This window comes from Pezoporus flaviventris, unplaced genomic scaffold (assembly GCF_033815535.1).
Source record: "Pezoporus flaviventris isolate CSIRO_AGI_PZ_B2104156 unplaced genomic scaffold, CSIRO_AGI_Pfla_v1 ptg000549l, whole genome shotgun sequence".
NCBI lineage: Eukaryota > Metazoa > Chordata > Aves > Psittaciformes > Psittacidae > Pezoporus > Pezoporus flaviventris.
The window spans coordinates 52,298-118,393 of record NW_026893096.1 but is presented as its reverse complement, the minus strand read 5'-3'; the positions used below and the strand labels follow the sequence as shown (position 1 = coordinate 118,393).

The 66,096-nt window shown below is 59.4% G+C and overlaps 8 protein-coding genes across 9 annotated transcripts; 5 read left to right on the top strand and 3 right to left on the bottom strand.

The window, feature by feature from the left end:
• Positions 1-10,783: 10,783 nt before the first annotated feature.
• Positions 10,784-23,520, bottom strand: IQGAP3 (IQ motif containing GTPase activating protein 3). The gene is made up of 38 exons (XM_061443849.1): positions 23,458-23,520; positions 23,198-23,285; positions 22,741-22,897; positions 22,486-22,563; positions 22,279-22,355; positions 22,068-22,135; positions 21,764-21,877; positions 21,295-21,473; positions 21,037-21,124; positions 20,547-20,710; positions 20,304-20,391; positions 20,043-20,206; positions 19,762-19,922; positions 19,444-19,568; positions 19,161-19,324; positions 18,700-18,790; positions 18,448-18,615; positions 18,005-18,147; positions 17,760-17,930; positions 17,177-17,260; positions 16,988-17,059; positions 16,623-16,692; positions 16,112-16,320; positions 15,809-15,961; positions 15,560-15,723; positions 15,153-15,377; positions 14,921-15,061; positions 14,581-14,665; positions 14,094-14,326; positions 13,683-13,815; positions 13,151-13,253; positions 12,876-13,020; positions 12,657-12,744; positions 12,234-12,446; positions 11,806-11,972; positions 11,573-11,674; positions 11,194-11,302; positions 10,784-10,981 (listed from the first exon to the last, which is right to left on the bottom strand). The coding sequence occupies exons 1-38, from the start codon at positions 23,480-23,482 to the stop codon at positions 10,868-10,870; spliced, it is 4,923 nt and encodes a 1,640-aa protein (XP_061299833.1). The 5' UTR covers positions 23,483-23,520; the 3' UTR covers positions 10,784-10,867.
• Positions 23,521-24,452: 932 nt separating this feature from the next.
• On the top strand, positions 24,453-26,612 carry TTC24 (tetratricopeptide repeat domain 24). The gene is made up of 6 exons (XM_061443850.1): positions 24,453-24,576; positions 24,666-25,449; positions 25,527-25,730; positions 25,804-25,932; positions 26,079-26,200; positions 26,292-26,612. The coding sequence occupies exons 2-6, from the start codon at positions 24,684-24,686 to the stop codon at positions 26,610-26,612; spliced, it is 1,542 nt and encodes a 513-aa protein (XP_061299834.1). The 5' UTR covers positions 24,453-24,576; positions 24,666-24,683.
• Positions 26,613-28,026: 1,414 nt separating this feature from the next.
• On the top strand, positions 28,027-29,887 carry NAXE (NAD(P)HX epimerase). Its single transcript, XM_061443842.1, has 6 exons — positions 28,027-28,234; positions 28,501-28,609; positions 28,692-28,802; positions 28,912-29,025; positions 29,431-29,578; positions 29,666-29,887. Exons 1-6 carry the CDS (start codon positions 28,044-28,046, stop codon positions 29,866-29,868), a joined length of 876 nt encoding a protein of 291 aa, XP_061299826.1. The 5' UTR covers positions 28,027-28,043; the 3' UTR covers positions 29,869-29,887.
• A 163-nt stretch (positions 29,888-30,050) lies between these two features.
• Positions 30,051-33,051, bottom strand: LOC133263954 (G patch domain-containing protein 4). The gene is made up of 7 exons (XM_061443843.1): positions 32,935-33,051; positions 31,920-31,993; positions 31,730-31,822; positions 31,528-31,635; positions 31,327-31,427; positions 31,189-31,239; positions 30,051-31,093 (listed from the first exon to the last, which is right to left on the bottom strand). The coding sequence occupies exons 1-7, from the start codon at positions 33,008-33,010 to the stop codon at positions 30,316-30,318; spliced, it is 1,281 nt and encodes a 426-aa protein (XP_061299827.1). The 5' UTR covers positions 33,011-33,051; the 3' UTR covers positions 30,051-30,315.
• Positions 33,052-40,546: 7,495 nt separating this feature from the next.
• On the bottom strand, positions 40,547-51,966 carry UBQLN4 (ubiquilin 4). 2 transcript variants are annotated; one of them, XM_061443840.1, is made up of 11 exons: positions 51,763-51,966; positions 49,781-49,932; positions 47,744-47,949; positions 47,167-47,429; positions 45,803-45,961; positions 44,755-44,980; positions 44,237-44,376; positions 43,725-43,808; positions 42,998-43,113; positions 42,005-42,182; positions 40,547-41,186 (listed from the first exon to the last, which is right to left on the bottom strand). In XM_061443840.1, exons 1-11 carry the CDS (start codon positions 51,919-51,921, stop codon positions 41,034-41,036), a joined length of 1,836 nt encoding a protein of 611 aa, XP_061299824.1. In that variant the 5' UTR covers positions 51,922-51,966; the 3' UTR covers positions 40,547-41,033. The 2 variants fall into 2 exon arrangements, with proteins under 2 accessions (XP_061299824.1, XP_061299825.1); XM_061443841.1 differs by lacking the exon at positions 43,725-43,808.
• Positions 51,967-53,407: 1,441 nt separating this feature from the next.
• LAMTOR2 (late endosomal/lysosomal adaptor, MAPK and MTOR activator 2) lies at positions 53,408-55,563 on the top strand. Its single transcript, XM_061443848.1, has 4 exons — positions 53,408-53,504; positions 54,604-54,766; positions 54,874-54,963; positions 55,462-55,563. The coding sequence occupies exons 1-4, from the start codon at positions 53,437-53,439 to the stop codon at positions 55,516-55,518; spliced, it is 378 nt and encodes a 125-aa protein (XP_061299832.1). The 5' UTR covers positions 53,408-53,436; the 3' UTR covers positions 55,519-55,563.
• Positions 55,564-56,060: 497 nt separating this feature from the next.
• On the top strand, positions 56,061-59,015 carry RAB25 (RAB25, member RAS oncogene family). The gene is made up of 5 exons (XM_061443845.1): positions 56,061-56,217; positions 57,075-57,270; positions 57,384-57,577; positions 57,734-57,814; positions 58,888-59,015. The coding sequence occupies exons 1-5, from the start codon at positions 56,178-56,180 to the stop codon at positions 59,013-59,015; spliced, it is 639 nt and encodes a 212-aa protein (XP_061299829.1). The 5' UTR covers positions 56,061-56,177.
• Positions 59,016-60,410: 1,395 nt separating this feature from the next.
• Positions 60,411-63,054, top strand: LOC133263951 (ras-related protein Rab-11A-like). The gene is made up of 5 exons (XM_061443839.1): positions 60,411-60,545; positions 61,566-61,761; positions 61,840-62,033; positions 62,122-62,202; positions 62,374-63,054. Exons 1-5 carry the CDS (start codon positions 60,506-60,508, stop codon positions 62,511-62,513), a joined length of 651 nt encoding a protein of 216 aa, XP_061299823.1. The 5' UTR covers positions 60,411-60,505; the 3' UTR covers positions 62,514-63,054.
• Positions 63,055-66,096: the final 3,042 nt, after the last annotated feature.

Here is a 66,096-nt window from a genome sequence, read left to right as displayed (position 1 = left end):
AACCTGGGACCCCCCGCTGTGCTCTTCCCAAACACACCACAGCAGGAAAGCTGCCGAAAGAGCCTTTTCCAGGGAGCAAAACTTCCCCAAACCTGGCTGCTTTGGAGGGCATCCCATCAACCCTGACCCTGGATCCCTGCTCCCGCAGCGCAGCAGCATCCCGGCGCGCTGGCGGGGGGAAGGTTGGGACACAAAGGACATGCTGTTCCCTGCTCTCCCCTTAAATTATCCTGCCACATAGAGGAGATCTCGGTGCTATTTTTAGGCCTGGCTTCTTTAATTATTGAGAAAGGCTTTGAAGGATCTCTTGAAGGCGAGGAGATGCTCGCCCGCGGGTGCTCACCGGGTATCCCTGCCCGCTGCCATCCCTCCTTTGCCACTCGAATCCCGGGACACCAGCTCCTGCTAGGATGACCATGGGGATGGGGAGAGCCAAGCTGGGCTGTGAGCCACAGCTCTGCACAAGCACAGCAAGAGCCACAGGAGGAAGCGGCTCCCATAGGATCATGGAATGGGTTGGGTTGGAAGGGACCTTGGGGCTCATCCAGCTCCATGGGCAGGGACCCCTTCCGCTAGAGCAGGATGCTCCAAGCCCCATCCAGCCTGGCCTTGGACACTGCCAGGGACGGGGCAGCCACAGCTTCTCTGTGCCGACACCTCAGCACCCTCACAGGGATGAAACGCTGGATCCCAGAGAAGGAAAACCAGCACCGGCTTCCACCAGAATTCACCGGTTCCATTTTTAACTAAACCGGCCACTTTTCTGGCTGGAAAATGACCTTATTCCCTGCTCACCGAGTGAACGGCAATGGCAGGCGATTTCCTTTCTGCTTTTTCAGGCTGTTTCCTTTCATAGCTCCTTGTTTCCCTGACAAAAAGCCAAGCAGAGGGCGGCCTTTCTTTGACATTAAAGGCTCGTGGTCAACATGAGGACCGCTGAGATTTCAGCATCGTGAAGAAAGAGCTGGAAACTCCCCTGGCATCACCTGCCAGGGCTTTGTCATCTCCGGTCTAACAACACCTTTTGGTCCCTGCCTGCAACCTGGCCTGCGGGCTTCAAGGGAAACATTGATTTCCCCCAGCCAGGCGGGATGAACTGCCACCAGCTGAGGGGATGGGATGTGCAGGGCATCTGTGATCCGCCCGTGTTTCCTAAGGGAACAAGAGGGAGAGTTATATATAGTCCTGGATTTGGGCTGCTCAGCCTCCGCCTCTCCATCACGGTGGGTACCAAGGTAATGATCTTCATTCAAGGCCAGGTTGGATGGGGCTTGGAGCAACCTGCTCAAGTGGAAGGTGTCCCTGCCCGTGGAAGTGGGTGAGCGTTAAGGCCCCTTCCAACCCATCCCATTCCACGATTCTATGACACTGAGGTGCTACAGGTTGGAATTACCCTCTGCGAGAGACCCCCTGTTCACTCTGGGGTAGAACAGAGGGATAAACCCCCCTCTGCACTAAGCATCACCCACGCCACAGTGCGGATGCCCCAATGCAGGGAGCATCTTTGGTCCAACCCCCACAAAGCCCCCTGTGCCATGGGACCCCGCCTGCATCCCACCTTGCCTCCCCCCACGGAGCTCCCAGAGTGATGCCACACAACCAGGATGCTCCAAAAAGCTGTCCCAAACTAATTCAGGAGGGCGGGATGAAGCCATGGGATGGGCATCAAGACGCAAAGCTGCTCTAGGGCTGGGTTGCCTGCTTCGGGGTGTGGGGGGGGAGTTGTCAGCCACTGCTCCTTAACACCCTGACAAGCTTATAACTATTTCATTTGTTACACTGTGAACCTCTTTAAATTAATGAACATAAGGTTGTCACGGTTGCTGTGGCGACGACACGTTGCCAGGGCAACGGCAGCGATGCAGAGCCTGCGGAGTGTAATCAGGGGTCAGGCTAAGGATGGAGCCAGGATGCGGGGTGGTGGTGGGGGGCTGTGGGAAGGGGCAGTGAGCCCCAAAGCATCCACCAGCCCCCCAAAGCCGTCAAGATGAGGGGAAGCCACCATTGCAGCACTGTCCTGCCACTGCCACCCTGACGTGGGGGTAAAACTGCCTGGATAGCAGTGTCTGCACAGCCCAAGGATGCTCTGTGTGAGCCTGGAGATGGGGAAGGCATCATTGAACCATGGGATGGTTTGGGTTGGAAGGGAGCCATGGGAACATGGGCAGGGATGCCTTCCGTTAGACCAAGGTTGCTCCAACTCACAGACCCCGTTCCCATGAGGCTTTAACCTGCCAGAGGGGAGACTGGGATGAGCTCTTAGGCAGAAGCTCTTCCCTGGGAGGGTGCTGGGATACTGGAATGGGTTGAATGGGGATGCTGTGGCTGCCCCATCCCTGGCAGTGCTCAAGGCCAGGCTGGACACAGGGGCTTGGAGCACCCTGCTCTAGTTTAAGGTGTCCCTGCCCATGGCAAGGGTTGGAGCTGGACGCAGGGAGTGAGGTGCAGGATGGGAACCATCCCCTCCCCGGCACAGGGTGCGGTGGCCGCTCTCCGCTCGGGGCAATGCAGCCCCAGCCCTTCCCTGTGCTGGGACCCGACGCGGAGGGCGTGAGAGGGGAAAAAATGGGGTGGGGAAGGCAAGTTTCGGGGCTGGGGATTTCGCTGTGTCCTGGGGACGGAGGCCTGGGCTCATGCAGGGCCATTGGCACAGAGGTGGGGAGTGCCGTCACCGCAGGGACATCCCCAAGGTCGCCGCAACATCGCAGGGCTCTGGATGGGCTCTGTATACTCCTTGTATCGTTGCATACATGTGATTTATGGGAGTGCTTGTTTTTCCTTTATATACATATGTATTATACACCATAGAACCATAAAATCCTGGTGTGGGTTAAGGGACCTCAAAGCTCACCCAGTCCCAACAGGGACCTTCCACTGGAGCAAGCTTGCCCGGAGCCCTGTCCGACCTGGCCTTGAACACTGCCAGTTCAAAGCCACTTTGTGCCCTAGCTTTTGACAGTGCCGGAAGGAGGGATGACCCATTGCCATTGCCCCCTCTGGGGCTCGTGATGCCAAGGGCACACGCGGCCCCGAGCCTGCCTCTTTGTGCCGAGGTTTCATAAGCGCGCACGTGCGCGATGCTGTGCCACAGAGGAGCCTTCAGAAGCCTCCTGCCTGGCAGGGGAATGCCTAAATATTGCTGTTTCCCCCCCAAAACATTGCTCATCAGAACTGGAAAAGGGAGGGGGGTGGGAAGGCAAAACCAAGCTCCATAAAAACCCCATAAAAACTCTAAAATCCACATCCCGGTCCGAACAAAAGCCACCTCCTTGCGGGAAGGATGCGCCCTCAGGCGCGGAGCCACGCACCCTGTGGGGCTCTGCTGGGATGTAGCGCCCCGTGGGGCCCAGGTTCCATGCTCCTGATGGGAGGTGAAGCACGGGGAGCCCCCCGGGGGGGATGCTTTGCTTTGCCTTTGCTATCTCCGGAGGATATGGAGCGCCGGCGAAGCAGGGAGCCGAGCGGAGCCTGGCTCTCCTCGTGCCCCAGATAACGCTGTCACCCCACAGGAGCCAGGCTCGTCCCGGCCAGCTCAGCAGAGAGGCCAAAGGGTGACGGAGATCTGTCAGAGCCTCCCTCCTGCTGTGGGATGCCCAGGAGGGACGAGATGCCATGGGGCCTTCCCCAGCTCTGCTCTCCATCACTCACCATCCACCGAGAGCATCACCCGGGGGCCCTTGCTCCCGCTCTGCCCGTGCCCCCCACCTCTGCCCGAGCTCAGCACCACGGTGCTGGTTCTTCCAAGAGGGTCATTCCCAAGAGCCAAATGTGACCCGGCAGCCAAACCGCAGCTTCCCCTTCCAGCAGCACCCGAGTCAGCATCATGTGCCTCGGGCCGTGCTCCCTCCATCCCTCTGCTTGCCTTAATTGCAGGCAAGAATGAAACCCAAAAGGCAAGGAAGGGGAAAAAAGCACCAAAAGCTTCAAGCCAGGGCCAGCTTCAGCGGGGAAAAGAGCAGCAAAGCCTGCTCCAGCAGCAGCCAAGGCTAAGTACACAGCAAATGCATCCGTTCCCAAAGGATTCGGCACCTTCCCGCTGCAGCTGCTGCTGCCCTGGGATGTGACCTTGGGCTGCAGCGGCTGCTGGTACCTCTCTCACGGTGCTCAGCACCCCGAAACCTGGGATAAAGCTTTGTAGGACCAGCTGGGTGCTCCCATCGCCTTGGCCAGGGATTGCTGGGTGCTATAGGGAGCATCCCCGCTCCCATCCTGCAGGGTCCCTGGCCCTAAAGTCAAAGTCACTTGTGCAGAAAGTACTCGCTGGGTCTGAAGCTCTCCGGGCACGAGGGACTAATCCTGTTCTCCAGATTAAGGCAGCGTCTTGCCATGTGATGGGTTGGAAATAGCGCCCGAGGCTCTTCCCTGCTCCGACCCGCGGCTGTCCCGACTTAGAACCATGGCATGGTTTGGGTTAAAGGGACCTTAAAGCTCATCCAGGTCCACGGGCAGGGAGCAGCTTGCTCCAGGGCCCTGGCTTTGAACACTGCCACGGATGGGGCGTTCATGGACTTCTCCCTCGCCACAAGCCCGTTTGCTTGCTAACCCTCATTTAGTTCCTGCTGGTCCCCAGGTGCAGAGCTCGGTTTCTCCTGCTCCATCCCAGGACCAACCTGCACCTCCCTCCCCGTTCCCTTGGCACCCAGCACACCGCCACCTCCGCTCCCTAATCCCCCCTAATCCTCATCCTCTGCCTCCGCGGCGCGGAGCCCGGCTGGCGCTGCCTGCTCCAGCTCAGGAGCACAGATAACTCGCTATCTCCCACCCCAATCTCTTCCAGAGTCTATTTTCTTCCTGCCCGGAGCTGATTTCTCTCACCTAATTGCCCGGAAAGCTCTTTTCCCTTCCTCTAATCAGCCTGGAGCAGACTTGCTGGAGATAATTGTGCTGAGACCTGCGCACCCTCCTCATCTCCATCTCCCCAACACTCCCCTTTCTTCCCCGAAGCCTTCCTTGGTCTAATTATTACCCGGCTCTGTTGAGTTACTCCAGGGCTCGCTCCAGTGGTACCCGCATCCCAGAGCATCTGGGACAGGCCGTGGCCCGCTGTAAGCGGGCTTGCAGCGAACAGGCTTGCTCTGGGTTGTACAATGGTGTGAGCAGGAGCAAAACCTGCTTTCAAAGGCGAGATTTGCTGCTTCTCTCGCTTCTGTTTGCTCCGAGGAGCTGCACCCCACGATGGGCTGCACCCCACAATGGGCTGCATCCCACTGCCCGCAGCCAGCAATGCACTCGTCCTTAGGCCAGGCTGTGATTTGACCTCAGAGCAGCCTTCCAGTGCCTGAAGAGGGGTTACAGGGATGCTGCAGAGGTGCTCATCACCGGAGACTGTAGCGACAGGACAAGGGGTGATGGGTTCAAACTGAACTTCGGGTTAGGTATAAGGCAGAAGTTCTTTACTGTGAGGGTGATGAGGCCCCTGCACAGGGTGCCCAAGGATGTTGTGAATGCTCCATCCCTGGCTGTGTATCCCAACCCCATGGCACGGGGTTGGAACTCAATGATCTTAAGGTCCCTCCAACCCTTTCCAACCAAGCTGCAGTAGCCCATCCCACCCAACCCAGTGCCCAAGGGTCCCTGGGACCGTTTTCCTCCCATGCACCTCATTGCAGCCCCATGGAAGGAGCCGTGGGGGTTGTTTCCCCAGGCTGCACCAGCCTCATGGAGCCACTGGTTGCTTTTGGTACCCAGCTGCCCTCAGTCTCTGCGGCTCCTTCCATCAACCCTGTCGGTACCAAGAGCCACCAGGACCTTTCCTTACAGCCACCACATCCCTCGGGGCCTTCACCTCGTTGGTGGAAATCCTGATTTCAGCCTCTCATCACTCCCAAACCCTGATGCACGGATCCAATCGCTCCGAAGCCCTCGCACACCTCTCTGCATATCCTTCTCCATAGGTTTCCCCCCCACCCCACAGGTGGCTTGGATCTCTTGCCTCCCTAATCCCTGATGCTTGATCTCTTTAACTAATCCAGGCAGGATTTGGCACCCTGGACCAATTCCCTCCATCTTTCCCCCCCTCCTCAAAGCAGCAAAGCCCAAACCATTTTGGGGGGGGTTCTGCCTGTTCCTCCCCTCCCATCCCCATGGGTGACGCGGTCCCCTCTGGGTGTGATGTGATGGCCAATGGGGTGATGAAGGCAAACCCCCCCCCAAAAGGAATCTCCCCTCGCCGCCGGGACGGGGTGCACCGGCTCGACGGGTCCGCACCCTGCTGCACCCATGGGAGGGGGACGCGCCGGGCCATGGGATGGAGCCGAGGGGAAGGGGCTTTGTGCCGCTGCTGCTCCCATGGCTCCATCACGAGCCCGTTGGGAGAGGGACCCGCTGCGGCCTTGGGGCTGGAGCACAGCTCGCCCCAGCTGCCCCTTTCCTCCCCGTGAGTCACGGCCACTGATTCAAGCAGAAGAAGCTCATGGAAGAAGTGGGGGGGAACGGGGACGGGACACATTTACAAGCACCAAGGGATGGATCCCGGGTGGCCGGAGCCCAGCTCCAGCCCCAGAGCTCATTCTTTCCCCTGGAGCATCCGTGCTGAGCAAACCTTCCCCTTCCCATGGCCCTGGTCCCTGCTGGCTCAGCAGCACAGGGAGCTGTGTGTGTTTGGGGGGGTGACTCAGGGCTCGCTCCCGTTCCAGCTCAGCCCCATAAGGGAAGGGTTTTGGGGTCGGATGTGGCTGCAAATCCCAGCTCCAGCCTCCCATCGCTTCCGTTTTCCTTGCTCCTGAGACCTGGGCATGGGCTGGAGCTGCTGGGATGGAAAACTACACCAAGGGGAGGATGGGGCTGCAAAGGAGCTGGGAATTGTGTCCCACCTGGAGATGCTACAGCAGGGATGCAAGAGCTGGGGCCTGATCCTCGCTGCCTCCCTTTGGAAGGGGGGAGCAGGGCACTGAATCCCTGTGCTTGGGGGTTCCCCCCACACCCCCCAGCTCCTGGGGGGGTTTAACCCTTCAGGTGCCACCAAAGCCCCCCCCCTCTGCTCGCAGGGAGGGAGGAGGATTCCCAGCTGCTTCCCAGCTCCCTGCCTTTGGCATGGGAGCGCGTTCCCAGAGTGGAGCAGTGGGAATCGGCTGGGTTTGTTTGCAATCCAGCGCTGACCCCGGGACTGGGAGGGGGATGAGTCAGCTGGGAGCAGGATTCCTCCCCAGGCCTCTCCTCTCAGCTCACACGAGCTCCGGTTGGAGACAGAGCAGCCAAAGGGGTGAATTAAATCAGTGCTGGGGAGCAGGGACAGGCTCCGGCCTTCCCGCTGCTGGTGCGGAGCAGGATGGGACCCACGGACCCCCCCCCAGAGCAGGGGCTCGCAGGAGGATGCTGCCCGCAGCCCCGGGAGCTCCGCGCTGCTGCTGCAGCCCTCCAAGGGTTAAGGCACATCCGTGGTGCTGCCGCCAGGCTCCGGGGCCCCAGGGGCAGAGCCTTCACCCACGCCCCGGTTGCTCAGCCCTGGGGATGCCTGGGGGCACGGAGCTCCTGCGGGAGCAGCGGGGATGCTGGGAGCGTCGCCATCCTTCCCGAGCCTTTCCCTTCCTCATCCCAGCCCCAACCTGGCCCTCGGGAGCCGGGCTCCATCCCTCCCTCCCTGCCGGAAACCGAGCTCCAGGAGGCAGAAAGGGACCTCACCCTGCGGCTTGGGACCGATATAAAGGGGATGAATCCTGCTCTGGCTGGAGCCGGGTGCCCCCACCCCTCCACAGCACTTTTGGTTTGCTCCCTTTCTCCTGGGCAAAGGGGGAAGGAAGGGGGTGAGACCGGATGCTCCCCATGCTCCCGGGGAGCACAGCAGGGCTGGCTGCCTTCCCCATGGGCAAGGAGAACCCACCCCTCTTAAGCCCCCCTTTGCTGCTCTGAGGGCCAGGCCCCTCTCAGAGGGTGCCACAGCCCCACGGGTGCAAAGCAAGTGCCCATCCCAGCCTCACCAGGGAGGTGAGCACAGGTGTGACCCCATCCCTCCGCCTCCTTCCCCCTATTCCCGCAGCAGGGCTGGTACCCGAGCTGCTCACCATGGAGCACTGGTCCCCGGGATGCTCCAGCCTGGCATCTTCCCGGCGTCGCCAAGGCAACGGCAGAAACACAACAACCAGCAACAACACACTGCAGACAGTCGGCAAACATTCCCTCTTATTTCCTCCCCGGTGCCGTTTGTGCTTTTCCCCCTCTCCCACGAGGAAGCTGCTGCCATGGGAAGGGAGCAACAGCTCTATTCGGGAGCATCCTGCACCATCCCGAAGCATCCCACGCCATCCCGGAGCATCCCGCGCTATCCCAGGGTACCCCACACCATCCTGGAGCATCCCGCAGCATCCCAGGGCACCCCACACCATCCCAGAACACCCCACACCATCCCAGAACACCCCACACCATCCCGGCAGGAGCCGCCTTGCGAAGCCCCTGGAAAACTCTGAACCCCGAACAGAACCCGGGCAGGATTGAGCCACTCACCTCCCTCCTTAGAGCCGCAGGTGAGGGCTTGGGGTGCTGAGAGTAAGGTGACCCCCTCCTCTTGGACAGCCGCTGGGATGTTGGGATGCCCTCGGTCCAGACTTCCACAGCAGCCTCTACCCAGCCAGGTGTTGGGGGCACTCAGCACCCTTCTGCACAGGCCAGGGAGGCCGCGAGCATCCTCAAGGCTGAAGCAGGAGCAGGGAGAGGGTCGGGACAGGGCCGCAGGTGCCCATGGAAGGGGCTCTGGGTGCTTGGGCACCCCGAGGCAGCGCCGCAGCCGTGGGCAGAGCAGGGGATTAGTGGGCGCAGCGCGGGGCGCGGGCTTTCCAAATGGGATTAGCATCGCTGCAGCACGTGATGCTGGAGCCGAGCAGTGCTCCGGGAATGCTGCCTTGGAGCCAGCACCTGCAGCCCCTGCGCAGGCAGGAGCAGGGCTCCCAGCAGCCCCATTGAACAGCCTGGCATCCCATTGGGGTCTGGGGGTCCTGCGGGGATGCTGGGGCGGGCAGAGGATGCTGCTGGGACAGCGAGCTCCCAGCCATAGACCTCTGTACCTGACTGGTTTGGGTCGAAAAGGACCTTAAAGCTCCGCCAGCTCCAGCCCCTGCCATGAGCAGGGATGGCTTCCACTGGAGCAGGGTGCTCCAAGCCCCTGTGTCCAACCTGGCCTTGAGCACTGCCAGGGATGTGGCAGCCACAGCATCTCCATTCAACCCATTCCAATGTCCCATCACCCTCCCATCCCATCTCCATCTCCCCTCTGGCAGGTTAAAGCCATTCCCCTTGTCCTGCCCCTACCTGCCCTTGTTGTGGCAATTCCCCGTGTGCCATGGTCACATCCAGGACCCTGCCGTGAGAGGGCTGGTGGGCATCTCTCTGCTCCCCGGGATGCTGCAGGGTGCTCAGAGCACCCAGAGCCGCTGCCTTCCCCCGGCTTGCAATGACATCTAGTGGAGCTGCCTCGGGAGACGGCTCAGTCCCAGCCGGCTGATGGGCTCCTTCAGCATTCCCCGTGCTCAACTTTCCCCTCCGACCTCCTCCTCCCGGAGCCAGCACCGATTTCCAAACCCTGGCCCGGCTTTCCATGAGCCAGAGCCATCGCCTCTTCCCCAGCACCACCAAGTCCCCTCCAGCCTGTGCTGAGATTGAGGCAAGGATGAAGAGCTGGGGGTTCTCATCAGCATCCTCTACATCAGGCTCCAGCCCCGGAGCATCACAAAGGAGTTGTTTCAGGGTGTCAAATGGTGACAAATAAACCACCCCAAGACACAGCCACACAAGTGCTGGGGCTTCCTTTGAAGGAAGAACACCGATAGATGGGGACCAGAACAAAGGCAAAGGTGGTTACTGGTACCAGGCACCCAGGTGTCTGACAGTGGCCTCAATGCCTCTGCAAGAGCAGAGGTGATGCCCCAGGGCTGAGTCCAGCTTTGGGGATGGAGGAGCCAGCACCAGGGGAGAGGAGAGGACCACAACGGTGGTGGGAGATGAAAGCAGCACCCGAGAACGGTGTTGTCTGATAGAGAGGTTTATTTAGGGCACGTGAGCAGAGGCAGCAGAGCAGGGATGCAGCACACACACCGAGAGAGCAGCTTGGAGTTAAACCCACATCAAAATCCCATGAACAGACATCAATTCCCAAAGACAAGACCCCCTCCATGCCAAGGTCCCAGGGTACCATTAAGCCTCTTGGAAGAGGCTTCCACGAAGGAGAAAGTGCTTTAAAGGCAGCTCTGGCCAAACTGAACCATCCTGTAACACTTGAAAACAGAGCAGCCACAAGAGGGTGGCTTGGGCATCACATCACAGCACGGTCCAGAGGAGAGGACGCAGCCCTGCTCCCGTGCCCCAAGGACAGGAGTGGCCCTGGGCCCCCCCGTCCTCTGGTTCTGCTCCCAGCCCGCAGGAGCAGGCAGGGAAATCCGTTGTGCAACCCCAAACCTCTCCTATTGCACCTGGATTTACCAGAGACAGGCCCTGGGGGGCTGCACAAGTTACCACCTCCATCCTCCCTCTCTGCCTACCCCTATAAGTTAAATTCTGAGCTTTCCCCACCTTTAGTGGGAGGAAGAAATATATATATATATATTAAAATACCTTTATTTCATCACTAAAAGCATGCGTAGTGTCTGGGATGCAGAGCATCCTCGGGCAGCCCAAGCACCCTCAAACACTCCAGGTTAAAGCTATAGAAGCTGCAGGAGCCGCATCCTTGCTGCAGGAGCCGCATCCTTGCTGCAGGAAGGATTGGTACCAGCTCTCATCACTGTGACCCAAAGGACTGGGGGGGCCCAGGGCAGGGAAACCTCAGTGCAAGCAGCAGCTTCCCCCCCCACGGGGACATGATGCCCCAGGACCATTGATCCTGAGGCTTCTCTTTGGCATCTTTGACCCCCCACTCAAGCACTCCCCCCAACCCACCCCATTACTTCTTGAAGAACTTCTTGTTGAGGAGGAAGATGAGCAGGTTCACGTTGACCTTGGCCTTATTGAACATCTTCATGACTGCTACACCCTCGTATTGCAGCTGCAGCAGGTCCTGGGGCGGAGGGGACTGTCAGCACCACCACCAGCCCTGCACATCCCACCCGCAGCATCCAGGTCCAGCATCACCCAGGGCCACGGGGACCAGCACGGAGCTGGGTTTGCCCCATGGAAGTGCACGGTGGTGTTGTCCCCATGGGCTCCAAGTCCTCCCCCAGCCCCAGCTGGATGTGGGGACACCATCAAGCAGCGTGAGGTGCTCCCTACCTGGTAGTGCAGCTGAAACCTCTCCATGTCGATCCCCATGAACTTGGCTTTCACCTGGAACCGGCCCGATTCCTCGCAGGGGATGATGTCAAAAACCACGTTCTTGAACCTAAAGGGGCAGAGGCACCGGCTACCGAAAGGGGCTTCGTGGCTTTAACACAAGCAAGGAGCAGGTCACCCACCCAGCACAACCCCTAGGGGCCAGACCCACAGCCCAAACCCCTTCCACCTCCCGCCTCATGCGGTCACGGAACGGTTTGGGTTGGAAGGGACCTTAAAGCTCACCCAGTTCCAACCCCCCTGCCATGGGGCAGGGAAACCTTCCAGGCTATTTTCCTCTCCCTGCCCCCTGCCATGGCATGGAGCAGGGGCTACGTACTGGCTGTGGGGCAGGTCCTCAATCTCCAGCAGCACTCCCTTCTCAAAGAGCCGGGCCGCAGTGTAGCGCAGTGATTGCAGCTTCTTGTTCTTCCCACTGACCCTTGAAGAGAAGAGCCCATGGAGCTGCTCTCCAGGCACGCAGGACCCCCGGGACCCCCAACAGCACCCTCCAGGGCTCACAGCATCCCGAGAGCAGTTAGAAACAGAGGGGAGGTTGGCAAGGAAACGTACCTGGTGCTGGCTGCCAGGTTGTCGAGGCAGGTTTTGATGTACTGGTTGTAATAATCAATCTGCTCCTCGTAAAACAAGGTCTTGGCATCGAGGCCCTGCAGGGTCTGCCTCAGCTTCAGGAGCTCCCCTTTGCGGTGCTGCCGGTAGCGCCTCCGGTTCCGGATGTCCTGGGAGGGGGAAAAACGATGCCAACAGAACTCATTTGGAGCTTTATGGAAGCACCAAGACGCTCAGAGGAGCCAGCCCCATTGCTGGCACTGCTCAACGGGGCCTGGAGCAACCTGCTCTAGTGGCAGGTGCCCATGCTCATCATTGGAGCTGGACGAGGGTCTTTAAGCTCCCTTCCAACCCAACCCATTGCAGCGATTCCATGCCCAGAGCAGGAGCTCAGGTGGGTTTAGAGGCGACCTCCTTGTCCCCCCACCCACCTTGGCCAGGTCATTGATGAGCTCCTGGTACTGATGGGCCGAGTCCAGCAGCCCCAGGCTCTGCAGGCGCCGCAGGTTGCGGATGATCTTGCGCTTCTTCTCCTCCAGGGACAGTTGGCTGTTGGCAGCCAGGGACCGGCTGCGCTGCAGCGTGGCCGGGCTCTGCGCATCCCGCAGCGCTCTCCGGTGCATGAGCTGCGCATGGGAGGCTTCCTAGGGATGAGGAGATGGAGAGCGTGGAGCGTGGCTGGAATGGGAGGGGAGGAGATGGAGCAATCACCCCCCCTCCACACACACACACACAGAGGAGTCTCTCCTGGCCCATCTGCTGTCTCTGCAGAGCAGAGCCCAACCAGAGCTGGAGCTTGGACGCCTTTGTGCCGTCTTTGCTCTTGCTCCAGGCACTGTGTTAGCACATCCCACCTCATGCTCCGAGGCCTGTGTCCACAGGATCCCCGGGAGGGAATCTCCTGGCTGGGACTGGATCACATCCACCAGCATCTGCTTGGTGCTGGAGACCAGAGGAAGACGTGAGGCACCCAGCTCCTGACCACCGTTCTGCTCCACCAGAGCAGCATCCCGAGGGTTTCCTGGCCTCCTCGAGCATCCCAACCCCATGGTGCCCGCAGAGCCCATCCTCACCTCAGCAATAAGCTCCTGGTGTCGCTCTCCTCACTGCTGGCCGCCGGCACCAGCTTCCCGGTGAGGGTGAGGGACATCTCCACCTTGCTGAGCTGGGAGAGCATCTGCTCGGTGCTGGCGTCCATGGGGCTGGCAACGCTCTCCCCTGTGGGGGCAGAGAGAGCCCGAGCTGGCCTCCGAGGAGTGGGCTCCCCCCACGGCCAAAGCAACCCAAGGAGAGCCTGGAGCAGGAAGAAGCCTGGAGGAGGCTCCGTCCTCCTTGGCGCTGCACCCACCGAGCAGGACCTGGAGCGTGGGGAGCTCCCCGAGGTCCTCCAGCAGCGCGTGCAGGGGGTCCCCGTGCTGCGGCGCGATGGAGTCCTGGTGCTCGAGCAGGAGCTGGCGGGGAGGGAGCCGAGTCAGCGGGGAACAACTGAGCCCCACGGGGAAGCACCGAGCCGGGAGGTTCAGGGAAGGACAAGGAGAAGCAGCAGAGAAGCTGCAGGATGGGGTTTATTTGCTTGCTTAAAAAGGGGGGGGGGGGAAAGGGCCAGGAGGAGCCGCGCTGGTGATGATGGAGCAGAAGACACAGAAGCCTGCATGAAGCAGAGCACTGTGTGCCCTCCTGGTGTCCCAACACACAGAGGACATGGAGCTGTTGGAGCAAGACCAGAGGAGGCCGTGAGGATGAGCAGGGGCTGGAGCAGTTGAGTTCAGGCTGGAGATAAGGCCCCATGGCAGGGGCTTGGGGCTGGAGGAGCTTTGAGGTCTTTTCCGACCCAAACCAGTCTGGGATTCTGTGGTGGAGGATGGGTTTGATGCCCTCACCTTGTGCGTGTTGATGAGCTCCCCCGCTGTGATGTAGATGACGGGTTTGGCCACTGCCACCATCTCCGAGTACTCGTCCATGTTAAACCTCTCCTCCGGCTCCGGGACGCTGCAGGCAGCAGAGATGAACCTTCTGCAGAGAGGGGGACAAGAGGAACCGGCCTCAAGCTGCGCCAGGGCAGGTTTAGATGGAGCAGAGGAACAACTCCTGCCCCAAAGGCTGCTCAGGCACTGGAACAGGCTGCCCAGGGCAGGGCTGGAGGAAGCGATCACCCATTGCCGTGGGGTCGTGGTGGGCAGCGATTGCACCGGATGCGACCTTCAAGGCCGTTTCCAACCCTGGTTGATGCTCTGGTTCTACGATCCCGAGGAGGCTCAGCCCCAGCCCGCCCGCGCCGTGGCGATGCCCACCTGAACCGGTGGTGGGTCTCCTCCAGGTAGCGGTTGAGGCCGCGGAGGTGCGCGCTGTCCCCGCCGAAGGGCTTGCGGGCGGCCGCGTGCTGCAGCACCCTGGCGATGGAGCCCAGGCTGCGGCGCTGCTCGGGCTGCAGGCTCGCCCCGGCGCACAGCTCCACCACGTCGAAGGCGTCGGGGGCCACCACGGCCGGGTTCATGTAGCGGTAATAGAGCAGGTTCCCCACCACCTAAGGGGCAAGGGGAGGGCGGGTGATGGGGAGCAGGCTCATGGCCAAGGCAGGGGTAAGCTGGGCAGGGAAGGGGGCTCCATCCTGGCTCCTGGAGGGGAAGCAGGGCAGGCAAGAGCCCACCATTGGCATCCCCTACTTGGCTCGAGGAAGACGGTGGCTTGAAGGGGTTTTTAAGTCAAGAGGACTTGATCGTTGGCACATTCAATGGGATGCCCCCATGCCGTGCAGACCCCCCCCCAGCCCCGGAGTACCTTGTCAATGTCCTCTGCTGAAGCCTCGGGGAACTTCTCAGCCAAGGATGTCCTCAGGATTTTGGCCATGTAGCGCATGCCATAGCTGAGGAGAGGGCAGGCGGCGTGTGGGGCAGCACCAGCTCGGCCCCCCCTGCCCCATCCCTGCTGCCCATCACCCCCCTTTCGGGTGATGGAGGAGCCCATAGCAGGGCCTGGTGGCTGCAGCATCCCTCAAGCCAGGAGGATGGAGCCAGCACCTACAGGGCCAGGAAGCCCTCCCATCACCCAACGTCCCTTCCCAAGGCCTTCCAGCCAACAGCGCTGCAGGGATGTGCCCAAAGACCCTCGAGGTACATACGGGATCTGGTCTACAGAAGAGGTGATGGCAGAGACAAACTTGTCCGTCATCATGAGGAGGTTGTGGATGGAGACATCCAACCGCCTTTGGACCTCGGGGTAGCTGAGAGCCTGCTCGGGGCTGACCTCATATGGGAGCTTGCTGTGAAGAGAAGCCAAGGTCCCCATCACCATCCCGACACCCATCCTCACCCCATGGGCTGGGCTAGGGACAGAGCCCTCCTTGCTCTGACCTTCTCTGCCCGCTCTGCGACTCGCTCTGGTTGACCCAAGCCTTGTAGATGTCCACAGGGTCGGTGCGGATGCTGAGGGCCTTGTCCTGCAGGACCTGCTGCACCGGGCCCCCCAGGATGTGCCGCAGGGCGTTCTGCCCGCGGGCGTTGCGGTAGAAGCTGACCAGCATCCGGATGACCGCGGCGTTCCCCAGCAGGATGTCGTGGACCTGCTCCACCTTGGAGCTGGGGAGAGGCAGGAGGGATGGGGCGAAGAGGATGGGCTTGGCGGAGCGCACCCACCGGGGGTGTTCTCCAATGCAGGAGGCAGCAGCCAAAGGACATCGCTGCATCCCAACTGCTGCCTCTGGGTCAGCCTTTTCCCGGTCCTGAACCCGGGAGGGGGTATCCCTATGGGCTGCACCCACCTGATCTCCTCCTGCAGCGCCGCCTTGAAGAGCTGGAGCAGCAGGAAAGCCTCCCGGGGGGTGGAGGCGTAGTTGTAGAGCGTGAAGATCACCGACTCCATGAACTTGGTGGACTTGGTCTGGGGCATCTGGAAGAGGAGCCTGGCCAGGTACAGGGGCTGCGTCTGCAGGGATGAGGAACAGCAGCATCACCCCGAAGGCCACGGGCTGCCCGCGCCCCTGGATCCCATGGGCACCGCGGAGCCCCACCTGCAGCAGGTAGAAGAGGTGCTGATAGGCCTCCAGCTTCTGCCGCTTCTCCTTGCTGAGCGACTTGAGCCCCTTCTGCTTGTCCATGGACATCAGCTCCGAGAGCCGCTCCTTGTTCTTCTTGGTCAGCTTCTTGCAGTGGCAAACGACCTCCTGGAGCCACACGGGAGAGAAGCGGTGGTGACTGCCAAGCTCTCCAGCGAGGAGCCTCAACGCTCCCCATCCCTTTCCCCACCCCGAGCTGGGATGCTAAGGAGGGGAGGACCAGCTCTGGAGCATCAGGTGGCCGAGGTCCTCCCCAACCTGCAGCGTGATCCTGTTCTTGACCAGCAGCCCAATCTTGATGTCCATGAGGTCCAGGTCGCTCTCCAGCTGCCGGTTGGCGCGGATCCTCCTCACCACCTCCTCCTGCAGCCGCAGCACCTCCGCCTCTTCCCAAAAGTCCTGCTGGCTCTGCTCCAGCAAGTGGATGAAGCGCCGTAGGATGCTCAGCGGGGGGCTCCTGGCGTGCACTGGCACAAGGCACAGCACCACCAATGGGTGGGACTGAGCGGGTGGACCCTCAGACCCCCCCCACCCTGCCCAAAGCAGCATCTTCTGGCACAGGCCAAGGTGATGCCACCAAGCCTTTGGGAGCAAAGGCGCTGCAAGAACAGCCCCAGCGCTGCTCTACCCGATGCCAAGGGCTCACCAAGGCTCTGCTTGCCATAGGGACACCGGTGGCCAACTTGCCCCCACCTCCCCTGGCCAACAAGGGGGGAGGCAGAGCCCCCTTCCCAGTTAATTCCCAGAGCAGAGGTGCGCAGGAACGTACCCAGCATCCTGTAATCCCCGCGGGCCTTGTGGGCTCGCACAAAAGCCTGGATCTTGATCACAGCTTCAACCTGCCAGGACAAACAAGGGGGTGAGGGATGTTCCTCGATGGGGAGCACCTAGCTCCCTGCTCCCAGCCCCAGGAATCTGCTTTCCCCAGCACACCCAGCCCTTCCCCTCTAAAGAACACCTTGATCTCCTTTAGGTTAGCGATGGAACTGGGGCCATCTTTGCCCTCCTCACACATGCAAACCCGCTTGGGCACCTTTCCCTTCCCATCTCTCCCCCGGCAAGGAGGCACCACTTTCCCTCAGCATCATCCCCCTCCATCCATCCCCTGCTCTTTGACTCCATCCCATCACTCACGTTGTGCCTGAAGTAGTGCAGCCGCTCCTGATACCTCCTCCGAGCCTGCCACATCCTCACGCCCGCCTGGATCTGGGAAAGACACCCCAGCAGTTGGAGCCAGCCCAAGGGGGAGGTCTCATGGAAGGTGTCCCTGCCCGAGGATTTAAGGCTGTTTCCAACCCAAACCACTCCAGAGTTCTTCCAAACCTTTACTGCAGCATCCGCGTTGGCCCGCAGGTAGCGCAGCCGCTCCAGGTAAGCTCTGCGCTGCTTGTACCCTCTCCAGCAGGCCTGGGCATAGACAAGACAAGACAAGCAGTTATGGAGATGGGCGCAAGGCCACCGTGACACCGTCCTCTGCAGCACCTTGGGTGAGCCCTGGCTTTGAAAGCTACGGAGCAGCAACCATCAGAGCAGCTCCCAGTGTCTGCAGGGGGCTATAGGGATGCTGGAGAGGGACCTCCATCAGGGGCTGGAGCCATAGGACAAGGGGTGATGGGTTCAGACTGAATCAGGGGAGGTTTAGGTTGGATCTAAGGCAGAAGCTCTTCCCTGTGAGGGTGGTGGGGAACTGGAATGGGTTGAATGGAGAAGTTGTGGCCACCCCATCCCTGGCAGTGCTCAAGGCCAGGGTGGACACAGGGGCTTGGAGCATCCTGCTCCAGTGGAAGGGCTGGAACTGGGCGAGCTTTAAGGCCCTTCCCCATGCAAACCATCCTACGGCGCACCAGAGGATGCTGCAAGCAGGCACCCCCACGCGCAGAGCGGGGACACATCCTGGCTCCATCACCTGGATCCTGACGGCAGCCGGATGCTGCTCCCGCAGGATGCTCCGGCGCGCCGCCAGCTCCCGGCGCACCAGGAAGCCGCGGAGCCGAGCCTGCAGCCTCACCACGAAGGCCACGTTGGCTGCCCACAGCCGCTCCCGGGCGCGCTCTGCCGTCACTCGGCTCACCACCGCCTGCGGGGACGCAACGCAGGAGCGTCAGCGCCGGCAGCGCCGCCGGCACCCGCTGAGCCCCGGCCGCCCCGGACCTGGATCTCCTCCCGGCTCAGGTGCGTGGTGTTGATGGCACCGTGGGGCGGGCGCTGCCAACTGCCCTCGAAGCTCTGCAGGCTCAGGTAGAACTCGGCACCATCAGCCAGCCGGTGCTGGATCCAGCACGGCTTCGCGCTCCCTGCACGGCGAGATGGATGGGTGCTGATGGAGGAGCTCCCCACCACGGATGGGTGCTGATGGAGGAGCTCCCCACCACGGATGGGTGCTGATGGAGGAGCTCCCCACCACGGATGGGTGCTGATGGAGGAGCTGCTCCCCACCACGGATGGGTGCTGATGGAGGCGCTGCTCCCCACCACGGATGGGTGCTGATGGAGGTGCTGCTCCCCACCACGGATGGGTGCTGATGGAGGAGCTCCCCCCCACGGATGGGTGCACCCCAGGGTGATGGATGGGGCTGGTACAATCGCATCTTTTACCTGCTTGCCTCTTGGTGGCCATCAGAGCCGCGAGCTGCTCCTGGTACCCAGCGGCGCAGGCGCCCACCACCCCGCACAGGGCCACGGCGGGGTTGAGCAGCACCCGCAGGGTCTGGGTCGCCTTCCCCTCCTTGATGGCCTGGTTGATGGCAGCGATGCCCAGAGCCACTGCAGGGACAGAGGGGTCCATGTGAGACTCTCCTTCCTTCCTCCTACGGCTGCAGGGGCGCAGCGCCGGGCAGGGCACTCAACTCTTCCTGGCTGTCACCGTGTCCTCGTTGGCCTTGCAGACTCCATCCTGGATCTCTTCCCACCAGAGCTCAGCTCCATCATCCCCTGTGGCCTGTGAGACAGCGAGGGGACCGCAGGTGGGCACCCTGGGCCAGCGCCTCAGCAGCCTCACAGGGAAGAGCTTCTGCCCAAGAGCTCATCTCCATCTCCCCTCTATCAAGGTAAAGCCATTCCCTTGTCCTGCCCCTCCATCCCTTGCCTCTGCAGCCCCTTCAGGCACTGGAGCTGCTCAAGGTCTCCCCTTAAGGAGCCTCCTCTTCTCCAGGCTGACCCAGCCCAGCTCTCATCATCAGCAATACGGGCTCCAGTGAGCCCCGGTCCGCACATCAGCACCCATCCAGCACCTTCTGCTCTCCCTATGCTACAGGAGGAGGCTGCTGCTTGGGGGGTACCGCATGGCAAAGGGGATCCCCCCACCCAACCTGGGCTTTCATCCTGCGTGCGTGGGCCAGGACGCTGTGGTAGCGCCGGGCAATGGGGAGGCTGATGTGGGGCAGGGCAGCCGCCTGCAGCAGCAGCGCCGACAGCATCTTCTCGGGGTCCTCCTGCAGCAGCGCCTCGTTGATGAGCTTCACAGCCCTGAGTCCTGCACGGCAGGGATGGATCAGCCCCCCCCCAGCCCGCAGGGTGAGACTCTCTGCTGTCTCATTAGGGCTGGGCTCCCCGTGCAAACCCCCTGCTCGCCCCAACGCGGGCAGCGCTCACGGTCGTTCTCATCCTGCACTGAGGAATTGGCGCTGGTCACGCTGTCCTGGATGCTGGTCCAGCTCAAGAACTCCCCTCCTGCTGCCCGGTGTTGCCTTTTGAGCTGCGCTAAGTCCTCAAAATACCTGCAGGAGACACATAGGGCACCGGCTCGGCGCGTCCCAAGCGGGAATGGTGCCGGGCAGAGCCAGCACCCTGCTTTCCAAAGGGGAAAATGCAAGGTCTGGGGCAGGGTGGGTGCTGAAACCAGCCCACACCAGCTGCCCATCGCTTCCCGAGGCTCTGCCCCACAGCCCCCACCCCACACGCAGCCCTCACCGCTGCGCGTTCGCATCCTCGACACCCGCGAGCCCCAGGGCAGAGCTGACCAGGCTGCTCCAGAGCGCATCGGGGTCCCCAGCATCCAAGGCTCTGTTAACCAATGCCACGGCCGAGAGCATCTCCACAGCCACAAACAGCTCCTCCTGCACCAGCTCACCCTGCACGGGGCAAGGCAGAGATGCTGAGACCCCCATATCCCGGCCTATCAGCGGTACTGATCCCCCCCCACAGCACCAAAGAACGGATGGGACCCGGACACGGATCCATGGGGAGCTCACCCGCGGGTGCTGGCTCTGCAGCAGGGCCAGTTGGTGCTGGTACAGGGGGGCAGCGAGCGGGTACACGTGGGGCAGCTGGGCTGCGGGGTCCATCAGCGCTCCCAAGGTTTCGGCTGGGTTTCCACGACGGATGGCAGCGTTCACCCGGCTGATGGCCCCCAGCACTGCAGGAAGGCACCGGCTCCAAAGGGATGCACCCAGGCAGCGGAACCCCCCCCCTCCTCTCCCAAAAAAAGCACCACATCCACCCCAGGCACTCACTGGCTCGCTCCTCCTCGCCCTTCCTGTTTGCTGCCAGGATCCCAGCTTCCAGCTCTTCCCGCTCCAAGAGATCCATGTAGCCCAGCTCCTGCAACAACAGCTTCTGTGTCCCACAGCCCCTGCTGATGGAGCTGCCCCGCTCAGACCCCCTGCAGGAGATGCTCATCCCCATTGCTCCCCCTCCGCCCCGCTCCAGGGTACCAGCACCCAAACAGCGCCCCACAGGGCTCCTCCAGCCCCTACCAGCGCCTTCTGCTCCCGGTCCGTGCTGAGCTGCTCCAAGTAACGCTGGAGGTTGTGGCGCTGGAGGCAGCGCAGGGCCAGGAGCGGGTCCTGCAGCGCACGGTGCAGCGCCAGCGCATCCTGCTGCTCCAGGGCATCGTCCACCTCCTCCAGAGCTCCGTGCACTAGGACGGGACATGGGCACCCGGAGCGAGTCAATCGCCCTCATCCCCCTTGCGCTGCAGGCTCTGCAGCCTTCTCTGGCCCCTCTCCAGCACCTCCATGTCCCTCTTGCAGTGAGGGGCCCAGAGCTGAGCACAGCATTGTTAGCAGTGGGTATTAAGAACGCGAATTTCCCCTTGGGAAAGCACCAAAAGACCCAACCCAGGCCCCCAAGACATCTGAAACCTGAGCAGATGGCCTCTTTCTGCTGTGCCCCCCCCCAGCCCAGGCAGGCTCTCCCTGCAGCCCTGGGTACCACAGGTAGGGAAGGCCCAAGCTTTGCTCTCACCATTCACTTTGTTGATGTTCCCTTGGATCTCAGCCTGGGTCAGGTAATGGTCGTAGATGTCCTCTCCCTCGGGGATCACCTGCAGGAGCTGCAGGATGCTCCCCCTGAGCACGCACCCTCCCAATAGCACCCAGAGGCTTCCAACCTGGCCTCGAACGCTGCCAGGGATGGGGCGGCCACAGCAGCTCAGCGCCAGCACAAGACGTGCACGGGGACCCCTCCAGCCCATCCCCACCAGCCCTGGCCTCCCCTCCTCACCCTGTTCCTGGCGTTGCTGCCCTTCTCCAGCTTCGCCCGGTGCAGCATCTCCTGGTAGGCGCCCGCCAGCTCCGGGCGCAGGCCGAGCAGCATCGCGCTGGGGTTGCAAAGGGCCCCCATGGTCTGGGCCACCACCCCCTGCTCCACGGCTTGGTTGATGGCCAGCACGGCGGCGTGCACTGGAGAGGGAGGGGGGCAGTGGGACGGTGAGGCAGGGACCATCCCCTATGGTCCTGAGTGCGTGGGATGAGCTGCGCCACGCGGGATGCTGGGAACCAGCCCCATCCCCAAAGAGCAATCCATGCTCTCCAGTGCCCACAAAGCCTCCACGTCTCAGCACGTGAACCCTTGGGTCCTGTGCCAGCCCATGCATGGGTCAAGGGGAGAGCAATGAGGAGCCTCCACCGTCTCAGGGCACCCCTGTGTTTGCTGCCTGGCCCCGGGCGTGACGTTTGGGGGTCCCCATCACCTGCTGCTTCATCCCCAGAGAGCTCGTTGGCCAGGATGCCCCCGATCTTGCTGAAGGCAGGGAGCTGCAGCCCGTACTTCTCCAGCTCCCGCTTCATGTGGTTGATCTCCTCCTCTGGAACACAGCACAGAGGCATAGGAGAGAGCAGCTTGGCTTGGGGAAGGAGCTCGAGGCTCATCCAAACCAGAGGGGTGCAAAAGAACCCCACGCTGCGGTAGCATCACCGAGGCTGAAGCCCAAGGTCTTCGCTCCCCACATCCCTCCCAGTGCAGGGCCCCAGAGCATCCCTGCAGCGATGCCGTACCTGTGAAGTCCACCTTCCCATACAAATCCTGGATCTGAGGAGCCAGCCCCAGCTTGAAGAGGTACAAGCTGAAAGGCAAAGCACATGCACACCATGACCACTTCCCTCCCTGTGCTTCTGCAGCACCCAAAGGCTCTTTCCCTCATTTTGGGGATGCCACCAAAGGGCTTTTGAACACCAGCATGACCAGTGTGGGGCCAGGGGCACCCACCTGAGCGCATGGATGCAATAGACCACCCGGGGCATGTTCTTCTTGTCATAGATGTCCGTGGTCTCCGGGTGGAACATCTGCCAACAAGACAAGAGGTCGCTCAGGAGGAGATGGCACCGACATGGTCCATGGGGAGGATGGTGACCAAGAGTGGAGGGGCAGAGATGAACCCCCCTCAACAGCAACACGGGCAATGGGGGCCGTTACCGTGGGGAGCCCCACGTGGCTCATCGCATCCCTCCAGTAGTTGATGTTATCCGTGTGCCGGAAGTGGAGCCCGGCTGCCTGGAGGACAGGAAACACAGGATGAGGCTCAGCCCCCCCCAGTTCTCCCAACCTTGGGGTCCCCGCTCCCCCAAAACCATGAGGTTAAAGCCCAAGGCAAAGCCTGTGGAACCCCCCCAGGAATGAACCCTGCAGCGCCCGGGATGCACCCTAAGGGATGCACCCCCCCAGCCTCACCTTGTAGCGGGTCTGCTCGGGGTCGTAGATCTTCTTCAGAGGGACCACGGTGGGGGCAAAGCAATGGCCCAGCTTGGCCAGGACCACCCCATTGCGCAGGGTCTCTTCGAGCTCCATTGGAGGGGGCAGCTCCTCGCGCAGACAGGCCTCCAGCCAGCTGCAGGGCAGAGATGGGGCACGTCACGGACCCCCTCCAGACCCATTCCAGGCAGGAAAAGCAGCTCCCAAAGGCGACACCCCCACCCCATCCACATCAACCCCCCCTCCACGGTAGGGAGGGGTCAGCACCCATCTCTTTGCTTGGCTGCTCCCCCTTTGGAGAGCCAGGAAGCACCAGGAGCAGGCAGGATCCTGCAGGATCCCAGACCACCCCCCCCCATTCCTTATCTCCCAAGCTCCATCCCAGCCTTCCCCCCCCGCCCCATCGAAACCGGGGGGTCCCCACATCCAGCCCCACCGCTTGGCCTCCTCCAGGTGACACAGGTACTGGTAGGCGATGTTCTGCCTCCTCTTCTCATCCATCTCCTCTGCCGTGAGCCGCTCGCCTGCATGGGGGGCAGACCCCGTTATCCCGGGGGGGGGGTTTGTCCTTAACCCCCATCCCACCCCAATGAAGATCCCCACAAGGAATTCCACCAAGGCCTCCCCCGCACCCCCCGAGCGGCCCCGCATCCCCACCGGGACCCCCCCTTTGCAGCCCCACAACCGGCCGCTCACATCGCCCCGAGCCCGCTCCCTCCATGGCTACGGCTGCGGAGGCTCCACCCCGCGATTTGAATCTCCCGCCGCTCACGTGACACCGCGCGGGGGCCGCCGGGAGTTGGAGTTCAGTAGCGGGTAGCGAGGACCGGGTGTAGTGCGGTAATGGGGACCGGGTGTAGTGCGGTACTGGTACCAGGGACCGGTTGTAGCGCGGTAATGGGGACCGGGTGTAGTGCGGTACCGGTACCAGGGACCGGTTGTAGTGAGAATGGGGACCGGCTGTAGTGCGGTATCAGTACCAGGGACTGGTTGTAGTGTGGTAATGGGGACCAGATGTAGTGTGGTAATGGGGACCGGGTGTAGTGCGGTACCGGTACCAGGGACCGGTTGTAGTGCGAATGGGGACCGGCTGTAGTGCGGTATCGGTACCAGGGACTGGTTGTAGTGTGGTAATGGGGACCGGATGTAGTGCGGTAATGGGGACCGGGTGTAGTGCGGTACCCGGGACCGGTTGTAGTGCGAATGGGGACCGGCTGTAGTGCAGTATCAGTACCAGGGACTGGTTGTAGTGCGGTAATGGGGACCGGGTGTAGTGCAGTAATGGGGACCAGCTGTAGTGCGGTACCGGTACCAGGGACCGGTTGTAGTGCGGTAATGGGGACCGGTTGTAGTGCGGTAATCGGGACCGGCTGTAGTGCGGTACCAGGGACCGGTTGTAGTGCGGTACTGGGGAGCAAGGACTATGGACACGATGGGGTGGTTGTGCAATCAGTCATCCAGCTCCCAGCATCACCCGCTCACAGCATCACCCTACTCACAGCATCACCCCGCTCACAGCATCACCCAGCTCCAATGACCGTGTTGCCATGGCACTGCACACCGGTGCTAGGGATGAAACCGGAGCCACTGGGGCCATCTCAGAACGTTCCTTCCCCGGGAGAAGCCCAGCTTTGTCCCGTTCCGCCTTTGCCACGCACACCCCTGCTGCTTTCCTGGTGCTCCAAAGCGGCTTTCCAGGCATCCCAGTGGGACCCAGCAGCCCTCGGACCCCCCCATCCATGACTGGAAGGCAGCAGCGAGCGCTGGTGATGCCCCGTGTCCTTCTCCCCTCTCTCGGCGCCTAAAGAGCAAACAGTAAGTGCCTGCCTCCCATAAGGACACCCTGGGAATACCCACCCTGTGCTGCTCTTCCCCAGACATCCCGCTGCATCCCTCCCTTGCAGGCAGGTCTCACTCAGCCCATGGCTTCAGAGGAGGCAGCAAACCCCGAACCACATCCCACAGCCCCTGTGACCCCCAAAAAGAGCCGGAAGAAAGGGAAGGAGAAGCCAGAGGCCGGGGCAGATGCTCAGGAAGGAGGGGAGGAGGTGGTGGAGCCAGAGGCCAGGATCCAGGCGCTGACACGAGCCGGGCACCGGGCGCTGGTGCTGGGCGCTGGGCAGGAGGCAATTGGGTGCTTCAGGAAGGCGTTCGTCCTCTCCAGGAGCATGGGGAGCCCCCAGCTCCGCAGCGCTTGTGCCTTCAACCTGGGGGCTGCCTACGTGGAGACCGGGAAACCCAAAAAGGGCCTCAGGTTCCTCCTCCGGTCCCAGTCCTCACTGGGGGGCCATGGGGAGCCCTCGCCGGACCTTTATTTCAGCATCGAGGCGGCTCGCGAGGGGCTCCAGGACTTCCCAAAGGCTCTGGAGCACTTTGGCCTCGCCGCTGGCGCTGCTGATGGTGATGATGGTGATGATGGTGCGGCCCGGGCCGGCAGCAGAGCCGGGACCCACGTGCGGATGGGCTGCTGCTACCTGGGGATGCGGGAGCCGGCGCTGGCGGCGCGGTGCTTCCTGGATGCTGCGCGGTGCTTTGCGGCGGCCGCCAGCCCGGAGGCCGCGGCCGTGGCTCTGAGCAGGGCCAGCGGCTCCATGCTGCAGAGCCGGGGCTTCGGGGTGGCCGAGATCGCCGCGGTCCTCGCCCAGTGCCGCTCGCTCTGCGGCAGCATCCGTGATGCAGCCCTGCGAGGTAAACGCCACGCTCCATCCCTCGCTCCCGGTGCCCGGAGCAGCACCCGCACCCGGCCTTTCCCCTCTGCTCCGCAGGGAAACTCTACAGCGACATCGGGCTCGGCTATTCCCAGCTCCACATCTTCCCCCTGGCTGCTGAGAGCTTCCAGAGGGCTCTGGCATCAGAACCGGAGCAGGACAGGGCGGCCGCGCTGCTGCAGAACATGGGCGCTGCCCACAACGCGCTGGGCAGCTTCGGCACGGCGCTGGGCTGGCACCGGCAAGCGGCAGCGCTGCACGGTTGGTGGCACCGGGATGCTTTGCTCTTGGCTTTGCTGGATGTGCCCCATTCCAATGGGGTTCCCAATTCCAGGTGTTCTCGGGAACCGGAAGGCGCAGGGGCAGTGCTTTGGGAACCTGGCTTATGCCTGCAGCCGGCTCGGGAACCATGAGGCTGCTGCAGAGAGCTACCTGCACGCCCTGCAAGCCTTCCGGGACTCGGGTAAGGGGGATGCAGGCGAATCATCCCTGCTCTGGTGGCTCGGCAGCATCCCCACGCCGGGCGCGTGCCGGATCCAAAGGGCATCAGTGATGCTCACGCTGCAGGACCACGCTGGACCAGCGCTGATGCTGCTCCTCACCTCCCAGGGGATGTACCGGGGCAGTGGCAAGCGTGCGAGGGGCTGGGAGCTGCCTACTTCCACCTGGGAGACCCCTCCAGAGCCATCGGGCACTACAAGGAGGCCCTGACGTTGCTTTCCCGTTGCCAGGTTAGGACCATGGGGCGGGCTGGATGCTCTCCTGCATCCCGGGGTGACCACCCCAGCCCTGGGTGCTGATCGGGGGGTGCCTCCTCTGCAGGACACCCCCAGAGCCGCCCGTGAGCGGGTCGTGCACAGGCTCACCGATGCCATCCAGCACCGGCTCTGCCTCCACGGCCGCCTCTCCCATAGGGTGAGCATCGCCCCATGGCGCAGGGAGGGTTGGGGCACTGGAGCATCGCAGCCCAGGCAGGGCTTGGTGGACGCACCAGGGGTCGGGGGGCAGAGATGTGAACCCCGCAGGGTCCCCCCCATCCCAGCAGGATGTGTCCCCCCATCCCAGCAGGACCCGGGTCAGCTGCAGCTTCCCCCCACCCGGCCCCACGCCACCAGGACACAGCTTTGGGGGAGCAGGATGTGAGTCAGAAACCTGCTGCATCCCCACATCCCGGGATGTAGCCATGACCCCGGGGCGGGCTCGGGTACCCCATACACCCCGTTAATGCCTCGGCCCCTCGCTGCCCTCCCCAGCCCCATGGACCAGCGGCCCCATGGATGCCGGGAGCCCCGCACCGGGAGGATGGAGCCCCGCACCGGGAGGATGGAGCCCAGCACCGGGAGCAGGGAGCCCCACAAGGGGAGGATGGAGCCCAGCACCGGGAGGATGGAGCCCAGCACCGGGAGCAGGGAGCCCCGCACCGGGAGGATGGAGCCCAGCATCGGGAGGATGGAGTCCAGCACCGGCAGCAGAGAGCTCCGCACCGAGAGGACGGAGCCCAGCACCGGGAGGATGGAGCCCAGCACCGGGAGCAGGGAGCCCCGCACCGAGAGGATGGAGCCCAGCATCAGGAGGATGGAGCCCAGCACCGGGAGGATGGAGCCCAGCACCGGGAGGATGGAGCCCAGCACCGGCAGCAGGGAGCCCCACACCGAGAGGATGGAGCCCAGCATCAGGAGGATGGAGTCCAGCACCGGGAGGATGGAGCCCAGCACCGGGAGGATGGAGCCCAGCATCAGGAGGATGGAGCCCAGCACCGGGAGGATGGAGCCCAGCACCGGGAGGATGGAGCCCAGCACTGACAGCAGGGAGCTCCGCAATGAGAGGACGGAGTCCAGCACTGGGAGGACGGAGCCCAGCACCAGGAGCAGGGAGCCCAGCACCGGGAGCAGAGAGCCCCGCACCGGGAGGATGGAGCCCAACACCGGGAGGATGGAGTACAGCACCGGGAGGGTGGAGCCCAGCACCGGGAGCAGAGAACCCCGCACCGGGAGGATGGAGCCCAGCACCGGGAGGATGGAGTCCCGCACCGGGAGAATGGAGTCCAGCACCGGGAGGGTGGAGCCCAGCACCGGGAGGATGGAGCCCAGCACCGGGAGCAGGGAGCCCCGCACCGGGAGGATGGAGCCCAGCACCGGGAGCAGGGAGCCCCGCACCGGGAGGATGGAGTCCAGCACCGGGAGGATGGAGTCCAGCACCGGGAGGATGGAGTCCAGCACCGGGAGGGTGGAGCCCAGCACCGGGACGATGGAGCCCAGCACCGGGAGGATGGAGCCCAGCACCGGGACGATGGAGCCCAGCACCGGGAGGATGGAGCCCCGCACCGGCAGCAGGGAGCCCCGCACCGGGAGGATGGAGCCCCGCACCGGGAGGAAGACGCTGTCGCTCTTCTGCATCCTCTTGTGACGGCGGCAGCACCGGGAGCTCGCACCGGGACCCGGCGCGGTTTCGAACCCGCATCTCCGCTGTCCCCCTTCGGGCACCCGACGGGGCGGGTACGGGGGGACCCGGCTCCGCCCCGGGGCCGTCCCTGCGCCTGCTCCTTGCGGAGCGGAGCCGCTCGGAGCCCTCCGCATGCCGGGCCCGAGGGCGCTGCTGGGGCTGGGGCTGCTGGTGGCGGCCGGGGGGGTCCGGGCGGGCGGGCGCTGCTTGAACCGGGGCTGGGGCTGGGGCTGGAGCCGGGAGCGGGCTCCGTGGTGCGGCTCCCACCGCGCCATGCACGGCCCCAGCGCCGGGCCCGGCCCGCGGGGGCTCCGCTTCCTCGGGTACGGCCGCAGGGATGCGCTGTGGGGAGGGAGGGAAAGGGGGTAAGAGGGCGGTTGGGGGTCCGCAGGGGGGTAACGCCATGGGGGGCTCGGGCAGAGCCATTGGGGTGCATGGGGGGGGGGCAGATGGGCGCTGTGGTGCTCGTCCCCTTTGGGGCTCTTCACAAAGCCGAGGGCATCTGAGCCTCCAGAACCGGGGTGCAGGCGGGTTTTGGGGTCCCCATAGGAGCTATAATCCGCTCCCCCCCCCCCCCCTCCCCGTGCAGGCAGGATGAGGCCCAGGCCATTGACCAGGAGCTGTTCACCGAGTACAAGTTCAGCGTGGACCAGTTGATGGAGTTGGCGGGGCTGAGCTGCGCCACGGCCATCGCCAAGGTGGGTGCACAGGAGCACGGGGATGGGGGGGGGTCCCTGCATCCTCAGCATCACCCTCCCAGCACCTCCTGCCCCGCTCCAGGTTTATCCCCCCAGCTCCTTCACCACGAGCCGCCCCGCGGTGCTGGTTGTGTGCGGGCCGGGCAACAACGGCGGCGACGGCTTGGTCTGCGCCCGGCACCTGAAGCTGTTTGTGAGTCTCTTGTGCCCTCCCACCCCCCGACCCCATCAGCTTTGGGGTTCCTGCTCCTGGGGCTGTGCCCGGCGCTGGAATTCTGCTCAGATCCCTGTTGTTCCTGCAGGGCTACGAGCCCACCGTCTATTACCCCAAGCGCTCCAGCAAACCCCTCTTTGAGGGCTTGACCACGCAGTGCCAGAAGATGGACATCCCCTTCCTGCCCGAATTCCCGGCCGAGGTGAGGATATGGAATCATGGAAGCAGCCATGGAAAAGCCCTTTCAGCTCATCCCATCCCGACTGCCAAGGCCACCGCTAACCCATGGCACTGAGAGCCTCAGCTACTCCAGCCCTGCCCTGGGCAGCCTGGTCCAAAGCCTGAGCATCCTTTGGGGCAGGAATTGGTCCTCAGCTCCATCTAAACCTGCCCTGGTGCAGCTTGAGGCCGGTTCCTCTTGTCCCACCCCTTGGGAGCAGAGCCCAGCCCCATCCTGGCTCCATCCCCCTGAGCCTTCTTTTCCCCATCTGAACCCCTCAGCCGTTCCCCATCACTTGTGCTCCAGCCCCATAGCCTTCCTATGGCCCCACTCCAGCCCCTCAATGTGTGGTACCCACTGGGCTGCTTTCCACCCTCCCCTCCGCAGCCTGCACTCATCGATGAGCTCTATGGGCTGGTGGTGGACGCGATCTTTGGGTTCAGCTTCAAGGGAGCCGTGCGGGAGCCCTTCGGCAGCATCCTCAGCACCCTGGGGCACATCACGGTGCCCATCGCCAGCATCGACATCCCCTCGGGTGAGTACCCCCCCCCCTCCCCGGAGGGCCCCATTTAGGGTCCTCCTGGCTCCAGCTTGTCCCGGGGGGGGGGGTTCCTCCTTGCAGGCTGGGATGTGGAGAAGGGGAAGGCGGACGGGCTCCGGCCGGACATGCTCATCTCACTCACGGCGCCCAAGAAGGCAGCGCTGCACTTCGAGGGGCGCTTCCACTTCCTCGGGGGCAGGTTCGTGCCCCCAGCGCTGCAGGAGAAATACGCCTTAAACCTGCCCCCGTACCCCGGCACAGAATGCGTCCTGCAGCTCACCTAGAGCGGGGGCTCAGGATGCTCAGCACCCTCAGCGCGTCGCTGGGCTGCAGGCCCTACGCAGCGCCATGGAAGCTCAGTGCAGCTCCGACCTAATCCCGGTGTTGGGAGGGGTAAATGGGATCCCGGATCCCTCCGCACTCTGGGATAGTTTCATGGCAATAAAAGCTTTATTCGTGTGCCCTCGACGGAACGTTTCGGTGCTCTCTGGGGTCTGTCCCCTTGCGTCCCTCGGGGACAGCCCCACGGCAAAGGGGTCCCTGCTTGGAAGTGGGGTGCTCCCTGATGGAAGTCAAGCTCAATCCAGCTCCAAACCAGGCAGTCCCAGCCCAGCATCCCCAGGCAGGGATGAACGCTTGGCCAGGCCGCAAAGAGCCCAGAGCATCCTTGGGCACCAAGGACAGGAATTGGGACCCTTGCAGCCAGATGGAACCAGCCATGGGGCCCTTGTTCACTCCGGGTCCTTCTTCCTCCTCCTCTTCTTCTTCTTCCTGGGGCTGTGGCTGGCCTGGTCTGGCCCATCTGTGTCTTCCAGAGGCATCTCTGCCTCAGCTGGCTCTTCTTTGTCCTGCTGCTGCTGCCGCTTCTTCTTCCCCATCACAACTGGTTCTTCTTCGTTCTCCTTCTTCCTTTTCTTCTTCTCCATCACAATTGGCTTTTCCTTGTTCTCCTTCTGCTGCTTCTTCTCCATCACAATTGATTCTTCTTCATTCTCCTTCTCCTGCTTCTTCCTTTTCTTCTTCTCCACCACAACTGGCTCTTCCTTGTTCTCCTTCTGCTTCTTCTTCTGCATCACAACTGATTCTTCTTCGTTCTCCTTCTCCTGCCTCTTCCTTTTCTTCTTCTCCATCACAATTGGCTCTTCCTTGTTCTCCTGCTTCTTCCTTTTCTCCATCACAATTGGCTCTTCTTTGTCCTCCTGCTGCTGCTGCTTCTTCTTCCTCCTTGCAGCCTTCCCTTCCTCTCCCGCCACCTCCTCTTCTCCGTTTGGCTCCTGGTGCTTCTTCTTCTTCCTCTTTGCAGCCTTTCCTTCGTCTCCCTCCTCCTCCTCGCTCGGCCCCTGCCTCTGCAGCGCCTTGGCACTGGCTCCATCCCTGCACTCTTCCCTTTGCCTCTTCTTTCCCTGCCTCTCGGGGGGCTCCTCGTGTCCGAGCGTGGCCAGGAAGGCTCGTTCCTGCTCCTCCAGGCGCGCCAGCTTGGCGCTCATCGTCAGGCCGTGCCGGGCACCCCTACAACGACCAATGGCACCGGGCTCTGGCACCTCCCTGCCAGTGCCCCCCCACCCCACCCCAAGAGGAGAGGGGTACCCCCAGGACCCACTCACTTGTGTGCTGTGCGCCCCCCGCACACCCGCATCAGCTCCTCATCCGTCAGCCTGTGGGACACAGACAGGGCTCAGGACCCGGGGTCCCCCTCGCAGCATCACCCCCCAGAGCCCCGCAGGGTGGGGATGGAGCCTTGCCTCCTGGCTGAGGACAGGTCCAGCTCTTCCTCCTCCTCCTCCTCCTCCTCGCTGCTCGCGGAGCCTGCGGGCTCCTCGCCGTGCGCTGTGAGCGTGGCCGACTGCAGAGAAGGGGGCACAAGGAAAAGGGGGGTCCTGGAGGAGAGGGGGTGCGCTGGGAAAGGGGGGTGCAGAGCTTGGGCTGCCCCCAAAGCCGTTTACCTTCACGAAGCGGCCGTACAACAAGCTGGGGGTGCCGCTGGCCTTGTGGGGCTTCCTATTGCTGATCCTGACTCCCTGCTTGGAAAGCGCCTTCAGGGAGATGCCGTCCTGCAGGGATAAGAGAGGGAAAGGGCTTGGGAAGGCTTTAACCCGAGGGGTTTCATCCTTAAACCGCATCACCGGCCCCCCCGCCGGCTCCCACCTGCCCGGCCTCCACCGCGATGTTGGCGGCCGCCTGGTTGAAGACGTGGTCCCACCAGTGGAAGGAGAAGGGCTCGGATGCGTCGTGTCCCACCTGCGGGAGCGCAGGAGCCGCTGGGGATGCTGCCACCAGCCGGAGCCCCACCGGGGATGGGGGGGGGTGTAAGGGGGGACAGGGACCCGTGACTCACCCCGGCTGTGCCGCACTTCACCTTCACCCGGATGGGCTCGGCAATGCCGTGCTCCTGCCGGCCCAGCCCCTGCCCTGCGGACAACGGCTCCATCACAGAGTGCACTGGATCCATCATGGACCGCACTGGATCCATCACGGACCGCATTGGATCCATCATGGACCGCACTGGATCCATCACGGACCGCACTGGTTCCATCACGGACCACACTGGATCCATCACGGACCGCACTGGACCCATCATGGACCGCATTGGATCCATCATGGACCGCACTGGATCCATCATGGACCACACTGGATCCATCACGGACCGCACTGGATCCAACACGGACCGCACTGGATCCATCACAGACTGCATTGGATCTATCACGGGCCGCACTGGATCCATTATGGATCACACTGGGTCCATCACGGACCACACCGGTTCCATCATGGACCAAATGGGTTCCATCATGGACTGCATGGATCCCATCCCGGACCGCACCAGCTCCATCATGGATCAAATGAGTCCCATCCCGGACCGCACAGGTTCCCTCATGGACCACATGGGTTCCATCCCGGACCGCACCGGTTCCCTCATGGACCACATGGGTTCCATCCCGGACCGCACCGGTTCCCTCATGAACCAAATGGGTTCCATCCCGGACTGCGTGGATCCCATCCCGGACCGCACCAGTTCCATCCCGGACCGCACCGGCTCCCTCATGGACCACATGGGTCCCGTCCCGGACCGCACCGGTTCCCTCATGGACCACATGGGTTCCATCCCGGACCGCACCGGTTCCCTCATGGACCACATGGGTTCCATCCCGGACCGCACCGGTTCCCTCATGGACCACATGGGTTCCATCCCGGACCGCACCGGTTCCCTCATGGACCACATGGGTTCCATCCCGGACCGCACCGGCTCCATCCCGGACCGCACCGGCTCCGCGGTGGAGACACCGGGTCCGGGGTCCGGGGTTGGCCCCGGCGCTCGGGGCACACGCGCGGTGCCGATGCGGTGGGAGCCGCACCTCGCCTCCAGCCGTGCCGCCGGAGCTGGCGCTCCGCGAACACCAACCCGCGGCCCGGCGGCCCCGGAGCGCTCATGGCGGCGGCACCGGCACCGGGATCGGGATCGGGATCGGAAACAGGAACCGGGATCGGGCCCCCCACGCTGCCTCCCGCAGGAAGCGCAAACTGCGCATGCGCGGTGGGCGGGACCACGATGGAGGGCGCGGACACGTTACACACATGTACATGCATGTACAAGGCATGTAGAGACATGAACACGCGTATTCACACGTGTACACACATCTACGTGCACATACAGATATAGCACCTTGTACACACGTATTCGCACATGTACACACGTGTATACACACATCTACATGCACATACAGGTATAGCACACATATACACACATGTATACACACATCTACATGCACATACCGATATAGCACACGTACACACGTATTCGTACATGTACACATATGTATACACACATCTACATGCACATACCTGTATAGCACACATGTACACATGTATTCGCACATGTACACACATGTATACACACATCTACATGCACATACCGATATAGCACACGTACACACGTATTCGTACATGTACACATATGTATACACACATCTACATGCACATACAGGTATAGCACACATGTACACATGTATTCGCACATGTACACACATGTATACACACATCTACATGCACATACCGGTATAGCACACATGTACACATGTATTCGCACATGTACACACATGTATACACACATCTACATGCACATACCTGTATAGCACACATGTACACATGTATTCGCACATGTACACACATGTATACACACATCTACATGCATATACCTGTATAGCACACATGTACACATGTATTCGCACATGTACACACATGTATACACACATCTACATGCACATACCTGTATAGCACACATGTACACATGTATTCGCACATGTACACACATGTATACACACATCTACATGCACATACCTGTATAGCACACATGTACACACATATTCGCACATGTACACACGTGTATACACACATCTACATGCACATACAGGTACAGCACACATATACACACATGTATACACACATCTACATGCACATACAGGTATAGCACACGTACACATGTATTCGCACATGTACACACATGTATACACACCTCTACATGCACATACTGGTATAGCACACATGTACACACGTATTCGTACATGTACACACATGTATACACACATCTACATGCACATACCTGTATAGCACACATGTACACATGTATTCGAACATGTACACACATGTATACACACATCTACATGCACATACCGGTATAGCACACATGTACACACATATACACACATCTACATGCACATACCGATATAGCACACATGTACACATGTATTCGCACATGTACACACGTGTATACACACATCTACAAGCACATACAGGTATAGCACACATATACACACATGTATACACACATCTACATGCACATACAGGTATAGCACACATGTACACATGTATTCGCACATGTACACACGTGTATACACACATCAACATGCACATACCGGTATGGCACACATGTACACATGTATTCGCAGATGAACATACATGTATGCACACATCTACATGCACATACCGGTATAGGAACATGTACACATGTATTTGCACATGTACACACGTGTATGCACACATCTACATGCGCATACTGGTATAGCACACATGTACACACGCATTTGCAAATGTACACACGTGTATACACACATAAACCTGCACATACAGGTAGAGCACACATGTACACATGTGTATACACAAATCTACAAGCATATACAGGTATAGCACACATGTACACACGTATTTGTACATGTACACACATGTATACACACATCTACATGCACATACCGGTATAGCACACATGTACACATGTATTCGCAGATGAAAATACATGAGTACACACATCAACATGCACATACCGGTATAGGACACATGTACACATGTATTCGCACATGTACACACGTGTATACACACCTCTACATGCACATACAGGTATAGCACACATGTATACATGTATTCGCACATGTACACACATGTATACACACATCTACATGCACATACCAGTATAGCACACATGTACACACGTATTCGCACATGTACACACGTGCATACACACATCTACATGCACATACAGGTAGAGCACAAATGCATACACGTGAATACACACATCTACATGCATATACAGGTATAGCACACATGTACACATGTATTCGTACATGTACACACATATATACACACATCTACATGCCCATGCAGGTATAGCACACATGTACACATGTATTTGCACATGTACACACATGTAGACACACATCTACATGCACATACCAGTATAGCACACATGTACACATGTATTTGCACATGTACACACATGTATACACACATCTACATGCACATACCGGTATAGCACACATGTACACATGTATTCGCACATGTACACACATGTATACACACATCTACATGCACATACCGGTATAGCACACTTGTACACACATGTATACACACATCTACATGCACATACCGGTATAGCACACATGTACACATGTATTCGCACATGTACACACATGTATACACACATCAACATGCACATACAGGTAGAGCACAAATGTACACACATGTATACACACATCTACATGCACATACAGGTATAGCACACATGTACACACGTGAATACACACATCTACATGCATATACAGGTATAGCACACATGTACACATGTATTCGTACATGTACACACATGTACACACACATCTACATGCACATACAGGTATAGCACACATGTGTACACACATCTACATGCACGTACAGGTAGAGCACACATGTACACACATGTATACACACATCTACATGCCCATACAGGTATAGCACACATGTACACACATGTACACACATGTATACATACATCTACATGCACATACAGGTATAGCACACATGCACACTCATGTATACACATATGTACATGCACATACATGTACAGCACACATGTACACACGTATTCGCACATGTACACACGTGTATACACACATCTACATGCACATACAGGTATAGCACACATGTACACACGTATTTGCACATGTACACACGTGTATACACACATCTACATGCACTTACTGGTATAGCACACATGTACACATGTATTCGCACATGTACATACACGTATACGCACACCTACATGCACATACAGGTATAGCACACATGTACACACGTATACGCACATGTACACACGTGTATACACACATCAACATGCACATACACGTAGAGCACATATGTACACACATGTATACACACATCTACATGCATATACAGGTATAGCACACATGTACACACGTATTTGTACATGTACACACATGTATACACACATCTACATGCCCATACAGGTATAGCACACACGTACACACATATTCGCACATGTACACACGGGTATACACCATCTACATGCACATACAGGTACAGCACACATATACACACATGTATACACACATCTACATGCACATACAGGTATAGCACACACGTACACACATATTCGCACATGTACACATGTGCATACACCATCTACATGCACATACAGGTATAGCACACATGTACACACATGTATACACACATCTACATGCACATAAAGGTATAGCACACATGTACACACATGTATACACACATCTACATGCACATACTGGTATAGCACACATGTACACACACATCTACATGCACATACAGGTATAGCACACATGTACACACATGTATACACACATCTACATGCACATACAGGTATAGCACACATGTACACACATGTATACACACATCTACATGCACATAAAGGTTTAGCACACATGTACACACATGTATACACACATCGACATGCACATACAGGTATAGCACACATGTACACACATGTACACACACATCTACATGCACATACAGGTATAGCACACATGTACACACATGTATACACACATCTACAGGCACATACCGGTATAGCACACATGTACACATGTATTCGCACATGTACACACATGTATACACGCATCTACATGCACATACCGGTATAGCACACATGCACACACATGTATACACACATCTACATGCACATACCAGTATAGCACACATGTACACATGTATTTGCACATGTACACACATGTATACACACATCTACACGCACATACCTGTATAGCACACGTACACGTGTATTCGCACATGTACATAGATGTATACACACATCTACATGCACATACAGGTATAGCACACATGTACACACGTGTATACACACATCTACATGCACATACACGTAGAGCACACTTGTACACACATGTATACACACATCTACATGCACATACAGGTACAGCACACATGTACATATGTATTCACACATGTACACGCACATCTACATGTACATACATGTATAGCACACGTACACACATATGTACGCACACACCTACGTGCACACACACATCTACATGCACATACATGTATGGGCACACATGTACATATCTACATGCACATACATGTATGGGCACACGTACATATATACATCTACATGGACATACATGTATGGGCACACATGTACATATATACATCTACATGCACATACATGTATGGGCACATATGTATATATATACAGCTACATGCACATACATGTATGGGCACACATGTACATATATACATATACATGCACATACATGTATGGGCACACATGTACATAACTACATGCCCGTACATGTATGGGCACACATGTACATATATACATACATCTACATGCCTATACATGTATGGGCACACATGTACATATATACATGCACATACATGTATGGGCACACATGTACATATATACATGCACATACATGTATGGGCACACATGTACATATATACATCTACATGCCCATACATGTATGGGCACACACGTACATATATACATCTACATGCACATACATGTATGGGCACACATGTACATATATACATACATCTACATGCCCATACATGTATGGGCACACACGTACATATATACATCTACATGCCCATACATGTATGGGCACACACGTACATATATACATGCACATACATGTATGGGCACACATGTACATATATACATGCACATACATGTATGGGCACACATGTACATATATACATCTACATGCCCATACATGTATGGGCACACACGTACATATATACATCTACATGCACATACATGTATGGGCACACAGGTACATATATAGGCACACAGGTACATATATACATCTACATGCACATACATGTATGGGCACACATGTACATATATACATCTACATGCCCATACATGTATGGGCACACATGTACATATATACATCTACATGCACGTACATGTATGGGCACACAGGTACATATATACATACATCTACATGCCCACACATGTATGGGCACACACGTACATATATACATCTACATGCCCATACATGTATGGGCACACACGTACATATATACATCTACATGCACGTACATGTATGGGCACACAGGTACATATATACATACATCTACATGCCCATACATGTATGGGCACACACGTACATATATACATGCACATACATGTATGGGCACACATGTACATATATACATGCACATACATGTATGGGCACACATGTACATATATACATCTACATGCCCATACATGTATGGGCACACACGTACATATATACATCTACATGCACATACATGTATGGGCACACAGGTACATATATAGGCACACAGGTACATATATACATCTACATGCACATACATGTATGGGCACACATGTACATATATACATCTACATGCCCATACATGTATGGGCACACATGTACATATATACATCTACATGCACGTACATGTATGGGCACACAGGTACATATATACATACATCTACATGCCCACACATGTATGGGCACACACGTACATATATACATCTACATGCCCATACATGTATGGGCACACACGTACATATATACATCTACATGCACGTACATGTATGGGCACACAGGTACATATATACATACATCTACATGCCCATACATGTATGGGCACACATGCACACATACATTTACACACATGTACAGATGTGTACGCACATATACAAGCATACAGACTCATTTACACAATAACCCCATGGGGAGATGGACCCGGCTGGGACACGGTCACATCCATGGCAGCCGGGGAGCTGGAGGTGGCCCAAGCCCTCTTGGAAGCATGGGTTTCATTGGGAAGCATGGGGTTGGGTTGAAGCTCACCCATCTCCAACCCCTGCCATGGGGCAGGGACCCCTTCCACTAGAGCAGGGTGCTCCAAGCCCCATCCAGCCTGGCCTTGGGACACTGCCGAGGGATGGGGCAGCCGCAGCTCCTCTTAAAGCCATTCCCCCTTCCCGAATTCCCCATTGGAGAAGATGCAGACAGGACCCCCCGCACTGCCTGTGCCACCCTCAGGAGGTTAAAGCCGGGTGCTCACCGGTCTCACTGTGATGCAGACACAGGCAGGAGCATTTCCAGCCCCCAGGCACTGCCCTGCTCTATGGAGCAATGGCTGTTCCACCTACACCAAGCACTGCTAGATCCCATCTCCAGCTGGGGAGCAAGCAGGTTTTACAGGGTTCCTCCTGCTCCTTCTCACTGCCCAATCCTCCCTCCCCACCAGGAACACCCAGGCGAGAGCAAGTATGGCAAAGCAGGGATCAAATCCATCGTGAACAGGGGCATTGGCACCAGCCAGCTGCAAGCAAACACCTCTGCAGGCAGCAGAACCCACTGGCCCCAATGGCCAGGTCACCCATACAGAGCAGAACCACCTTCACCTTGTCCTACACACACTTAATCCAAAGGGAGTTTTCCCAATGGAAAATGGGAAGCTTTGGGCAAAGCTTCTGCAGCATTTCCTAAGCCCTTCAGTGGCCATAAGGTTTCCTGTCCCAGCAGGAAGGGAGCCTGAGGTGGGGAGGCTGCAAGAGAGGGGGGGGACACAAGAAAGTCCTCCGAGTTCCCATGGGGAAGCCCATCAGCTCCAGCTGGCAAGCAAGGAAGATACATGGAGTGCAGGGAGACGGATGGTTGTGCGCATTTATTTGTCTTTGATAAAAATGGGATGTCAATTACACAGCCATGGAGGCTCGGGGGGGGGACAGGGACAGGACCACGTCACCCTGCTGCTCCTCGGGCACAGTCAAACACACCAAAGTGAGGAGGAGGGGGGGGGAAAGGGAAAGATGGAGGATGGAGCTGAACCGGGCAGAAGGGGAACTTCAGCCGTTTCCCAACGAGGTGCAAAGATTCTGCTCTTTGCCTTTTGGGTTCGGTGGCAAAGAGGTCCAGAAAGGAGCCCATGGAGCACGAGAGCCAAGCTGTGCAAGACCTGACCCCCCTCCGTCACTGTTCTGCTGCGCAGCACTTGCAGCTCGAGCTCAAGACCAGCAAAGCCTGATCCCTGAAGGCGTTTAAGCTCCTTTACACCACCCCACGAGTGGAAAGAGGCCGCATTTCCATGCTGGTGTCCCATCCATTAACCCTTTAGCAGGTCACCTGTGTGCAAGGGCCACGGGCTCAGTGCATCCAATGGAACATTAAGACAAAGAACAGCAGAAACTTGCAGGTAACCTCTTATTTTTTTTTTTCCTCTTTTCTTTTGATCCAGGGTGAACGAAACCAAACCCCAAACTTGGCTCAAGATTTAAATATCTGCCTGAAAGGAGGGCTAAGGGCAAGGCAAATCATGTACAGTTAAAATCAAGCTACTCCAAACACAATCATTCCGGTAAGTAACTAGAATATCGCCTCTACCATCTAGAGAAAGAGAGAAGAGTGTCTGAGACAGGGCATATTTAGGAAAAAATACACATCTGAAGTCTCTGTGGCCACGATGAGAACTGGAATCCACATACAAGCCAGTTAAAGAGCATTTCAACATGAAATCTTAACTTAGTAGGAAGGTCAGGGTTAAGCTGTATCTTTTTGTGTTTTAAATACATGGACAGCTGTCAGATATGAAAATGATGGTGGGCTTTCCTGAAAGATCCCCTTGCGCATGTGTATGGATGCATGTGCTGACGCCTGTGGGGCAGCATGGCAAGAGTTTAGGAGGGCTGGGAGCCCAGCAGTCTCTCAATAGCTGCATTGATGTCTCCACCAGTGGCAATAAGAGCCTGGAGGTTGGCCTCACGGTTAATGAAGCCCATGGCATTCAGCTGCTCCAGCTGCTGTTGGAATCGCACTTCAGGGCTCTGCGCCTGCAGAGGGAAAGGACAAAGACCTTCAGACTCAGAGAGCAAAGAGCAGCACCCAGAACGGGCAGCGACGGCCAGGCAGGGAGCACGGGCTCAGCTTCAGGTGCACTGAAATACTTCAGGCTCACTCATAGAATCTCACACTGGTTTGGGTTGGAAGGGACCTTGAATCGCATCCAGTGCCACGGGCAGGGACCCCTTCCACTGGAGCAGGGTGCTCCGAGCCCCTGGGTCCAAGCTGGCCTTGAACACTGCCAGGGATGGGGCAGCCACAGCTTCTCTGGGCACCCTGTACCTCAGCACCCTCACAGGGAAGAGCTTCTGCCTTAGATCCAACCTAAATCTCCCATGTTTCAGTCTGAACCCATCACCCCTTGTCCTGTTGCTACCATCCCTGATGAAGGCCCCTCTCCAGCATCCTTCAGACCCTCGAAGCTGCTCTGAGGTCTCCGTGGAGCTTTTCTCCAGGCTGAACAACGTTCTCAAGCTGTCTCCATACAGGAGCTGCTCCAGCCCATGCTCATCCTCATGGCCTCCCCTGTATGCTCCAACCATGTCCTTCTGATGGTGGGGACACCAGAATTGCACAGTTCACTGATGTTACCCAGTCTGGCAACACTGGAGGAGGAGGATCCCTGCAACTCTTGGCTCCAAACCTCTCTAAAGGGTTACTGCACCCTGAGCCACCTCGGCACAAAGCACCAGAGAAACCTGCTGGGGACCACATCCCTGGAATGGGGTGGGATGGGACCAACCTCTACCTCCCCCTGGAGATGGCCACCCCCCAGCAGTGCATGGCCATGTAGCTGAGCATTACATACTTGAGAGCTTCCTCCGGCCAGCAGCTGGATCATCTGCTGCATGAGCTGCTGCTGGGGGTTCCCAGCCCCGGCTGGAGAGGCACTGGCCGGCGTCGAAGCGGAGGGAACGGGGTTCTCCGGGATTGTGCTTCCTCCTGTGGAGGACGGGGGCATTCGAGGCATGCCGAAGGAGCCGAGGCTGCAGAGGAAGGCAAGGGGTTGCTCAGAAGCAGGCTGGCACTTGGGGGTGTCCCCTGAGGGCTGGGAACAGCCCCCCTCTCTCCAGGCTCTGCCAGGCTGTCCCTTAGGGAGATTGGTAAGCTGCTCACACGTGGTGCTGGGAGGGAGCAATGGGCCTGAAGGGAGCTACAGAGCCTGAAGAGCCCCATGCTGCCAGGGAGCAGAAGGGCTGCTCACACACCACCCTGCCCCAACCCACCCACCCACCCTCTGCATCTCCTGCTGTACACAGGGAGGAAACTCGTGAGCGCAGCTGCTACCAACTACAGCAAGCAAGAGATGGGAAGTGGTTTCCAAAAGAAAGAATTCCAGAGTGATGTGGGGTGAAGGGACCTTAAAGCTCATCCAGTTCCAACCCCCTGCCACAGGCAGGGACACTTTCCACTAGAGCAGCTTGCTTCAAGGCCCTGTGTCCAACCTGGCCTTGAACACTGCACCCAAACCTTCTCCATTCAAGCCATCCCAGTGTCCCACCACCCTCACAGGGAAGAGCCTTCCCCTAACAGCTCATCTCAGTCTCCCCTCTGGCAGGTTAAAGCCATTCCCCTTGTCCTATCACGACATGCTCCTTGCCAAAAGCCCTTCTCCAGCTTTATCACAGGGTCAAAGACTTGCCACGTGTAGGACAAACAAGCAGGAAGCGCTCATCAGCTGCAACTCAGAGCTCTGCACCCACCATGACAGTGCCCCAGGCAGATCTCCATCAATCAGCAGCTATTCTGCCTGCTGGCAGGGAGCTCTGCCTGCAGAAACCCACTCAGAAGCACTTGTTACCTTGGCACTAGTCCTGGGGCCTCCGTTTGCAGCGTCTGGAGTCCCTGCTGGATCTGGAGGAGCGCCTGCATGGCGCGGGGGTTGGTGAGAATGGAAAGGGAGTCTGGGTTCTGCATCTGGGAACAAAGGCACAAAGACACAGAGGTACCAAACAGCGAGAGCTCGGGCAGCCAGGGAGCCTCCAGCTTCACACCTGAGCAGCAAAGAGCAGAGCTGTGCCTCTCGCCCTGCAGCCAACAGCCAACCTGCGAGCCTGGTTCCTCCTCCAAGTCTCCAGGCTGCAGGGCTCACCTAGAGAGCTCCTTCAGGGTTTAGAGCCAACTTCCTAAAGGAACTGGGTGAAATCAGATTAGAACTGGGGGCACAGGCCTTGGGAATGCAAGGGATTTTGTCTCATTTACCGGAATGAAGCAGCTGCTGGAGCACAATTTGCTGTTTTCCTTTCTGTAACCTCGTTACAGCGAGAGGCTGTCCCCAGGGGGGTTTCATGGAGCTCAACTACCCTCAAGTCCACCTTTAGGTAATGTACACGACTTACTGCAGGCTGCCTTCTCTAAACAAGCTTTTCCTGTGCAAACCCCTTTCCTTCACAGCCCAAGCCACCCCAGCCCACATGCTTCCTAGTGCACTTGACTGAGCAGCCCAGACTCCCCCTTTCCTACAGAGGATGGAGAAGCTCTGGAGCCCTGGGGCTGAGAGCAGCACAGGGCCAGACAGAGGCCTTTACCTGCTGCAGGAAGACAGGGAGCTGAAGGCGGAGCTGTTCTTGAAGCTGTGGATTCCCAGCAAAGAGGGGGACATTTACCATGATCTAGCAAGAGACAGCACACGTAGGTAGGGTCAGAGGGTTGCTGCCACTGGCTGTTAAGCCCTATGTAACTAAGCCACGAAGAACAAGTCAGTCATGCCCCTGACTCCCTCCCTGGGCTTTCAACATGTTCCCCTGCTAAAGGGGACTGAAACAGGGCCAGCTCAGTTCCTGGCAGCTGTGCTGAACAGTGGCCATGGGCAAAGAGAAGGGCCATTCCCATGTCCCTTCGAAAGCCACCTTTTTTGTTAGGGGCTCTGCTAAGACACCAGGGTCAGTACTGTGGAAGCCTTCAAGCAACTGAGAAATACATCAAAACTGTCTGTACTCCCTGAGCTCTCTGCTTGAGGAACCACTCCAACTAGAGAAGCAAGCACAAGCACCGCGAGCACAGCCTGGCTCATGACAGAAGACAACTGCAGTGCTTTTACCTGTGCTGCAAAGTCTGGGTTCTGGGCAAGAGTCTGCATCATGCTCCTCATGTAAGGGGCAGAGATCATGTTCTGCATCAGCTGAGGGTTTTCCGAAATCTGCTGCAGGAGTCCTTGCATCTCTGGGCTGTTAAACATCCCTGCAAGGGGAAAGGGAAGAGAAGACAAAGGAAAACCTCTTATACAAGCTTGAGCACTGCTGCAACGCACACAACAGCAATGTTTTCACTTCATCCCCATGCCAACAGGGACCATGGCTGTGGACAGCCATGGCAGTGCTTTGCTTGCCACTCTCCCATGCTCCTGCGGGCTGCAGGGACATTGGAATTCCCAAAACAACTTCCTAACAGGGCACAGCAGAAATAACCCAGTTGTGCTTGAAGCTGGGCTGGAATCAGTCATCTGGAGAGCAGCCACAGACAGGCACCTGAATGCCACAGGGAGCTGCCCCCAGCCCGGGAAGCCTGGCTGACTTGCTCAGGCAGTAGCATCCCCTGGCTCCTCTCTTGCCTACGTACCAGCCCCAATGCTAGCAGCATTCAGCCCAAAGGGGTTGGATACAGTCGGTGTGCTCTGGGTGCCTGCTGAGCCAGCGCTGCCTTCGCTGCTGGGCGCCTGGCTCTGGGAAGCAGGAGGTGTAGGGCTCCAGGGGTTAGGTAATGGTTCTCTGTTCTCCGTCCGCAAAGGCTGCGAGCTGGAGCTCTCAGAATTCCCCGTCAAGGAAGAGAAAGGATTGTTGCCAAACTAGGGAAAAAGAAGAAAAGGAGAACCACGATCAGTTAGTCCCAGCAGAGAACGTCAGACTAAACCCACCCGTGCAGGAGCTGGGGAACAGAGCAGCACATTCATCCAGGGCCAGAACTTGCTGAGCTCATGCTGTAATTTGCCTCCTGAGAAATGTGTATCTACAACACACCTCCCTCAGAAAAAGACCAGGCTCAAGGAGTGGCCACAGCCCCCGATTTGGCTCCCAAATGCAAGGCTTCCAAAGACCCCTGTCAAGCCAGCACCGGGCCATACCAGTAGGTAATGTTAGACTGGAGTACATCTGCAGAGCCTTTTGCAGACAGACCTGTGCTCCCTCCTCCTGTGCTTCAAGCCAGCTGGAGCTCAGCCAGCTCCAATCCAAAGGCATCAGGCCTGAGCTAATAAGTAAGCCAGGCTGAGAGCAGAGGGCTGTGCTAACGAAGCTTCCCAGAGGTGATGGCTGGCATCCAGCCTGCCTGCAGACCAAAGGAGCCAGGGCAGGGCTCTGCTCACATACACCAAAGCAGATGACAGGCACTGCACAACGTCCTGCAGTTAGTGGCTGCCTTTATCATGCAGAGCAGCCACAGAATCCCAGATGGGTTGAGGCTGGAAGGGACCTTAAAGCTCACCCAGCCCCAGCCCCCTGCCACGAGCAGGGACACCTTCCATTAGATCAGGTTGCTCCAAGCCATGCCCAGCCTGGCCTTGAACACTGCCAGGGATGGAGCATTTACCACTGCCAACAACCTGTGCCAGGGCCTCAGCACCCTCACAGTAAAGAACTTCTTCCTTGTATCTAAACCCCACAGCCCATACCTGCTCCCTGGCTGCACTGAACATGGGCTCCTGGATGTCCGTGTACATCCGGCGCAGGGCGTTGTATCCTCCTGGAATGCTCTCGAGGTTGCTCAAAGCACGGTCCTGGTTCCGCATCATCTCCTGCATCATGGCAGGGTTACGAGCCAATTCCATTGTCTGGGAGAAGGAGGAAAATGTGGAAAGCTCAGGCCCAAGTGCAGTGGGGAGGCTGGAATGGATTAAGAGAGTGGGGAGCAGCCCAGGGGTATTCTACTGATCCAGCAACCAAGTGCTGAAAGAGTTAAAGCTGGGCTCCCAGGAGAAAGAGTATAATTAAACCCATTTCACAGCCAGGGAGCAGAGAGATCATTTATCCAAGCAAAGAGAGCCCCGGATCCTGGCTCCTCCCATCCCTGCTCAGCTCTTCCTTCCCAGCCTCAGCTCAGCTGGAGGAGATTGTTTTGTTTCTAAGCACTATCGGAACATCCAAACATTTAACACCCATATGCTCCCACTCAAAGGAGAAGGACTGCATTCAACAGCTGAGAAGGTGGAAGAGACTGGATCCTTCCCGTTACAAGAAACCCAAGACATTCACCCTCTCCAAAGTTCTGATGGGTCTCCCCTGCAGCAGAAACCTCCAGACCCCATCTGAGGTGCTGCTCAGGCAGTTTGGTCCTGCACCTCTGGACCTTCATGTGTGGCTGACACAGTTGAAAGATAACTGAGAAGCAGATGGAAGCCAGGCTCATTGAGCAACAACCCAGAAAGACCTTCTGACAAGGCTTCCTGGGGACAGCAGAGACCTGTCAGGGGCTGTTTAACACTCAGGCTCTCACACACATCCCTTACGCTCCCTTTCCGATGAACCTTCCATCTTCCACTCCTCCAGGGAATGGGTTCCCTTTGTTCTGGGACTGTATGGAAACCTTTAGGATTCCAGCCTACAACCAGTGCTCCCTGCTCTGCTACAGGTAGTAAAATACTGACTGTGCAGCTCTGTAGTCTATAGTTTATCCAGAGAAACAGAGAGAAACAAAAAGCTTTTGCAGTAGCTTCACTTGTTCGTGCCTGCTTTTCCTCCCATTCCTGACTGAGAACACAACACTTTCTATGCAGCACATTAGGATGATCCCAATATCCTTAATCTGCCCAACACATGATGGATTCAATAGCCCTGAAAGGAAGATGAGAGTTGCAAGTATGTGGGCTGAGTACTCAGTATTCACATAACTCAAGACCACCATCTGTTTGTGGGGAGCTTACAGCAGGAAGGAAGAGATCTCGAAAATCACTGATCTGGCATCACACACTCCCTTTGGAAGCTGGTCCACAAAGATGCTCTTGAACATGCTTTCCACAGGCCCTGGCACGTGCCTCACCTGCCTCATGAGCTCTGGGTTATTCAACATGTGGCTTATCTCTGGATTCCGCTCCATGAGCTGCTGCATCTGGGGATTGGCCATGATCATCTGCCTCATGAGGTCGGGGTTAGACATCATGTTCTGCACCAAGGGATTCTCCATTATCTGAGAAAGCATCTCCGGGTTGGACATCAGCTGCCGCTGCATCTGCTGCTGAAGCTCCATGAAGTTGGCAGAGCCCATCCCAAGGTTGCCCAAGCCAGTGATGCCACCAAAGCCAGCTGGAGAGGGAACAACACACGGTGAGAAGGGTGAGTCAGTAACTGTCAGCAGCTGCAAGAGGACAAGCACCCACACTGATCTAGAGGTAGTCTATATCCCTGTGGCAGCCAGCTCTGAGGGAGAACACCCCCTAAACATGATTCACGAAGGGCTTTGGCATCACCCATAGCAGGGCAACTGAGGCACGCTGCTGGAAGCAACTCCCGCGACACCTACAGCAAGCAGAGACAGCTACAGGGCTCAAGAACCCCAAGTCCCTGGGGCAGTCCTAGGAACCTCTTCTTTGGTGCCACACCTCACAGCCATCACTTACACAGGATGGATGGAGCACTATTAGGGCCTCCATCTCCAGGACCTCCCATGGTCCCTGAGCCACTGCTCCGCCTGCTGCCACTGCCGCCGTCGGAACCGGCGCTGCTGGATGTGGAAGGCTGAGACGGGGCAGCAGGAGAAGAAGGGGTTGCACTGGGGGCAGAAGCAGCATTGGGGGCAGAAGCAGCAGATGTTGAATCTTGGACCCTGCAAAGAAACCAGAAAGGCAGCATTAAACTCCAGAGATGCAGGAAGGGGGAGCGGAGTCCTCTGTGCATGGCCCCAGTCAATCAGCCCCACATTCCCACCTGCACCGATGGATCCACAGCTGTGCTCCCAGATGCCTTCCATCTAGCTGGAATCTGCCTCCCATCCTGCTGCAGAACAGCCCCTGACATCTTTATCCTGCCCCACACAAAGTGGTTTGACTGGTCTTACCCCCAGTTATATCCAACTCTTCCTTGAATCCCACTGAACTCTTTACCTCAGCTATATCCCTGAGCAATGAATTTGCTCCAAACAGGAAAATCTTCCTGCTGCTCCCACAGAAACCACAGGAGGTTACAGCAGGGATAGTGCATGGGGGAAACAAGGATCTGGTGCTCTGCAAACCCTCCCATGCACTGAATATTCCCATCAGTGCTCCTGAGGGCAAAAATAAGCATCAGCATTACTCAAACCCCAAATTCACTTTACTCACCCCAAGTGATGCTATTATGCCACTGACAAGTTGGGGTTCCCCCCCCCCCCGAAAAACCCACCTTTCTCAAACTCCTTTTCCTTTTTCACTCTTATTCCAGGGCTTTAAACATCAAACCTGAAGGGCCCTGTCCACGTTCCAGCCTCAGCCCAAAACCAGGAGGCAGAGAATGGGGAAACAAAGCATATAGGAAGCTGAACAAAAGAGGAAGAAGGAAGCTAGAGAAAGGTCACTTGGTTTCACTGAGCCAGGAAGAGGCTGTGATGCTCTCAGTCAGCACTTGCCTATGACTACCAGAAGGGGAAAACAAGAACGAGCAGCCCAGGAAAGCTCTTGTTTCCCCTTTGAAACAGCCAGCAGCAAACAGCATCAGGCTACCTGGAGATGCTGAATCCAGAGAGAGGCCTCCTGCAGAAGCTGACAATACACACGGCTTTGTAAAGAAGAGGGGGGAAAGAAAAGAAGGCTCTAATCTTCAGGAAGCCAATAAGAACCACACAAAGAGCCACAGCCCCCAGGGAGCCTGATGAGGCTGCAGCAGGGAGCCCCAGAAATGGTTGTGAAGGGGGGGTTGAGATCAATAAGATGTGGCTGCACATCACTGTGAGGCACAGCAACTGTTCCCTAGAACCTTCTGGGCTCCCTTGGATAGCACTGCGAAGAGCCCAGCTCTGCAGGGATCAATCCTGTGTCCCGTTCTCAGATGGCCATGAGGGAGCTCAACCTGGGAGCGCCAAGGGGCGAGCCTGCTGCATGCACGTGGCCTGAGCCTCCCCCCCAAGGTGCAGCACCCACCTCTCTGCCCCTGCAGACATGGCTCTGGGTACCACACCGAGGCACTGCTCTGCCTCACAGAGTGCTCTGCACACACGGTGTGCCTCCCACAGCACCTGAGAGAGCCCGAGCACAGGCTCAGAGCAGAGGACACGAGAGGAAGGGTAAGAAAAACTGGGTGTTAGTTTCCATTTCAACACAAAGCCACTGAGAAAGCAACTTCTGTCAGCAGCATCTTCTCTTGGCTGGAACTGGCATCAAGTTCTGCGGGGTTCTTTCAAGATTCCCAAGTTATAAAGGCTCAAAATACAGGAGTTGGGTTAACAAAGAGGCAACCCCCTCAGGCACTTGCCACCAACTTACCCAGCTGTGTAACCTAGCAGAAAGAGAGACCTAGGGATAAACCCACTGCAGGGAGAGAGCTGGGATCCATCTCCTCATGGATGACCACCACCAAACAAGTACTTCAGCCACCAATGGGGCAGAAACGTGTGTGTGTGTGTCCCCATGATTTCCCTGCATCATCCATTTACCCTCAGCCCCCAACCCAAAGCAGTTCCTTACTTCTGGGGAGTCTTGATGACCAAGTGCACAGTCAGCCCATCTTTGATCCCATGTTGATTCAAAGTGTCTCCATCCTTCAGGATCTTCCCGGCGAAGATCAGAACCAGCTGATCCTGTTTGGCTTTAAACCGCCTGGAAATCTCTTCTTTGAACTGAAAGCAAACCCCAAAGACAGCATCGCTCAGGCAAAAGGAGCAGCGAGGGGACGCTCATCCTCCAGGTAGTGCATCCACGAAGGAAACAGTGGGAGGAACCACCAGGCCTTCAGCACCTCACCCAAAAGGAGCCCATGCAGGTACCAAGCAAGCTGCTGAGGATGTTTGCTGCAGGGTTCCAAGCGTGTATCTCAGACCTAATCCAAATACCCCCCCTTCCAGCTTCCCAATCACTGAACTGTTTCTGCCTCTGCTTGAGGTTTTTCCTAAGGAAAGCCCAACTCGGCTTTAATACAGGCCAGGGCTCTATGGAAAAGGGAACAATCCTTTATCAGCCAATGGAAATAAACTAGGTCTTCTCCAGTTCCTATTCCTGCAACCGAATTCCTGGTGAGCACGCTACGCCACACGGACACCTCTTCTTTCCTGCGGGATGGGGTGGAACGAAGCCTGCCCTTGCTAACCCAGCTGGGGCATTGCCCAGGTTGATTTCCCCTCAAGGAAAGCCTTGCATTAGGAAGCCACAAACTGCAGGGGATTCACAGCAAAAGGCAGGAAAGGAAAAGGAAAGGAAAAGGAAAGGAAAAGGAAAGGAAAAGGAAAGGAAAAGGAAAGGAAAAGGAAAGGAAAAGGAAAGGAAAAGGAAAGGAAAAGGAAAGGAAAAGGAAAGGAAAAGGAAAGGAAAAGGAAAGGAAAAGGAAAGGAAAGGAAAGGAAAAGGAAAGGAAAGGAAAGGAAAAGGAAAGGAAAAGGAAAGCAATGGAGGAGCTCACAGCCTTCCCAGCACAACGCCAGCCCTGGCCTCATCCTGCTCTCCCGGAGCTGATGGGGCAGGAGCAGGAGGCCTCCAGCCCCTGCCTACCCCAGGGCTCTGCTCTCTTCCAGGCCTTTCACGCCGTCACCTCGTGCCCTCCCTCTAGCCCAGAGCAAGCCAAGAGCCGTGCCCATGACACCGTGGCCCAGTGGGCACAGGCACCGGGCAGCGCTGGAGCCAGGCACTATGAAGCTCACCCCTATGAAGCTCACCCCCTGTGAAGCTCACCCCCTATGAAGCTCACCCCCTATGAAGCTCACCCCCTATGAAGCTCACCCCCTATGAAGCTCACCCCCTGTGAAGCTCAGCCCCTATGAAGCTCAGCCCCTATGAAACTCAGCCCCTATGAAGCTCACCCCCTATGAAGCTCACCCCTATGAAGCTCACCCCCTATGAAGCTCACCCCTATGAAGCTCCCCCTATGAAGCTCACCCCCTATGAAGCTCACCCCTATGAAGCTCACCCCCATGAAGCTCACCCCCTATGAAGCTCACCCCTATGAAGCTCACCCCCAAGCCCACACAGGGGCGGCTGCTCCCTTCCCTCTGCTCCCTTCAGCCAAAGCCTTGCCGAGCTCCTCTCCTCTGCCCCCCCCACCCCACGCAGCCCCACACGGCCTCACCCAGCTCTGCCCCACAGCCCCCTTCCGCTCCCCCCCCAGCCCCCTTCCCTCCCAACCCTCCCCTCCCTCTGCAGACCCCCCCAGACCTCACCCCCTCCCCAACCCTGCCCCACAGCCACCACCCACCGCCCCCCCCACACCCAAGGCCTGCTCCCCCCCAGACCCCATCCCTCACCCACCCCTCCCCGCCCCTCCAAGCCGGCCTCGCACAAGGCCCCGAAGGCCGGGGGTGCCCCACACCCCCCCGGCTCCCCCCTCCGCCCTAAACCCACGTCCCCCCCACTTCCCATCCCCGCCGGCTCCTTCACCCCCCCCTCCCCGTCCCCATGTCCCGCTCCCGACCCCCCCCCCCCAACCCAACCCCGCAGCCCCGGCCCGGCCCAGGCCCCCACCTCGCGCACGGAGGCGCCGTCCGCGATGACGATCTCCTCCTTGTCCTTAGGGGTCTTCACGGTGACGCGGATGAGAGCCCCACCGGGGCCCGCCTCGCTCTCCCCACCGGGGCCGGGCCCTCCTCCTCCGCCGCCGCCGCCGCCGCTCGGCTCCGCCATCTTCGCCGCCCGCCCCGCCAGACCGGGCCGCCGACACAGAGACGTGGAGAGAGAGCGGCGCCACGGTCCGTCCGTCCGCCCCCCCCTCCTCTGCCGCGATGGCAACACTGCCCCCTGGCGGAGCGGCGGGAACCTGCAGTGCGGCGGCGGCTGCAACGGCAGGAACGGGGCGGAGGGAGGTCGTGATCCGGATCCCTCCTGCACCCCCATGACCGGATCCCTCCTGCACCCCCATTACGGATCCCTCCTGCACCCCCATTACCGGATCCATCCTGAACCCCCATGACCGGATCCATCCTGAACCCCCCATGAGCTGGATCCACCCTGAACCCCCATTACGGATCCCTCCTGCACCCCCATTACGGATCCCTCCTGCACCCCCATTACCGGATCCCTCCTGCACCCCCATTACGGATCCCTCCTGCACTCCCATGACCGGATCCATCCTGAACCTCCATTACGGATCCATCCTGCACCCCCATTACGGATCCCTCCTGCAACCCCATTACTGGATCCCTCCTGCACCCCCATTACGGATCCCTCCTGCACCCCCATTACCGGATCCATCCTGAACCCCCATTACCGGATCCATCCTGAACCCCCGTTACCGGATCCCTCCTGCACCCCCATTACGGATCCATCCTGCACCTCCATGAGCTGGATCCACCCCGCACCCCCATTACCAGATCCTTGTTGAACCCCCATCACCGGATCCCTGTTGACTCCCCATGACTGGGTCCATCCTGCACCCCCATTACCAGATCCTTGTTGAACCCCCATCACCGGATCCCTGTTGACTCCCCATGACTGGGTCCATCCTGCACCCCCATTACCAGATCCTTGTTGAACCCCCATCACCGGATCCCTGTTGACCCCCCATGACTGGATCCCTCCTGCACCCCCATTACGGATCCCTCCTGCACCTCCATGAGCTGGATCCATCCCGCACCCCCATTACCAGATCCTTGTTGAACCCCCATCACCGGATCCCTGTTGACTCCCCATGACTGGGTCCATCCTGCACCCCCATTACCAGATCCTTGTTGAACCCCCATCACCGGATCCCTGTTGACCCCCCATGACTGGATCCATCCTGCACCCCCATGACTGGATCCATCCTGCACCCCCATGACTGGATCCATCCTGCACCCCCATTACTGGATCCCTGTTGACCCCCATTGCCTGCCCCCTTCCATGGGGGCTGCACCCCCCCAAGCTGCCTCCATCCCGCACCCCCTTTTCCAGCTCCCCCCCTTCCCTGACGCCTCTCCCAGCGCTCCCACTCCCGGCCGGGGCTGGACCCCGCTCCTGGGGGCTCCGCCGCCCTCCACCGTGACCCCCGGGGTGTCCGGGCGCGTTCCCCCCGCCCTGGGGACCCAGGCTCCGGGCTCCGGGGCACCGGGAACTACGAGTCCCGGCGTGCTCCGAGGCGAGCCCGGCTCCGCCCTGCCCCGGCCCCGCTGCTCTCGGGGAGCGGAACGGAACGGAACGGAACGGAGCGGAGCGGGCGCGGCCATGCTGCGCCCCAAGGCCCTCACGCAGGTGCTGAGCCAGGCCAACACCGGCGGCGTCCAGAGCACGCTGTGAGCGGGGAACCGGCGCTGACCGGGACCGGGAGGGGCTGCGGGGGGAGCCGTGCGGGGCCCGGGGGGGGGGGGGCGCGGTGCGGGGCGATGGGGAGGTGCGGGGTGCTGGGAGATGCAGGGAGCACAGTGCGGGGTGCTGGGAGATGTGGGGTGCTGGGAGATGCAGGGAGCACAGTGCGGGGTGCTGGGAGATGTGGGGTGCTGGGAGATGCAGGGAGCACAGTGCGGGGTGATGGGGAGGTGTGGGGTGCTGTGAGATGCAGGGAGCGCAGTGCGGGGTGATGGGGAGATGTGGGGTGCTGGGAGATGCAGGGAGCACAGTGCGGGGTGATGGGGAGGTGCGGGGTGCTGGGAGATGCAGGATGTGCAGTGCGGGGTGATGGGAGATGCAGGATGTGCAGTGCGGGGTGATGGGGAGGTGCGGGGTGCTGGGAGATGCAGGGAGCACAGTGCGGGGTGCTGGGAGATGCAGGATGTGCAGTGCGGGGTGATGGGGAGATGTGGGGTGCTGGGGAGGTGCAGGGAGCACAGTTTGGGGTGATGGGGAGATGTGGAGTGCACAGTGTGGGGTGATGGGGAGATGTGGGGTGCTGGAAGATGCAGGGAGCACAGTGTGGGGTGCTGGGGAGCTGCAGAGCACTGGGAGATGCAGGGAGCACAGTTTGGGGTGTTGGGGAGATGCGGGGTGTTGGGAGATGCAGGGAGCACAGTGTGGGGTGCTGGGGAGCTGCAGAGCACTGGGAGATGCAGGGAGCACAGTTTGGGGTGTTGGGGAGGTGTGGGGTGCTGGGGAGGTGCAGGGAGCACAGTGTGGGGTGATGGGGACATGCGGGGTGCTGGGAGATGCAGGGACCAAAATGCAGGGTGATGGGGAGATGCAGGATGTGCAGTGCATGCTGCACAGTGACAGAACCATGCATGGTACATGATGCACGGTTGCACCAGGACCATGCATGGTACTTGCCCACCAGGCTCGTGCCTGCTCCGCAGCAATGCTGGGCCTGGGAGGGGGGGGGCTGTGATGGGGTCTGGTGCCCCGCTGGGTTTAGAGGCACCAATCCACCCCCCACACACCCCCCCCACATCTCATTTACAGGCTCCTGAACAACGAGGGGTCCCTGCTCGCCTACTCAGGCTATGGGGACACCGATGCCAGGGTCACTGCGGCCATCGCCAGCAACATCTGGGTGGCCTATGACAAGAACGGGCACCAGGCGTTCAATGAGGACAACCTCAAATTCATCCTCATGGACTGCATGGTACGTGGGGCTGGGGACTGCTGTCGTGTCCCCACACCGAGGGGGTGGCTCTGGGATCCCGCGGGATCAAGCTTTGGGTGCGATGGGTGCTGTTTCTCCCTGGGCAGGAGGGGCGAGTGGCCATCACGCGGGTGGCGAACCTGCTGCTCTGCATGTATGCGAAGGAGACAGTTGGATTTGGGATGCTGAAGGCCAAGGTAATGCTGGCAGGGAGGGGGCCAGAGGGGCACAGGGCTGTGTCCGTGCTGTGGGGTGAGAAAGAGCGGATTAGGGTGAGGATGGGAGTGGTGGAGGAGCCACCATAGGATGGAATCACAGAATGGGGTGGGTTGAAGGGACCCTAAAGCTCATCTGAGGCCACGGGCAGGGACACTTTCTGCTGCAGCAGGGTGCTCCAAGCCCCTGTGTCCAACCTGGCCTTGAGCACTGCCAGGGATGGGACATCCAAACCTCCATCCAACCTATCCCAGTGTCCCACCGCCCTCCCAGGGAAGAGCTTCTGCCTAAGACCCCATCTCTATCTCCCTTCTGGCAGGTTAAAGCCATTCCCCTTGTCCTGTCCCTGCATCCCTGCATCCCAAGCCCCTCTTCCTGTACCCCCATACAATGATATGAACTAACAGAAGCACATGGGGTGTGGGGGTGTGGGTTGTGACCCCCTCCTTCCCCCCCGGCCCTCTTCATGCCACCCACAGGCTCAGGCGCTGGTCCAGTACCTGGAGGAGCCGCTCACGCAAGTGGCCGCATCCTGAGCGCAGGAGCAGCGCTTGGAGGTGCCACCCCGTGCAGGCCGGTGCTGATCAGCGACCCCGGAGCTCGGGGTGCCTTTGCAAAAGGAAGGTGTGGGTGGGGAGGAATAAAAAGTGTCTCTGATGCTGGCGGCCTTTGTGTCTTCTTGCGAACGAAGGGAGCTGGGGTGGGGGGGGGGCTTTGGGGCGAGAAGGGATGCGATGGGCCCGTGGCAAGGGTCTAGCGGAGCCCCCCTGCCCAGCCGCACTGGGGCGATGGGGGGCAGCGGGGGCCCTTCCCCTTCGCGTTCTCGCCGTCTTTCACACGATGGCAGCAGAGACAAGGAAACGCGCTCGGAACCCGGTGGAGCTCGGGGAGAGGGGGGGGGGTCTCGTCCTGCCCTGCTTGCCCCACGCTGGTTCCACAGCCCGGCCCCAGCTCCTCCTCCGGCCGCCCCGTGCCGTGTCCCATGGGTGCCATTACCTGCCCGACGTGCGCTGCGACACCCGGTCCCACCCCTCGAGCGAGGGCGGTTGCGTTGCGCTGCTCCGCGCTGCTCCGCTCCGCTCCGCTCCGCCGGCCCCGCAGCGCAAAGGAAACTTTGCTCCCTCCTCCCTGCTCCCATCGGTGCCTCCGGGAGCCGCCGGCTTTGGGAAGCAGGAAACGGAGCGGCCGGGGCGCCATGGGCGGCGCCGAGGAGGATTATAACTTCGTCTTCAAGGGTGAGCCCCTCGGTGGCCGCAGAAGGGATGGAGCAGGGATGGGGACCGGGGGCTTCATTGGGTGCCCCCCGCATTGTGGTGCTGAGCAGCTCGGCTGATACCGTGTGCCCCGGGAGCTGTGAAGGGGCTGGAGGTCAGCGAGCAGGATCCGGCCTCCGGTGTGTCCCCAGTGAGGTCAGGGCTGGGGAGGAGGGCTCCAGGGTCCGTGGGGGCACGGGGAGGACCCCACATTGCGGCCCTATGGGGGGGGGAGGCACCGCATGAGCCCATTGACCTGGGTGCCTGAAAGTCACTTGGGTGCGGGTGGTGGCACGTGGAGGACACGGGGGTCAGACCTGGGCTGGAGAAGCAGGGGCCCAGCCTCGTGTCCCCCCCTCAGCTTGTGCTCCTCAAGCACAGGTCCTGGTGTCCTGGGTGCCACCAGCTGCACCTTGGGGCTCCCCTGGGGCAAGGAGGGATGGAGAAGGGGTGACCCTCATCCTGCTGCTGCCAACAGGTCCTGGTGGCTGTGACCCACCTCGAACAGCATTGGGAGCACAGGAGCAGGATGCTCCAAACCCCTGCGTCCAACGTGGCCTTGAGCACAGGGATGGGGCAGCCGCAGCTTCTCTGGGCACCCTGTGCCAGCGCCTCAGCACCCTCACATCCCTGCCCACATTATACATACCCAGCAGGATATGTTCCATGTCATCACTGCCCAGGCAATGAGGGATGCCCGTGCACCCTGTGGCGGTGCAGATGCCACCCTGCCGAGGCACCAAGCCTCTGGCTGGCCCGGCTCAGGTTAGCGGGATTCCTCGGAGCAGCCTTTTCCCCTCCTCAGCAGCTCCAGCAGGATTCCTCCTTTCCTCCCTCAGTCGTCCTGATCGGGGAGTCTGGGGTGGGCAAAACCAACCTGCTGTCCCGCTTCACCCGCAACGAGTTCAACCACGACAGCCGCACCACCATCGGCGTGGAGTTCTCCACGCGCAGCATCCTGGTGGGAGACTCCGTGGTGAAGGCGCAGATCTGGGATACAGCCGGGCTGGAGCGGTACCGCGCCATCACCTCCGCGTAAGGATGCGAGACCCAAAAGCAGGGCTGCCCGTGGTACCCGGGTGATGAAGATGCTGGGGGGGGTGTGTGTGTGTGTGTGTTAGATGGGTGATGCTGAGGTTCTGCCACAGGTATTACCGGGGGGCTGTGGGTGCCCTGGTTGTCTTTGACATCACCAAGCACCAGACGTACGATGTGGTGGAGCGGTGGCTGAAGGAGCTCTATGACCACGCTGAGCCCAGCATCGTCGTCATGCTGGTGGGGAACAAGACTGACCTGGCCCAGGCTCGGGAGGTGCCCATGGAGGAGGCAAGGATGTTTGCAGGTACAGGCTGGCACCTTGCTCTAAGGACTGGGGGGCTTGGGGACCCCCCCTTGACAGCAGGGACCTGCGCCAACGTGGGCACCTGGACATCTCCAAAGGGGCTCCAGGGCAGAGCTGTGCCCTGGCCCGGCTCTGTATCAGCTCCTCTCATTGCAGACAACAACGGGCTCTTGTTTGTGGAGACCTCAGCGCTGGATTCCACCAACGTCGAGCAGGCGTTTGAGACCATCCTGACGGGTACATGCACCAGCACCGTGCTGCAGGGGGGTCCTGGGGGCCAGCAGGACGTTGGGGGACCCTCACTGGGTCTCTGTACGGTGCTTCTGCTCTGCCCTGCCCCACGGCAGCCCTTTGGGGATGGTTTCTGGTCTTTCTGGCTGGTTTGGTTCCATGCTCTCCTGTTGGGCGTTCCACTTGGAGCTCCCTTGGCTTTGTTCTCCCGGCCCCTTGGGCATTCCCCATTTCCGGGGGGGAGTTGGAGCTCCTTCCCCTGTAATCTCTGGTTTCCCTTCCTGTTGTCCTGGGCTCCTGACTCAATGTCTCCAGCACGTTGTGGAACCGGCCGTGGGGAGATGGGGGGCACAGGGATGGAGCTGGGGCGATGATCCTGCAGGAGCAGCTCTGGGTGCACTGGGGCAGGAGGGCAGGGAGATGGGGGCACGGGGATGGAGCTGGGGCAGCTCTGGGTGCACTGGGGCAGGAGGGCAGGGAGATGGGGGCACGGGGATGGAGCTGGGGCAGCTCTGGGTGCACTGGGGCAGGAGGGCAGGGAGATGGGGGCACGGGGATGGAGCTGGGGCAGCTCTGGGTGCACTGGGGCAGGAGGGCAGGGAGATGGGGGCACGGGGATGGAGCTGGGGCAGCTCTGGGTGCACTGGGGCAGGAGGGCAGGGAGATGGGGGCACGGGGATGGAGCTGGGGCAGCTCTGGGTGCACTGGGGCAGGAGGGCAGGGAGATGGGGGCACGGGGATGGAGCTGGGGCAGCTCTGGGTGCACTGGGGCAGGAGGGCAGGGAGATGGGGGCATGGGGATGGAGCTGGGGCAGCTCTGGGTGCACTGGGGCAGGAGGGCAGGGACATGGGCTGTGCCGTGCCATGCCCCAGCCCGGGGTGAAGCACTCCTCCAGGTTGGGCAAGAGGAAGTTGCCACAGCTCAGGGTGTTCCCGTGGGGCCGCAAGGATGCGGCTGGGAGGGAGCTGCTTCCTTGTAACCCCTCAGCTCGCAGAGGGGAAGCAGCGGCACCGGTCCGAGGGTGAGCAACGAGCAACGGCCCCTCTGCCCCCCCCCCCCGGCACCCCTTCTTTTGCAGAGATCTTCCGCAAGGTGCAGCAGCAGAAGCAGAGGAGCGGCCAAGCCACCACGGTGGCACTGGGCAGCGGGAGCGCCGGCAGCGCGGCCGCGGCGCAGGAGAAGCGCCCGTGTTGCGTGGCCATCTGAGGGGTGTAGCCCCCCCCCGGGGACCCCCAGGATGCAGAGCTGGGCCTGCCAGAACCCCCTGCCCAGCCATGGGAGCCTCTGCGACCCTCATCCGGCCCCTGGGGCTGCTCCCGTGGGGCCGCGTCGCGAGGATGTGGGTGTCCGAGCGCGTCTCCATCCCAAGCCCTACGGAGCCAAGTGGCAGCGCTCAGCCCTTGGCACAGCTCTGGCCCCATCCTGTGTGTGGGGCAAGCGTGATGGCAGGACCCAGGGAAGGTGCCTCCTGGCTGTGCGGTGCAGAGCTGGGTGCTGGGGCCCGGGAGCAGCTCCGTGTCCAGTGTGATGGTGACACCATCATTAAAGGACTTGTGAAAGGCAGGCTTGCTGAGCTGGAATTCCTGCGGGACTGTGGTCCCCACCTCTGGGATGCGCTTCAGGATATGGGCACCCAATGCCATGGTCCCCCTGTGTCCCCTTTCCCATGCAGCCTTTCCGTATCCCCACATCCTTGGTGGCTTAGAGCATCAACCAGGTTGGAAATGACCTGCAAGCTCGAGTCCAACCTTTATCCAAGCACTGCCAAGGGCACCACTAACCCATGGCACCAAACCACATCTTGGCCTCAGGCAGGTATCCGAAACTGCTTGGAAATGGGAGAATTGCTGCTGGATTCCCCCAGTTCTGGGCTCTTGCTTTCCCTTTGCATTGGGCAAGGCAAGGCAGCCCAGCTCCCATCTCACGTCTGTGGCTCTGCACGGAGAGCATGGCCCTGGCTGTCGCTGTTGGTGGTGGCACACAGCCACACTGGTGTTCTTTCCCTGCTGCCATAGAACCATGGGATGGGTGGGTTTGGAAGGGAGCTTAAAGCTCATCCAGTTCCAACCCCTGCCATGGGCAGGGCCCCTTTGCTCCAAACCCCTGTGTCCAACCTGGCCTTGAGCACTGCCAGGGATGGGGCATCCAAACCTTCTCCATTCAACCCATCCCAGTGTCCCCAAACCCTCATAAGGAAGAACTTCTGCCTAAGATCCCATCTCCATCCCCCCTCTGGCAGGTTAAAGCCATTCCCCTTGCCCTGTCCCTGCATCCCAAGCCCCTCTCCAGCTTTCCTGCAGCCCCTTCAGGCACTGGAGCTGCTCTAAGGTCTCCCCTTGAGGACCCTTCTCTTCCCCAGCCCAGCTCTCCCAGCCTGGCTCCAGAGCAGGGATGCTCCAGCCCTCGCAGCAGCTCCGTGGTCCCTCTTGTGCTGTTGCTCCAGAGCTGGATGCAGGATGCAGGGCCGGGGGGGGGGAGGTCTCACAGGGCCGTGGAGCAGCCCCATACCTGCCCCTTTACCTGGCCCAGGTGAAGGCACCTTCCCGGTGATGGGCAGCCCCGGCAGCCAATGGTTTGGGAGGAGGAAGGGCTGTGGCTACCTCCGAGTGCGCAGGGAACAGCCCCGGCCAGGGCTGGATCAGGCCCGGAAATCCCAGCCTGCCCCCAGTGGGATCGGGGCTGCGGCGCTGGGCAGGATGCGGGGCAAGGACGATGAGTACGATTTCCTCTTCAAAGGTGGGTCTCCTGCGCTGGCCATGCCTGCCATGAGCTGAGCCCGGTCTCAGCCTCCCTGCGGTGCCCTTGGGATGGAGCTGGAGTAGACTGGGATATAACACAGAGCATCCCGTTGATGGGGACCGGGAGGGAGGGGGGGATTGCTGGGGAGATGGGCACAGGGAAGGTGGGTGATGGCGTTGTTGGCATGGAGGTTGCTGCTGTGGTTTGGGATGGTTGATGCCATGGTTGTGGCTGCTGGGGGGGGGGGGGTGTTTGTGGTCCTTGTGCTGCTGGGGGGGGCTCAGAGTAAGTGAGTCCAGGGCATGGCTGCTCATTGGAACCTCCCGTGGGGGTCCTGCCTGGAGCTCCAGGCTCTTCCCATCCCCACCTCCGGGCTGGGATGCGATGTGTCAGGGATGTGATGCTCGCAGAGGCAGCAAGACCCGAGCCCACCGACTGCTTTAGTGCGCGGGGTGGAGGATGCTGCTCGAGTCCTCCTTGTCCTTTCTTTCTCTGTAAGACCCCCCCCCCGGCATCCTGCCCCCAGGCTGGGTCCCGCGGGGGGTGTCCCTGCACCCGGGAATGCTCGGAATCGTCAGCGAGGGCATTGAGAAATAACTAAATAGCATCAAAATCCAACCCCTTTGAGTCATAAACTCAACAAACTCGATGGGGGAGCTGCGAGATAAAGCGTCCCGGAGCCTGTCCCACCGGGCTCCATAGGGACCGGCCAGGGAGGAGGAGGAGAAAGAGGAGGAGGAGGAGGAAAATGCTTCTTTTCAGACCAGGTCTCTTGTGCACCTTCAGGGCTGCAAAGAGGAGACCCGGTTGTGCTTGGCCTCTCTGGCCCGGCTGCCTCCTCATGGGTCCTGCCTCTGCTTTCCCCCCTCCCTGTTTTATGTGCATGGAGCTTTCCCATCCCTGGAGCTGGGCAGGGAACTCCTGGCAAGGTCCAGGAACGCTCTCGAGGGGTGTTCTCAGGTGGCTGTGGGTGTCCAGCGGGGCTGACCCTGTGCTTGTGTCCCCCCCCCCCCAAAGTTGTGCTCATTGGGGACTCTGGGGTGGGGAAGAGCAACCTCCTCTCGCGCTTCACCCGCAACGAGTTCAACCTGGAGAGCAAGAGCACCATCGGCGTGGAGTTTGCCACCAGGAGCATCCAAGTGGAGAACAAGACGGTGAAGGCTCAGATCTGGGATACGGCCGGGCAGGAGCGGTACCGCGCCATCACCTCCGCGTGAGTCCCCCTCGCCTCCCCGTGGGGTGTTCCCCACCGCAGGGCCCTGCTGTGACCCGTCCCCTCGCTGTGCCCCAGCTATTACCGTGGGGCCGTGGGGGCTCTGCTCGTCTACGACATCGCCAAGTACCTGACGTACGAGAACGCCGAGCGGTGGCTGAAGGAGCTGCAGGACCACGCCGATGCCAACATCGTCATCATGCTGGTGGGCAACAAGAGCGACCTGCGGCACCTCCGCGCCGTGCCCACCGATGAGGCCAAGAGCTTTGCAGGTACCCGCTCCCCATCCTGCCCTGTCCCCGTCTCCATCCCGGAGCTGTGGATCTTGGCACCGGTATGAGCTCGCCTTCGTCCTTGCAGAGAAGAATGGGTTGTCCTTCCTGGAGACGTCTGCTCTGGACTCCACCAACGTGGAGACGGCGTTCCATACCATCCTCGCGGGTAAGGGGGATGGCTTTGGACACCGTGTTCTCCCAGGACCCTGCTGCAGTGGGATCCTGCTCCCCACGGCAGGGGGGAGATGAGGGCGTTTGCCCCCTTGGAGCTGTGTGTTTTGGGGGTCCCCCACTCAAACCCTCCCTTCAAGCTCCTGTTTCTCCCCTTTGCTGGCAGAGATTTACCGCATCGTGTCCCAGCGGCAGATCCCGGGGCAACCAGAGCCCGAGTTCGGCCCCAGCACCAGCATCGAGCCCATCCGGGTGCTGCCCACGCAGCAGGAGGGCAGGCAAGGACCCTGCTGCCAGAACATCTGAGCACCCCCAAGAGCACCCACCAAGCGATGGCATCACCTTTATCACCCTCTACCTCTGCTCGCTGCAGATCCCTCCGGACGCAGCGGCTGCTTCTGCATCGCTGCCCTCGTGTGCACCATCGCGCTCGCCCTGTGTTTATGTAGGACCTCCACAAATAGCAGGGGGAAAACCCCACCAGGGTCTCTCCCTTCTCTCCCTCGTTGTTTGGGACCTGGCATCTCTTTGTGTCCCTGCTTCCTCTAGCCCTGAAGGCACTGCCATGGGGTGACTCAGGGTGGCACTGAGTAAGCGCAAGCATCCATGGGTGCAGCCCTTCAGGGCAGGGTGGGGAGGGGGACATTGGGTGCACCCTTCTTTGGGTTGCACCCAGCCCTGCCCCTTCCGCGTCAAGGGCTGGGTGAGCCTCTGGGTGCTGGTGGGGCAGCCGTGGGGCACCCCGGTGCGGGCAGGTAAGGACAGGACAAGGGGAATGGCTTGAACCTGCTGGAGGGGAGATGGAGATGAGCTCGGAGGTGGTTCCATGATTCTAGGATCCCTTCCGCTGGGGACATCTCCTTTGGGGGAGCCCTAAGGGGGGTGCCAAGGGGATGCTGTGGGTGGGCAGGGGTCCCCCTGCATGGCCAGAGCCAGCACATGGGACCCCTCAGCTCTGCCTGCCCGGAGGCACGATCCTGCCCCACTCAAAGTGCCATCAGTGGTGGGGCTGGTGACAACCGGGCTGCCACTAGATGGAGCGGGTGCTGCACCCATGGGTGCCGATGGCCCCAGCCCCTGCCTGCCGTGGCCCCAGCTTCACTCCCTATTCCCCATAGTGCTGGGTGCGTGTCCCCATCCCAGCGCAGGGTCCGGGGGTCTCTGTCTCTCTGTGGCTGCCCCCCACCCCACCCCAGCACTCAATTGGCTGGGATTCATCCCTGCAATGGGAATCTGGGAATGGGAAACTCCCCCTGTGGCGTTGCTGCTGGAGGCTCCATCACTGCATGGTCCCGCCAGCATCCCCACCTCCAGCATCCCACCTCTGCATCCCCATCAGGAAGAGGGAGAGGCGAGAAGGGGCAGCACGAAGGGGGCTTGCTGGAGGGCTTGGGGGTCAGATCCTGCTCCCATAGCACAGGATGAGCCGGGGGGTGACCAGACCCCTCCTTGGCCACGTCTCGTGGCTGTCCCCAAGGGAGTGACTGGCATTAAACCCACCCCAGGCCCGCACCGAGCCGCGGTGCCAAGGGCTGATGTCAGCCCTGGCACTGGTACCCAGAAGCTGTGGCTGCCCCATCCCTGCCGTGTTCCGTGCCGAAAGGGCTCCCTGCCCACGGAGCTGCAGGAGCATCAAGCTCCCTTCATCCCACCCCATCCCATGGTTCGAGGATTGCCCCGAGCAGCCGGAAAGCAAGCGCAGAGCCCGAGTTTCTTAAGTAATAATACTTTAATAAAATTAAGTTCTTAATGTAATTTAGCACATTTAATACATTAACCCTTTCCCTTCTTTGTTTTCTACAAGTTGTGCAACATCATCATTTTAAGTTTTTCTTCTCTTTTCACCTTATTTCTTTTTTCACCATTCCTTCTCCCCTTACCCTATATATGCCTCAAAACTCAGACGACGAGCCTAACTCTACTCTAGCTTCGGTTATGTCCCTCTCAGGCCTTTCCCTTTGCGTCACGCCGGAGAGATGGGAATACCGGGATGGAACATGTGATCGGTTTCCAATAGTAACAATCCCTACTACAGGTTTCCTATTGATGTTCAAAGAAAAGAGGAAGGGAGGGGGGGGGGAAGAAGAATCCATCAAAGCAAACACAACGGGAGAGGGAATGGACTTGGAAGGGCCACACAGGGCTGGCTCAGCACGAGGTTGGGAGTACCGTGGAGTAGGACTATGGGATATAGCACCCGGATCCAGCGGGAAAGCGGATACACGCAGACACTTGTACAGCTTGGAGCGAGGATGAAGGGATGCTGGGGCAAGCCATAAGCCATGAAGGGCTTGGAGGGGGTACCACTGAGCTCGGCGCTGGTGGATGCATGGATCCAGTTGGGGTTTAGCTCATGGCAAATCCCACCGGGAGCTCTTTGGTACCAGGGCAGAGCCGGAGGGAATCCTCTGCAGGTCCCAGTGGGTGCCCCGAGGGCTGCTCTGGGCATCCCAGGGGATCGATTCCCCCGGAGCTGGGATCAGAGCTGCTCCGCGGCACGGCTCCGCGTGCCCTTCGCGGTTGCTTAACGCTGCTTGGAACCCCGCAGCAAAGCCTCAGCTGCAGAGCAGGACCTGGCCCCTCATTTGTGGTGTTTTCCCCTTTTCCTTCCCATTCTCTTGCGCAGAAACCGAAAGGAAAAGGGGAAAACCCCACCCTGCAGAGGAGCAGAGCATCCCATGAGCGCATCCCTTCATCCCGGCGCCCAGGAGCTGCGGGAACGCTTGGGAAGCATCGTCTCAAGCCCAGCGAACCCCTTCTGCCATCAGCAGTGCCACGGGTGGAAGGAGGCTCCATTGACTCCGGCTTTCCCACCAGTGTCACCTCCCTGGGGAGCGGGGGGACACTTCCCATTGGCTGCATTAGCAGCCCTGAAGTGATGCTGGAGCGCATCCAGCGGGAACGCCGCCGCCTGCCAGGGCTGAAGCCCCTTCAGATTCCAATTGAGTAACCCCATTGAGTTACACAGGAGGAAAGGCAAGAGCTGCCCCGCGTTCCCTAACTGAGGGCGAACCCAGCGGGATCATGGCCGAGTTTTCCACCAGCTCAGCAAAGAGCAGAACGGGATCGGGAGCCTCTATAGGATGTGAAGCCCCACAGCAAAACACAGGGATTGCTCCCCAACACCCTAGAAAGGGCTTTGGAAGAACCAGCCCGTCCTGGCTCTGCCCCTGCCGGCGCCGACACCGAGGGAACCTTGCAGAGGCAGGATGGGACCCCGCGCTCGGTGTACAAGTATAAAGTGCATCCGCTCTCCAGCCCAGGGCATCACCCACGGCCCAATGTCAATCACTGCCTCTTCTTCAAGTATCAAACCAAAACACATGAGGTAAAACGAAAAGGAAAGAGCAAACGAGGGCCCCTCGGTCACCCTGCGCGACCAGGAGCTTGGTACCACCAAGCACAACCCCCTTCTGTGCTGTGCCCGGCGCTCCCAACCCGCTCGGATTCACAGTGCTATGTGCAGAATGAGAACTGTCTTCGCTTCCTGTCCTAACCTATTGCATGGCTTTGCTGAAGGAATGCTGGTTACGTGGTAAGACGAGCGTGTCTCCAAGGCTTTTATAGGATCCTTAGGGATGCTCCCGGCTCAGGGGCATCACCAATGGGTGAGCCACGGCACGGAGGAGAGGAGCAAAAGCCGGCCCCGGAGGTAAGCCCCTTTCAAGAGTGGTTTTCTTCTGCTTCTCTAATGACAACGGTCTTGATGCTGGGTCCTTTGGAACATGGAAACAGAGTGGGGAGGGGGGGGGTTGGTGCAGCCCTGATGCTTGGGAGCAAAGTGGTGACCCACAAGGACCAGGGTTTAACCAGCTGGGGCTGTGGGGCACATCCTGCCCCTCTCCGCTGGTGCGCAGGGACGCCCTGGACCCCACAAAGAGGAGGGTTT

What these genes read in the sequence shown, in the direction of transcription:
- UBQLN4 (XM_061443840.1), bottom strand. Translation starts at nt 51,921, where the DNA reads ATGGCGGAGCCGAGCGGCGGCGGCGGCGGCGGAGGAGGAGGGCCCGGC. An exon ending in TAGTGCTCCATCCATCCTGT is followed by an intron (nt 47,430 to 47,743) that starts GTAAGTGATGGC and finishes TTCCCTCTCCAG; the next exon opens with CTGGCTTTGGTGGCATCACT. An exon ending in GCCCCAGGACTAGTGCCAAG is followed by an intron (nt 42,183 to 42,997) that starts GTAACAAGTGCT and finishes CTTCCTCTGCAG; the next exon opens with CCTCGGCTCCTTCGGCATGC.
- LOC133263954 (XM_061443843.1), bottom strand. Translation starts at nt 33,010, where the DNA reads ATGAGCGCTCCGGGGCCGCCGGGCCGCGGGTTGGTGTTCGCGGAGCGC. An exon ending in TGAAGTGCGGCACAGCCGGG is followed by an intron (nt 31,823 to 31,919) that starts GTGAGTCACGGG and finishes GCGCTCCCGCAG; the next exon opens with GTGGGACACGACGCATCCGA. An exon ending in TGTACGGCCGCTTCGTGAAG is followed by an intron (nt 31,428 to 31,527) that starts GTAAACGGCTTT and finishes CCTTCTCTGCAG; the next exon opens with TCGGCCACGCTCACAGCGCA.
- TTC24 (XM_061443850.1), top strand. Translation starts at nt 24,684, where the DNA reads ATGGCTTCAGAGGAGGCAGCAAACCCCGAACCACATCCCACAGCCCCT. An exon ending in GCAAGCGGCAGCGCTGCACG is followed by an intron (nt 25,731 to 25,803) that starts GTTGGTGGCACC and finishes TCCCAATTCCAG; the next exon opens with GTGTTCTCGGGAACCGGAAG. An exon ending in CGTTGCTTTCCCGTTGCCAG is followed by an intron (nt 26,201 to 26,291) that starts GTTAGGACCATG and finishes CCTCCTCTGCAG; the next exon opens with GACACCCCCAGAGCCGCCCG.
- LAMTOR2 (XM_061443848.1), top strand. Translation starts at nt 53,437, where the DNA reads ATGCTGCGCCCCAAGGCCCTCACGCAGGTGCTGAGCCAGGCCAACACC. An exon ending in GGCGGCGTCCAGAGCACGCT is followed by an intron (nt 53,505 to 54,603) that starts GTGAGCGGGGAA and finishes TCTCATTTACAG; the next exon opens with GCTCCTGAACAACGAGGGGT. An exon ending in TCATCCTCATGGACTGCATG is followed by an intron (nt 54,767 to 54,873) that starts GTACGTGGGGCT and finishes CTCCCTGGGCAG; the next exon opens with GAGGGGCGAGTGGCCATCAC.
- LOC133263951 (XM_061443839.1), top strand. Translation starts at nt 60,506, where the DNA reads ATGCGGGGCAAGGACGATGAGTACGATTTCCTCTTCAAAG. An exon ending in GTACGATTTCCTCTTCAAAG is followed by an intron (nt 60,546 to 61,565) that starts GTGGGTCTCCTG and finishes CCCCCCCCAAAG; the next exon opens with TTGTGCTCATTGGGGACTCT. An exon ending in TGAGGCCAAGAGCTTTGCAG is followed by an intron (nt 62,034 to 62,121) that starts GTACCCGCTCCC and finishes TCGTCCTTGCAG; the next exon opens with AGAAGAATGGGTTGTCCTTC.
- NAXE (XM_061443842.1), top strand. Translation starts at nt 28,044, where the DNA reads ATGCCGGGCCCGAGGGCGCTGCTGGGGCTGGGGCTGCTGGTGGCGGCC. An exon ending in TGCCCGAATTCCCGGCCGAG is followed by an intron (nt 29,026 to 29,430) that starts GTGAGGATATGG and finishes TCCCCTCCGCAG; the next exon opens with CCTGCACTCATCGATGAGCT. An exon ending in CAGCATCGACATCCCCTCGG is followed by an intron (nt 29,579 to 29,665) that starts GTGAGTACCCCC and finishes TCCTCCTTGCAG; the next exon opens with GCTGGGATGTGGAGAAGGGG.
- IQGAP3 (XM_061443849.1), bottom strand. Translation starts at nt 23,482, where the DNA reads ATGGAGGGAGCGGGCTCGGGGCGAT. An exon ending in CGGCTGCCGTCAGGATCCAG is followed by an intron (nt 17,261 to 17,759) that starts GTGATGGAGCCA and finishes GTCTATGCCCAG; the next exon opens with GCCTGCTGGAGAGGGTACAA. An exon ending in ACGCGGATGCTGCAGTAAAG is followed by an intron (nt 17,060 to 17,176) that starts GTTTGGAAGAAC and finishes TGTCTTTCCCAG; the next exon opens with ATCCAGGCGGGCGTGAGGAT.
- RAB25 (XM_061443845.1), top strand. Translation starts at nt 56,178, where the DNA reads ATGGGCGGCGCCGAGGAGGATTATAACTTCGTCTTCAAGG. An exon ending in TACCGCGCCATCACCTCCGC is followed by an intron (nt 57,271 to 57,383) that starts GTAAGGATGCGA and finishes GTTCTGCCACAG; the next exon opens with GTATTACCGGGGGGCTGTGG. An exon ending in GTTTGAGACCATCCTGACGG is followed by an intron (nt 57,815 to 58,887) that starts GTACATGCACCA and finishes CTTCTTTTGCAG; the next exon opens with AGATCTTCCGCAAGGTGCAG.